This window comes from Beta vulgaris, chromosome 6, assembly GCF_026745355.1.
Source record: "Beta vulgaris subsp. vulgaris cultivar EL10 chromosome 6, EL10.2, whole genome shotgun sequence".
Lineage (NCBI taxonomy): Eukaryota > Viridiplantae > Streptophyta > Magnoliopsida > Caryophyllales > Amaranthaceae > Beta > Beta vulgaris.
In genome coordinates, this window is record NC_079207.1 from 58,665,333 (window position 1) to 58,737,421 (window position 72,089).

Here is a 72,089-nt window from a genome sequence, read left to right on the forward strand (position 1 = left end):
GTAGTAACCGAGATTGTGGATATTCACCATGTCAAGAAGTGGAGACATTAAGTAATTATACGATACACCATCATTTTTTGCAAACTATAATATAGATTTATATTACTATTAAAATGATTATTGTTACTAAAAAAATTGCAAACTTATAATTGTTTGAAACTATTTTGTTATTAATATCATTGATTTTTTTTTTTTTAAAATCACATGTTATACTTTTTACTTTTATTATCATATAATGAACTTCAAACATATCATGGACTGGAAAGCTTGTTGTTTAATTCTAAACCAGAAAAGACTAAAGTATTACTACAATTTTTTTTAAAAAAATGATTTTAATCCTTCTTTTGCAAACTATAATATAAGTTTGTATTACTATTAAAATGTGTACTGTTGCTAAAAAATTACAAACTTATAGTCGTTTGAAGTCAGGGAGACGCTTTTAGTGTTGCTGTTGTAAAAAAAATATGTAAAAGATCAGTTAAATTAGTAGCAAAGCAGGTTCAAACGATTTTAAGTTTATAAATTTTATAGTAACATGATACATTTAATTGATAAACAAAACCTATATTACACCATTAGATAGAATGGACGAGTACATATAATTATGTGATATGATGATAATTATTTTATAATTCTATATTAGAATATAATGAAAAGCATTTATAACTTTATAATAAAAGATCCGTTGAAATGTCTAACAATAACCTATTGTCTAATATCACTATTAAAGAATAAGATCACATATATTATTAATGCTGATGAGTAGTGAATGAATTGTTTAATGAAACAATTTACTAATCTCCTTACATGATTAGAAAAAAGGATCATAAAACAAAGAATAGTTAGAGATCTTCTTACAAAAAGTAACACAATATCAAAATTATAATTTTTATTATAAATATGTTATATGAACGTTTTGCTTCATTCATATTTGTTTTTACATAACGCGACATTTTTTAGTAACCGATAACTATTATTTGAATTTCAATCGTTTTTTTTATAACCCTTCGATTTTTAATTTTAACCCTTCAATGTTTAATTTTAACCATTCGATTTAAGCTTTTGTCGTTATTATTGGGTGGTTATACAGTAGTATAGAGTATTTCGAGGGTTACTCCTTAGTTTGTAAGTATTTATTTATACATAATATCAATTTTAGGTGAAACAATCGATCGAGATTTGGTATTTGTATATTACAAGATTAATACATAGGTAGTGTCTTATAACAAAAGTCATCTAATAATAATAATAATATTACAGAGCATAATTTCGGTTTTTGGTAAAATAATTGATCTTAATTTAGTAGATGTGTTAATGTCAAAGAACATAACTTCAATTATAAAGGCTTACAATTGAACGAGAGTTAGTATGTATATATGACAAGATTGATAATTGTTGTGCCTTATAATAAACAATAAAAAAGTATTTAAACTTTTAAATTTTATTAAAAAAAGGTTATAAAACTTTTGCTTAAATTGCATTTGTATTTGTTAATTTTGACAAAATGCTATATTTAACAACAATAGATTAGTAAGAATTTAAGCTTCCGGTTTAGACCCAAACATCAAACTTTCCAATCCAGCAAACGTTTGAAGTCAACATTGTTAGAATCGCAATCCTGATAGTAGAATCATACGATCATAATATGACCAAATGATCCGAATCGCTCATAGGATCGCTCAAGATCGGTCGGAATCGGTATAAGATCACTAGCAATCCTATAGAATCATAGGATCATTTCATAGGAATATAATAAGTATTATCTTATAATTAAACCCCTATGTTAGCTTTAACAATCTAATTTGCACTTTTAGGATTATTCTCCTCAAATTATAAATCATTCGAAACATATTTAGATTACATTTCATCAAATTTTAGTTATTTTGTAGGATTGATGATTTTATGATCCGATCCAACGATCTGATCCTATATGTCCTTACCGATCCAAAGTAGGATCACGATCCTGATAACCTTGTTTCAATTCCATTATATGATAATAAAATCGAAAGTAAAACAGCTTATATAAACAAAAAAATCAATTATTATATTAATAGCAAAGCAGGTTCAAATGGTTTTATGTTTGTAATTTTTCTAGTAATAACGTACGTTTAATTAGTAATCAAAACTTTATTACAGTTTGCAAATATTGGATGTGCATACTATAATTATTTAATATATCCAATTTTTAGCATGGTGAATATCTCGCTCACTTGGTTACAGCAGCAATAATGAAAGCGATTTTCAGGCTAATAGGTCCCGAGTTCGAATCCCATGCTTGCCATTAGTGCCACATTTTATTCCCTCATTAATTTTTTTTTTTGTATCGTGAAGAAATATAAAATTTGTTAACACAATGGAAACATTTGAATCCATTATATGATAATTAAAATTGAAAGTAAAACATATTATATAAATTAAAATATTCAATTATATTTATAACAAAGCAGGTTCAGACGATTTTAAATTTGTAATTTTTCTAGTAACAACATATATTTAATTAGTATCAAAACCTATATCACAGTTTGCAGGTTGGTGGAAGTAATATGCAATAATAACGAAGCAGGTTCAAACGATTTTAAATTCGTATTTTTTTTAGTAACAACATACATTACTTAGCAATCAAAACCTATATTACAGTTTGCAGGTTGGTGGGAATAAACCCCCCCCCCCCCATTTTTCCCTCTTTCTTTTTTGGCTAACAATGATATGGCAACTTTTCATTGAAAGTATATATAGGGCATATATATATATCAAGTGTATGTGTAGTAGCTCTCACGACTCTTCGTTATTTTATTTTGCTAATAAGTTTGTTTGGTGTGAATTGTAAGATACCCATCTTGTGATTTCAAGATTCAAGGTTTGAATCTTGTCATCTACTAGTTTTTTAGCTTGGAATCTCCCTTATTATCCTTTCAGTCTGGACTGAACTAAGAAAGTTCCCAGAGATGATGTTTATTTCAGTCCAATCCTGAGAGATGACGACTCTGTTTGGGAAAGCATTTCAGGTGACTTAAATGATAAGGTGCTACAATTTTAAGTCACCTTAGATGATTAGTGGTGTTTGGTGGAGGAACTTAAATAAAATTTAAGTCCAAAATTTGACTGAAATTGAGTTGGAGTAAAATATAGCTTCTGAGATCAGAGTGATCTTTGAAATTTTTTATTATTATTATTTCTTTTATCTTTTTTCACCTAAAAAGATATTTTCTTTTTATTTTTAAGTCTAAAAAGATATTTCAGCTACAGTCATAAATAATATTACCAAACAGGTTATGCAATCAGCTAGCTTATCAGTTTCAGCACCTTAACAGTTTCAGCTGCTACCTAATCAATTTTAGCCACCTTATCAGTTTCAGCTTCATTTCAGTCAATTTTGCCAAACATAGCCGACATTAAATTAGGAACAAAGGCATGACTTAACAACTATAAATTGATGGATAATTTGTCAATTGCCACATTTTTTATGGTTCACTTTGTAATTTATTATATTTCTAAAGTATAATGAAATTTACTCTTTAAAGAGTTTATAATTATTATTATACCAATTGTCGATTTTCAGTGGACTAATTTTTAAGCTTAGAGTAACACATTGGTTCCAAATTTTTTTTTTTGGTATTAAAGAAACGACCGAAAATAACTAAAAAAGAAAGCAAAGAAAGAAGCAGAAAAAAAAACACTCAAACGGAATTCATATGGTGTTTCTGACACCATTGTGCCAGTTGATGAGTCGTAGTCACCTGAGTGCGTGAGACTTTTAAAATCTGACACGACATGAGGTTCCAAAATTACCACAATGACTTCACAGATTAGTTTTCCACATTATCATATCACTTGGCTAAACTTTTTTTTTTTAAAAGAAAAGGGATTTCATTAATATTTCGCCAAACGGCACTTACAAGTCATTTCTGAAAAACATAAAATTCTAATAGAAATACATATCACCCTAGAAATGTAAACATCGCAGATTTGACTTAATTTTGCCTTAAGAAAAATCTTCATCTGAAGCAATGCAATCTGTAAGTTCGCTCTGGTTCGGCATACGATCTGCATATGCGAGAATTTTGGGATAAACGTACTCCAATAGTCTTCCATAATTTTACAGAAGTTGTGAAACCCTAATTCTTCATGTTGAGTCTCGAACTTCAACCAATGAGAATAATTTCTCATACCTAAAAACAAAAGAACCATACTCACAACTCCCATGGGGGAGAAGGAATTTCCAAAATAGAAACTAAAAACCCCATAAAAGGGTTTGAGAAAATCTCATAAAGAGATACTAATTTATTGAACAAAACAAGAAAATGAACTAAAAACTGAAAATAAAAGGGAAAAATGAGCTTACCATGGATGAAAACATCCATGGCAGCCCCCTAATTGATGAAGAAGGGGTAAGGGAGGCTAGGGTTTTAGAGAGAGAAAAGGAGAGGGGAGGCTAAGTTATGGGTACCTTTCACTTGGCTAAACTAATCCATCATAATTATGGCAAAAGGTAGCAAGATGAAACAAATTTTAAAAAGTTATTATTTACAAATTTTTCTAGAAAGACAATAAATCACAAAGTGACCTATTGAACTTATAATAATTGACTAAATTTTCTATTGACAGATTATTTGATTGTGAAATAAAGTATTAGCTTTGTTTTTGTTTGGTGCAACGCTTTAACTTTTGATCTATCGATATACTAAATTTGACCAATTTTTTTTGGAATAATGTATAATATAACTTTTTTTTTACAATGGAAAATTTTGCATTAAGTAAAAACGGAAGTAAACCTAATGCTAAAACATCCAAACAAAAACAACGAAACTAAGTTGAGCTTTACTCACTCTTACATAACAAGTACAATAATATAAATAACTTAAACAAGGATAAAACTGCTCAATCTGGAGAGTTGTGTTTTTTAACAACTTTGTTGTAGCCAGTGGCGGATCCAGCGTGGGTTCAGTGGGTTCAACTGAACCCACGTGGATCCGGGACAAAAACAGAGAAACTGGGCGAAAAAAAAGAAATAACATATACAAAACGTAACATATTGTAACAGTTAATGGTGTTGTAGCTCAGTGGTAAGGCATAATGTTCTTATTTGTTCTGCATTAATGGTCGCAGGTTCGAATCCTGTGACGTATTTTTCTGCTCTTTTCTTTTTTTCTCCTCCCTTTTAGGCTTACAGCTTACTTTGGTCCTTTTTCTTTTTTTTAATTCTCCCTTTTTTTCCAAGCTTTCTTAATCCTTTTTCATTTTTTTTAATTATCCCTTTTTTTTAAGCTTTCTTAATTTTTATAAATCTCTCCCTTCCACCCAATACAAATATATTGTATAACTCTGTAGCTTGTTAAAAAATTGATAGTCTTTCATTACTACAAGAAATTAGTTACCATATTTTCTTTTGTAATGATGTAATCAAGAATGAAAACTTACCTAAGTACAATTGTTGAAAGTCCAATTTTTCTCTTTTTTCTTCAAAAAATTTAACTCCAAATAAAAAAAAAATTAATTTGAAGTTTATATTAAAATTATTCTGAACCCACGCGGCCCAATTTCTGGATCCGCCACTGGTTGTAGCTTTGTTGTTGGGAGTTGACAAACGCCATAACAAAGATGGAATATGGGGGAGGAGTGGATTGATTTCACAATCGGAGGAACAAACAACAAGCAAGAGTTGGAACTTGCCACAGAACCAATCCCCATGACCTTCTATTACGTGAGATTCTTGGATCAGGATTTCTGGTAGAGTGATCTTTCTTTGTGACTCAATACCCTTTGGAGTGGGTATTGCATGCCTCTCCTTTTCAAAGCAGAAGCTCAACGTAGTTGACGCGCTATAAACCCAATTGACAAATTGGGGAGCCGCCTTCAAATATTGTTTTGTCAAGGTAATTAATGATGGATAAGATCATTACCAAGCTCGACTGAGATCTAACCATTGTTAGATATTGAACAATCATTCGATTATCAAAATCGGAGAAAACAAACTCCAACCATGAAACCTTTTGCCACACTTCCACGTTCAATTCCATAAAAGAAAAACATAAACCCTAACCAACTACACAGGTTATGTTAGGCCCAACATCTTGACGACAAGCATTACATCCAGCAATTAACAAACATATCAAGCAAATTGAGTAAGCAAGCAACTTACTCATACCAACGCAACAAAGAACTTAACGACCTAACTTACAGAAACAAGCAACCAAGGTCGTCACGAGTGGGGAACGGGGAAGGGGATACACAACTTAGACACTAAACAGGGGACGGGAAGGGGGGAGATGCACTAATACTGGACACTGAACATGTAAATTGGGGAGGGGAATGAGAACTAAGCTAAACACACGTAACCGGGGAAGGAAAAAACCTAAAGCTAACAAACACCACAGGGAGGAAGGGGAGGGGAAGACTCGATACACAACAACAACAAAAGGGGCTGGGGAATGGGAGGAGACCCAACTAACATGGAAAACTTGGGGGACGCAACTAAACAGGGGACGAGGGAGACACCTAAAAGAGTAACTACAAACCATAGGGGGAGGGGGAAGAACCTCAAGGATGAAACCCTACCACCACGAGGACACCTAACGAAGGGGGTGATCCTAAAAAACCAAACACAAAAAAAACCAGGTGAGGGTGGCGCACTCAAACTGATGGCGGTAAAGCAACGGTGGTGGAAGATCCTCAACACCCCTCTGTCCACTTGAAGCGCTTCTCTTTCAAAAAACTAACACACTACGACTAATGAAACCCAGCAGAAGAAGGGAAAAAAAGAGGGGATGGAGGGGCTCGACGGCCACCCTGCCAAAGCTGCTCAGGTGGTGGTCTAGCCCATTGGGGTTTGGATTTTCGCCTGGTGTTTCGTTGCGGCTAAGCCGCAAAGGTATTGTTGAGAGAAAAGTTTGGGTTTTTTCTATTGGGAATAAAAAATGTCTTTTGCACAATGTATAACTTTAATACACCCTTTCATCCCGTCTTGCTCTTAACACTTTTCATATTTATCCAATCCATATATTTTTTGTACTTTGTTTTTCAGACACTACCTGTTATAACCTTAACAATTATGATAATGACAAACACAAATTATTTTGCATCATGGGTTCATGTATATATTCATGTGATGTGTTGGCTTTGGAAAAGTGGGATGCGAGTAGTGGTGTCAGAATTAGATCTGATCGCTGGGTCAACCTGATTCTGACCTGACTTGAGCCTGATTCGACCTGTGAAGGTTAGTCCCCAAACTTGACCGAAACGTGACCTGAAATTACCCAGACCTGACCGGCACCTGACAAGATTATATCCTGACATGTTCAGACAGACCTGCTTTGAAACCCGAACCCGACCATAATCAACAAGATATTAATAAAATTCAATTATTTTTTTATATCTAATACAAAATCATTTAAATATGTTAATTTATAAATTTGCTTATATTTATTAATTAATTAAATAAAAATTCCTATCCGTCTGCAGCCTTGTTGGAGTTCATCCTTTCCCCTTAATCTGTTTTCCTCAATGAGCTGCAAAATTCTTTGAGAATTTCATTGGGCAAAATTCTATAAAGCCAAAAGCTCCAAAGAGCACTCGTAAGTTAGACTATCCTCAATTTTCATATTACAAGTCATCGACTTAGTACATGAAATTCCTCAATCTTGATCCCCAGTGCATGTGAAAGCTTGTCAAATGACCAACTCAACCAAAAGTTTAAGCTGATGGTTGAGGCCCCAGGAATAGATTTATACTCCATCATGCCCCCTCACGCAAGAGCCCTTTGGGCTTGAAATGTGGATGCAACACAGGTCTCCCTCATACCTGGCGCTAAATATTCCACTGAGAAATGAGAGGTGGATGAGATTCGAACCCATGACCTTTTTTGTCACATTGGCTCTTGATACCATGTCAAAGGACCAACTCAACCAAAAGCTTAAGCTGATGGTTGAGGCCCCAGGAATAGATTTATACTCTATCAAAGCTCAATCCCAAGTTGGCTAGCCTTCCAAATGTGTGCAGAGATAAAGCAATCCCCCAATAGTGATCAAGTGATTCTGCTTCTTTGTTATTTGATGCATGTATCATCAACCATGACTCCCTTTTTTAAGTTCATCACAGGATGGACGAGCGTTATTCAAAATTTTCCAACCAAATAGAGCTCTTCGACAAAAAAATTCTTTCCAGTAAGCTTTCCAAAACTTTGCATCAAAGATATGATCACCACCATGCTTCATTAAGAATCCATAGCCAGACTTGATACAATGCTCCTTGACAGCTTCCTCAGGAACATGGATAGCCAGAATTTCCCAAGCTACCTTCTACCCAAACAGATTCCAAACAAAAATTAGATTTCCAAGACATCCCTGGTCTGATAAGATCTGCAAGCCTACATACATGACTATAAGCCTACATTACTCACAACAAAAAAAAAAAAGAAATTAATGTCTCTATTATACCAAATTAATTCATCATAAAACTACATCAATCTGAATCAAGTGAATGTAGTTAATGGAAAAAAAAATTGTCCATAAATTGAAATAAATTAAGAATATATAAACTAACTCATCAAAGAGAAACATGACTGAAATGAGTAATTACAAAAATAATTCAAGGAAAAATTCAGAGCATTATACATTTGACAGATCTAGCAAAAACAACTACAAAAAAAAGAATCAAAAATCATTCCAGAATTAAAATGAAATTAGAGATCCAAAACCCTAACTTGACCGGAGCTTCGACTTCGAAAAATCGTAGCTTAACGACGGCGAAGACGAGAGGGTGTTGGTGTGAAAACACAGTGACTTTAGGTTGAGACGAACAAGGTGGTTAAGTCTTCGACGAACACGATTGATGAGCGAAGATGGACGACCGACGACAACAAACGACGATGACGAGCGAAGACGAGGAGCTAAGATTGTCGATTCAGCGAGGATGATGAGAGGCCAACGAACACATTGGTTGTGGAGGATGAGAGATGCTAGCAGACGAGAGTGAGAGATGAGAGAGAAAGAGCATCGAAAAAGGGAGGAAGGGCGGTGGTGGCGGCTGAATTCCGGCAAGGACAGACAAAGGAAGGAAGGAGCAGCGGCTGAACATAGAGAAATAGGATTTTTTTTAGGTTTTAAGGTTTGGAGGAGTGATGGGAGAAGGTAATAGGGTTGGAGAGGATCTAACGGTTCAGTTTGTTTTATGACATATATCTAACGGCTAATATTCATGATCCGTGTGCTTTGTGTTATTTTCTTGTGTGCCCTTGATTATGATGATCTAACGGTTTAGATTTTGCCCATTAGATGATTTTGGATTTTGCCTTAAGAAAACAAATAATCCTACCAAATTATTATTCATAACAACTAATCTCCATGTTCCACATTCCTAAACCCCAAATCTCATACCTTATAACCCCATTTTTCAAATAATAATATAATTATTTATAGTAGTAATCTCATATCTACTAATTGATCGTATATTCGTAGTTGATATATAATACTCATTATTATTATCATTAGTTATGCTATTAGAACATATTAAGAGTCTATACTCATTAATAATCAATCGCATATTAGTTATAATGATTCCAATATTATTATATCGTACTAAAGTATTTAAGTCTACTGATAAAATAGTTTGTTTATAGTCATTATATACAAAGTTAAGACATATAGCTCAAGTAGATGTTTTTTGTTTCAAAATGCATTACTTATAAAGACGATTAACTCAAATATTGTCTTGTTATATTAATTAGCCTATCAACTACTATTGACACATTCGTTTAGTATAATATGTAATTTGAATCATTCAAGTAGATTTCTTTGTTTATGAAACGCATTACACTCGAGGACGATTATCATAATGATTACCCACGTACATTGACTAATCTATATACTAATCCATTTGTATTACTTTGTGTTTATACTAATGTATACTAGCTAGAAATGTAATACATTGATCTATACACTATCTATACATTGACATATAGTCGAAATACAATACATTAATCTATATACTAATTTAGTTTAGCCTAGTGATTACCCCCTACATTGGCTTCCGTCACGTTATACTCGTATTAGCTTGTGTTGGTCGACTTTAATCATCATTATCACCAATTATGATCACATTATACCCGTATTGTATTTTGGTCAATGATATGAGATTTAAGAAATGATAATGCTTATGGACAAGGGAATAACCGAGTAACTGACTAAGTGTTAAATTACTATATGGTTGTGCAACTTATGAATCCGGCTCCGTTGTAATCACTTAGGCCTCACATAACCGTCGTTGTAAACACATGAATGTATAATTGTCATTTGTTATAGTATTATAACATATTAAGAGCCGTTATACTAATTTATAATCAATATAGTATTAGATTGGTTTTACAATTATTTTGATATCAATCTTATATTAAAATGATTCAACATATTAGTATTTATATTGTTATTGTTAGTATTTCTGTTCTTATTTGTATTCCTATTGCTATTGTTAGCCTTGTTATTATTACTGTTATTATTTGTATTTTTATCTATTATCATTGTCGCTTTATGTTTATTAGTATTATTATTCTTATTACCATCATAGCTATTTATAAACTTATATATCAATCATAATTGCTTATAGTAATAAATCATCAATATAAAGTTTTTGAAATTAATCGTCTACTCGTTATTATTATCGTTGGTTATAGTATATAATATTAAAACATATGAAGAGTCGTTCTAGTCCTTTACTCATTAGAGTTTTACGCAGTTGATTATTCGAACTAAAAGTTGACTAAGAGAATACACTAAACATCACGGTAATCAATATAGTGTTTTTATTGGTTTTTCGTTGTCATCCATATATTTATCGCACGCACACATATGTATATATATGTCGATCTTAATACTTTTATTAATATGATTCGTTTACAAAATACATAACAAAATCAAGATGGCCCGATCATGAGTTACCCGAAGTTGAATGGACGTTCAATAGCGAATGGACCCGATGTTTCACAATGATCGAACTAAGGTCATTACTAATTCAACCCGTGTACATTTGACTTAACGCAATCGTACATGAAACCTACATACGACATGCACAAATCGGGCATAAAAATATCAACGGGTGATCATATCTGGGATTGGATCGGTTCGTAAATGGAACGCTCAGACCTGTTCGGCACCCGGGAATCCAATGATTCAAATGTGTTCGACCCAGTTGAACAAAACCTGACCAATCATGACCTGGGACACTGACAATCAGAATCCTGACCTGTCCGGGTATGACCTGGTTCGTCGTGGGTATACCCAAAACCTGTTTGAGAACCTGTTTTGACACCACTAGATGCGAGACACAATCTTACCTTGTTTTTCCGAGCGTTGACCCACCATTTTCTAGCGTTGATATACCACTTTTTCTATTTACATGTGTGTCGGGTTTTTTCTATTTTCCCACCCTTTCCCCTCCATTTTTTCCTCAATAGAGTGTAAAATCCATATGCATGTGTGGAACACATGGGAGATTTAAGTGGGTCAACACCGAAAAATAGGGTAAGGTTGTTTCCGATAAAAATAATAATTAAGATGTTAAGTTGCTAGAAATATTATAAAAGGTCGTGTCTCGAAAAAAGAGGCATATAAAAGGTTTTATTGACAAATTTTATTCCTAAAATAATTTTTGAGGATTAGCATATTTGTAAAATGTGTTTACAGTTAGTTTTGAAGATGACTTAATTAACAAAGGACATACTAGTTATTATTTAATGTGTGTTTAAGTTTGTGATATGCAAGGTTGATCATTGAAGAACAAAGAGAACACTAAGTAAATATTAACTAATATTTGGGCCCGGACGTTGCCCCGAGTTGGTATTGTGTTTCTGAACTTGATATGCATTTTTTTTCCATTTCCACTAAAATATATTAAGGAAAACTTAACATTTAATAGGTAAAAATATAATAATGTGGATACTTACAGCATTATTATAAGTTGGTTGAGATGATAATTGTGTCATGTATAATATCAAGAGGTCACGGGTTTAAATGTTGTTGCAAGCTCATTTTACTTTTGTTAATTGACATGACTTATGTACACATTAGACAAGTCTAGTGGAGTAACAGGTGCCATGTGGCGTGTATACATTATTACGCACGTCTTTTAATATATTTGTATAGATGGGAAAATACTTAATCAAGATTGAAGTGAAGAGGTTCCCTCAATGATGAATCAACCAAGGAATGAAGATTCGTTTGCGTTAGGATGTATTAAAGATCTACAGGTAATGGTCGAAAGAAAGTAAAGCTAGACAAATGGTTATGAATTCTCAAATAAAGGAACTGGGTTCTCCCAAACTGGGAATGGACCTTGGCAACACTTGGTATAAGAAGCAAAATTTAGGAACATACTAAGTTATGTTAACTTATTAACGTATCTAAGAGATTGATATAAGTGAATCTTAGTTATAACTTGTATTTTAGTTTAATAATTTAGTTAGTAATTATTTTATAAAGGTTTTAAAATGTGTTTCCTTAATTTTATAAAACTATTTAGAACATATATAAGAACCAGCTTTTCGTTTTTAAAATAAATATATAAATAATTTAGTTAAAATATTTTTAGAGTCTTTTTAGGAAAATAATTTAATTTGACATAGGATTCTGTTAATTATTTTATTATTCGGTTTTTTATTAAAACAAAATAAAACAAGCACACATTCCTAATTAAATCACGTTTGCATTATTTTCAAGTTCTTCATCATCCCACATTCTAATCACATTTTATTAGTTAAAAATAGAGTTAGTGGTTCTTGGTTTCCAAGTAATAAGAAATCATGGACTTAGTGGTCTAAATTATGGGAAGTGACTATGTACTTGTTTGCCTATAAATAGATCAACTTAATTCTATTCTAAGTGTGTGTGACCAAAAAGCTAAAATATTTTAAGTGTCTGACCAAAAGCTAAAATATTCTAACTGTCAAAAGAGCTAATACTTTTATTCTTAAGAGAGTTCATACTTACTGTTTTTATTTTACATCTTTCAAAGTTATTTGCATTTTTCTTGGGGCAAAGGATTTTGAGTGAAATCCTTTATTTTGGGAGAAAGAGAGAAGAAAAAGAAAGCTTAAATTTAAGTCACGAGAAGAACAATGATTGTGGGAACTATTGTTGGAAACTTGAAATTTTTGTGGAACTTGAGAAGAGGACTTGAGAAGAGAACTCTATAGAAGTGTAGATAAGTATAATAGGGTGTAACAGAGGCGTTACCTATCAAGTTGTCCGTTTGCATGTTCTCTTCCTACCTTTTTATTCCACGAAAAGTTACGCTTATTTCTCACACTATAATCCCCCACTAGAGTGTTTCCAATTCAAACAACAATTGATATATATACACAAATACAAAAAAAAAGGAAATCATGTATGTTTTGGAGAATATATATTACTAGATAGACACTTGAAGAAGGGTACTCTATCTGAAGACCATCTATGTTAAACAACAAGTTTTACGACTATTGTAAGAACATATGTAAATCTTCATCAAAGGAGAGAACTATTAGGTATAAAGTGCCATTGAGGTAGACAATTTTGAAGTCACTACCACAAATGACAAGAATGAGGTAGTTCCTATATCTATAACTAAATATGATAAAAAAGATTTCGATAAGATGTAAGTTAATGTTGTTGTTAAACTACTGCATTATGATCTTGGATCTCATTAATACAACCATGTTATGGGATGCAAAACCGCAAAGCAAATTTAGGATATCTTAGGAGTCACTCGTGAAAGACTGAGTAAAGTTAAGAGATCGATAATTGATTTATTAATGAATTAATATGAAATCTTTCAAATGAGACCTAATGGATCTCTATTCAAGAGACGTTTACACTCTAGAATAATATTATTAATGAGCTAACCTTTCTTAGTAATGAGATTACTTCTGAGGAACAGGTACGCAAGGTCCTAAGGAGCTTTCTTAAGGATCGTTGGATGGCTAAGATAACTGCTTTGTAGGAAACCAAGGACTTTACTAAGTTCAATATTGAATAACTTGTTGGTTTCTTATGACTCAAGAGTTGCACTTGGACAAAGAGAATGTAGATATGTCCCAGAAGAAGTACATTGCCTTGAAAGCTGATGCAAATGATGACTTTTGAACTAATAAACAAGAATATGCTCTCATGGTCTGAAAATTCAACAGAATGTTTAGGAATATGAAGAGTGGAGACTCCAAAGATAAGAAATAGAATATACTAACAAATTTGGTTGTCATAAGTATGGCAATGGAGATCACTTCCTCAAGGAATGTCCTTAATAGGAACAGGACAATGGAAAATAACGAAAGGGAATGGAGCAATGGAACAAGGAGTACATAAGTTCCTATACCCAATCTGATATGAAGAAAGATATGATTGCTGCATGGAGAGACAATGACTATGAGGAAGAAGAAGACTCTCAACCATGTGAAGAAACAACAAACATTTGTCTCATGGCTATTGATGATATGGAATATGATGATTCTTGATTGGTTATGCCACGTTAGATGCGCCAATGTGTGCCTGACACGTGTGATTGTGCGTCACACAACCTCCTGCGCCTGGCGCAGCTGGCGCGTGAAGCGCAATTTCCTTTTCCCATAAATAGGCCTTGTTTTCATATGAATTTTCGGACGGTTTTTTCAACTCACACACTTTGACTTATACGACTATACACTTACGAATTCTTTCAACACAAAACACCTACGAACAAATACTTTCAGACATTCATATTTCCAAGCTTCACGATTTCTCGTCCAGAAGGTTATCAATCTCTCAGATCTAAGCCTCAGTAAAATCCCGAGGGTCTTTAAATAAATTATTTTTATATTGAAGTTACTTACGATTTCTTTCCTGATGTAGATCTTTAATATAAAAAGCGCTCTTTTGTATATTCTAATCTCTTTCTCTATTTTTGTTTATTTTTATATATTATACACTCCTTTCCTGATTGTCATGTTCATGCTTTCATCACCTCACATGTTTTTTTTTGCTAATCAAGACCTAAGGAAATGTTCTAATATTAATTAGATAATTTGGAGAACTATTAGTTTCCTTGTAATTTGATTGCATATTAACACGTCACTAAAAATTAGTCTTTTTATGTGTTTCCTGACTCAACCTAGACTAAGTTATTTTTAGGGAGCATGAAAATATTATTTGGTTATTCTATTGCATAAAATTGACATGAATCAGTATTTAGTAGAGGCCAGCAATGAGTGAATGTGGTTCATTACGACCATATATGTACGCTAACCCCTAAACTCAATTTTTGGTTCATTGACCATCTATGGAGTCGGGATGGGAAAATCAATTTTGTGCTTACAATTTACCAATATCTAATTAGATTTATGAGTCTTCCTTAAAAGACTTGTTGGCGACTTCGAAAATATTTTCAATAAAACCTTAACAACGGGGTAATCAAATACGCGTTCACACCACGTAGGCGAAATAAAAACACGCCTACAATTTGGCGACTCCACTGGGGAGAATTTTAAAAAAATTAATTTTTTTAATTAAGTGGGTGAAACTCGAAAAATACGATTCATACTCTTTTATGCTTTAGAATGACATTACAATTTTGCATATGCATAATTGTTGTTTAAACCAACATAATGTAATAGCCCGATTCTCGAGCTGCTAGCTAAACACACTTAAGATTCACTAATCACAATCAATGCTTAATAAATCTCGAATTAAATATTTACTCGTAGCGGAATCATAACCTATAAAACGATCCTAACCTGTGGGTTATGGGCCCACAAACCAAAATTTCTTTATAAAAGACTTCAATTCTATAGTCATTCAATCTCAAATTCCATAGCAAAAGAATAATCTAATATATTGTAAGTAATTCTAAATAAACTCTTCTATACACAACCTTAAATTTCGGACTTTATCCCGTAATACACAATTCGAATCATAACTTTGCTCTCAGCTCGATTCTGGCTCCCAACACAATCCTGCAACAAAGTTTGACTCTGCCACCCACCAAGTGACAGGCCACAGAAATGACAACACTATCAACAAAGCTGAGTACACACTATATAATAGAAAATACAAGTTTAGGTGTATTTTGAAAACTAACACATAGTTATAATAACAAATAATCACATTCAACTCAATTACTATAGTTGCACAAAATCAAATCGTGTGGCATGAACGCGAATGGAGAGGGATACCACGCAGTACCAGCTGTCTCCAAACTATTGAGGGTCGTCACCCCACCTTTTACTGTTCTGCTTGCAAGACTTAACCGAACATGTCTTATAACGCCAGGAATTCGCCCTAGCTTCCTGGAAGGCAACAGTTAGGGACTCTACCCGCCCTAACTCGGGTGCATGTTCACGCCTCACTTTCATATTTGTAATTTAAGATATTTAATGATTCATACTTTAATCCTCTATACTCAAAATTCTTATCAACTCATCCTTAATACTCAGAACTCTTATCAACTACTTTCAATTACCCTTGCTTTGATAATTGAGAAGATTTAGGATTTTCATACTTGAAACTAGTTTTAACGTAATAACTCTAATTGAACTTAACCAATTATGTCTTAGAGACTTGAATAATACTTAGACATACATTTTTTTGGGAGATTACTAATTATCCATTACTACACAAGTCCATGTACTAAAACACATTCCATTTAGAAGCATAATCGTAATCACTTAGTGTATAAGTGTTGTTTATGTCAAATAAAACATCTCTAACGAACCTTAGCATGCTATATCCATGTTATATACTCAATACATAATAAGATACACTTCATAAGTAAATTCATTTCATAAACATGTTTTACGCTAGAAAGAAACAATCACCTAACTATAGGTATGGAAATCTCTAGGTTGAAATTAAACCAAGTGTGTACCTTCACTAAAGATGCTTAACTCAATGCAACTTCTTAATCGAATTGATTATCTACTCCTACAACTTCCCCTGAATATATAAAATGCTAAAGATTAGTTTAAACAAGCTATTAGAACATAAATAACTAAGCTAAGTACAAGGGAGATGCACATATGTACTTACAACAATCTGTTTTATGTTCCTATGAAGTTTTTTTACAATTTCCCAAAGCTTGAAAACAATACTAAAAGCTTGAAACACTGAGGAATTATGTCTAGAAGAGTTTTATGTAAAGAGAAGTAGGTGTCGAAGAAGAAGATTTAGGAGAAAAGGACGACAAACCATGACACCATTTTATAGGGCCTGTTATAGCTGTACCCATGGGGGAGGGAAACCTCTTCTCTGTGAGGTCGGTTTCTTGGAGTTTCTAGGTGATTCTTATTGGAGATGTTAGCTTGAGATGTTGGATTTCATGCATGCAAAGATCGACACTCAAGCAGCTGCTAAGAGGCATTCTTTGAGGATAGGTCTGAACTGATACTTTGGCTGGGCCAGATCTTACTATGTAAGGAATTCACCCTATTTAGCCATGTAATTCATGGGCATAAATGACCATTTTCACCTTAAAACATCTCAAGCATGTCATATATGAAGTTTTGTTAGCATCTGAGCTCGGATTCAACCCCGAAAGGCTCTTTAACTGGAAGTTCATCGTTACCCGATAAAATAACTCCAAACGATTTTCATAACATTAATTTTTATGGCTCTCAAGGACTTTCTAACTTATATATTGGTTCTCAAGGCGTTCTTCACCTCTAGCAATGATAGTGCTTATCCTTTTTGACCTTTCTTAACCATTAAGAATGATAGTGTTTATCCACAAGCTTTCTTAACCACTAAAAATGATGGTTCTTATCCATTTTTAGCTTTCTTAACCACTAAGAATGATGGTTCTTATCCACTTTTGTCCTAGTATGATGTTGGAGATAGTTCTAATTACTTAAAGGACCATAGCCTGGTGAAGACTTAATATAGCTAACAAAATATTTGAACCTACTTAAAAATTCAGGCTATTACACATAAAGATAATGTACCTTGCCTCATTAGTGTATGTTTTATGTGTGAAGCCACCCCTGGATGGTTTGCGCTTTGTCCTTCCAAAAAGTTTCATGAGCGATGGTGTCACTAGAACAAAAACCCTTATATTTCACTTAGTGACAGATCAAATTTTTACAAATCTGGATCCGAAAATTCGCAAAAAATTGGGAGGGAAAGCTAGGCGAAGAAACGGATTCGGTCCTTTAGTGAACGGGATCCTTTAAATAGAAAAGGGATCGGTTTTATCTTAACTGATCCGGTTCCCTATACCGGATCAGTTTGGTCTTCGTCACTCTATAATACGCGGCCCACCAACCGAGCATAAACCCTAAACTCTAACAACCCCCCACTCCTCTCTCATTCCCTCACAGTCTCACACGCTCTGACGCCTCTGACGCCTCTCACCCCCTTTCAAACCCTAAACCCCTCTCTGTCTCATCCCCCCACTCGTCTCTCGTCGGTGAATGATCACCCGCCAACTCTCAGCTTTTGTTATCTCTCTTGTGGTTGAAGCTTGTCGCTCTCTTCTCTCTCGTCGGTGATGCTCCTCGCTCTTTCTCTCTCCTCGGTGATGCTCCTCGCTAGTCACCTACTCTCGTCGTCGCCTTCATCAGGGTAGGTCAATCTTCCTCGTTGATGTTCCTCGCCAGTCCCATTTTCTCCTCGGTGTTCTCGTTGTTCAGACCAAACGCTCACAATCAGTTCTCGTTTTCGTTATTTAGGGTTTCGTTTGTTTTATTTGCATTCGTTTGCCTAAATTTTTTTCCTTTTTTTTATTTCGTCCGTTGTAAAGTTTTACAAGTTTGGATGAAAATTGAAAGTTTGGCTCTCGTTGGATAAAGTTGGTTGTTTTCGTTGTAAAGTTGTAATTTCTATTGTTTCAATTCTCTGTTCCATGCTCTGTTCTCTTTTTTTTTTTCCTTCCTTTCTGGTGTTTTAATTTCTATTAATTTCGCTGGCTTGTTGTATAACAATCTGTTCTCTTAAGTGAGCTTGAAAGGATTTTCATTTAACCATCGGTTTGTTTGTTGTATAAATCCATCAAACGTAGTATAATTTATCAAGACGTACGGTTTGCCGTAATTGAGAAAGAAAAATGCAAAAAAAAAAAATTATTTTAGGTTTTTGGGGTCAACTGATTCGGTTTTGTCACTGATAGTTGCTGCGGGCCTCATGGATCCCGATTAAACCAGTTCTATAAGTCTGATTTTATCAAATCGGATGAATTTTTTTTCCACTAATGTGTTAGATCTTAGTCATAAGCAAACTTACCCAACCATGCTTTTTTATTCCTGACTTGAGAACCAAAGTGTGTCTTACACGTGGCCACCTCTTTAAGCAGAGGTGGGATCTATATCTTATTCATGGACTTGTTTCAACCTTAACCACCATAGTTGAACATATAACTGAACTTTAGGTTTTGAACTTTTACATATATGTTACATAATGCGTCGAACTTAAAATCGTGTCTAAATAACAAAAAAAAAGAAATTGCCAATTAGCCAAAATTTCGCCTAAATCTCCAAGAAACATGTCACAGAGTAGTGTGTCAAACACATTAATAGGTTGCACAGATACGGGTACATATACGAGTATGAGTTCGGATTCGGATACGGGACAGAAAACAGTGAGATTTCAAAATTGTAAGAATGTGTATGCGTACCCATACAGGACAAGTATCGTATCATGTACAGCCATATAGGTCAAGTACGACTACGAACCTAGAAGAAGTACCCATGTTATATATATATATATATAGGGGTAGGATCCGCTGAAAACAGCTCCTAATCTGAAAACTGAAAACAAGGTAACTTTTAAGCCCTTTGGGGTAACTTTTAACACTTTTAGGGTAACTTTTGTCAGTTTTAGGGTAACTTTATTATATTTGTAGTTCTATATATTTCAAGGTAACTTATTTATTATAAGAGTAACTATTACCACTTTTAGGGTAACTTTTACCATTTTTAGGACAACTTTTTAGATTTTAAGGGTAACTTATTTTAACTTTGATTATAGTTAAACCTATGAAGGATTCGAACCTACATCGTTGTGTCTTACACAATGTTTTGCCAATTGAGCTAATAGGTTGTATGAATTTCGCCAAATATATGTTAGTGAGAGGGGGTAGCAAAGAGCTTTAATACATCAACTAATAACAATTTTTGGAAACTAATAAAAACAGAGTATGCTACACCATAATGAACAAGATAAAAATAACAGAGAGAACACCAAAAGTAAAAAGTAGACAATACCACAAGAAACGAAAGATTAGGAAAATTAAAATTATCAGTTTTACATCAGAGAAAGCAACAACATCCAAGTAATGTAACCATAAGATTTCATAAACACGCAATATAAAGTTACCCTAAAAGTGCATAAAGTTACCCTTGAAATATATATGAAATTACCCTAAAATTGCAAAAGTTAGCCTAAAAAGGTAAAAATTATCCTAAAAGTGGTAATATTTAGTCTTATAATAAATAAAGTTATCCTTCAAATATATACAACTACCCTTAATATAATAAAGTTACCCCAAAACGGCAAAAGTTATCCTAAAAGTGTTAAAAGTTACCCTAAAGGGGTTAAAGTTACCCTTGTTTTCAGTTTCAGCTAAAGATAGTTTTCACGAGATCTCATTCCTATATATATATATATATATATATATATATATATATATATATATATATATATATATATATATATTATTATATATATATATATATATATATATATATCTCGTATAATAGAAGTAGCAGGTCATAGCCTAGTGGTGTTGGCATCACCTTCTCTGGGATCGAGTCTCATCCCTTGCAAGGAGAGATCTCCAATTTACCCCTACTTCAAGGGACTTCATCTTACCTTATTAAAAAAAAATACAAATATTTTATAATAGAGCGTCTGAAAAAGCTATAATCTTTTGACAATATGATTTGCCTTTGCTCTCCGGTTTATTATTACTTGTTGTCACATCCATGAAGAAAAAGCTTTGAACAACAATCAATTATTAGCTGTTTTATAATCCTAAATTCCTAATTAATAATTATGATTGAAAATCATGTATTATGTTGACTTTATTGACAGAAAAAGTTGTGAAACTGTTATAATGGAGTTTGAGTCTTAAGTACTTTTTTTATGTAACGATGAATAGGTGTAATTTTGTTACAAGAAGCTGCCTACTTATGTTGGCTTTAGGGGTTGTGTTAAATGGTGTATTAAAATTACTACAACCTCAAAGTAAAGAATGTCGAATTCCTGCAATTTACAACTTTGGTGACTCCAATTCTGATACTGGTTCAGACTCGGCTGCCTTTGGTCGTGCTCCTCACCCAAATGGAATTACATTTTTTGGTAAATCTGCTGGACGGATCTGTGATGGGCGGTTAATCGTTGATTTCATTGGTGCGTTTTCAACCAGAGACTTAAATTCCGGCCTTCATGTATGCAGTATATGTATACACCCGGGTGTATGATGGATTTTCTGTTATTTGAACTTTTCTTATTTTTCTTATGTGAAGTAATTGTAGCGGTGAATCAGATTATGTTAGTACTTATCTGAACTTATGCAATAAAGTTTGAATATTTGGTGCTGATCTTTACAGCTGAGAAACTAGGATTACCACTTGTGAGTTCATATTTGGATGCAATTGAGGCCAACTTTCAACATGGAGCAAATTTTGCTGCTTTTGGGGCTACAATCCAGCCAGTTGACAGCAATCTATATAGAAGCGGTGCTAATCCTTTTTCCCTTAACATACAGCTTTCGCAGTTTCATCAGTTAAAACAGCGGTCTCACGAGCTATATAATATTAAACAAGGTTGGCCTTCTTCTTTCTCATTGTAACAAGATCACAATTTTTAATCAGCTAAGCTTCATACCTGACCTTTCTAGTCGGTAATCTGTTCTATTACTTTCTTTTTGGTGTTTCTGTTGTGATTTTCAGCTAAAATCTTGAACACTAAAGCTCTGCCAAGGCCTGAAGACTTCTCAAAGGCTCTATACATGTTTGATATAGGTCAAAATGACATTGATCTTCTGTTGAAATCAATGACAGAAACACAAGCGCGTGAATCTCTTCCTGACTTAATCAATTACTTAGCTTTGGCCATCAAGGTAACTGCAACACAATCGGGGTTGTCCTAATTTATATCCGATGTATCTCCTTTTTATAGTTGCAATGTTTTTGGTCATTTTCGAGAAACTAAAGGATGTTTAGTGATATTCTGAGAAAGATAGGGAGAGTTCTTGGGAAGCTACTAGCGCAAAAATTAACAAATAAAGTGCCACTAACATGTGTATATCAGATATAAGTTAGGAATTTCTCCAGTCTGTACAATGATATTTTGATATTTCCCGTAATCATAGTTAGTAATGTGAAATTTTGCTTCTGATGCCGTCTTTTCTTCTGGTGCTTCCAGAATCTACACAAAGGAGGAGCTAGGAGATTTTGGATACACAATACAGGACCCTTTGGTTGCTTACCAATAAATGTGAATAGATATCCGTCAAACACCCAAAATTTTGATGAGCTTGGTTGTGTGATATCTTACAATGAATTCGCTCAAGAGTATAACCGGCAGCTTAAGGAGAAAGTGTCTGACCTACGCACTACATTACAAGATTCACTTATTGTATATGTAGATATGTACTCCGCCAAACACACTCTTATCATAGATGCGAAGCAAAATGGTACGGCTATTTTCATCTCACAACTCAATGTTTTGACATGACAGACAATTTGATAGTTGTATATCATGTTTGATCTATTGTGATCATGGCAGGTTTTGTGGATCCTTTAAATTACTGCTGCAAGGATTGTGCAGAATCTTATCTGCCTTACTGGAAAAGGCAAATTGGATATGAGACGGATATGGTTTTTGATGCTACTTCTTGTGATAATCCTTCGGAATACATTAGTTGGGATGGTGTGCATTACACTGAGGCTGCAAATGATTGGGTTGCTAGCCGGATTTTCAATGGAACATTCTCGGATCCCCTACTTTCCATTGCTGAATCCTGTATGTAAAATGTCTCAGTACATTTAACTTTTCAGATAGAACACTTCTCTTGGACATTTCTTACAGGTGCCGGTGAGGAGGTAGATGATGAATCAAATTAAAGCAAAATTATAAATTAGTTGGTTTTGAAGTCAATTTTTGAGTCAATGCTACAGAATTCTTGTGTTGAGTCTGTTGACAACTCCATTTAAACATGTATCACTTCTTACAGGGCAGGGAGTACCCTCGGTTTTAACAGGTTACAAGGCAGGGGCTTGTCATAGAACTGTTTTTTCTTCGGATTCCTGGTCCTCTATTGACGAGCGAAGATCGACGAGGGATGGAGTGGGAGGGGGTAGTGTCGTGGGGTGGTTGAGAGTTGGCGGGAGAAGAATGGGTGGTTGAGGGGGTGGTAGGCTGAGGAGAGAGAATGACGAAGGAACATGAGGTGGTTGGATGAGAGAGGGATGGGGATTAGAGTTTTAGAAAAGAGAGATGGAAGAGAGAAGGGAAATCAGAAATGGGAGATGGGTTTGAGTCTTTGAGAGATTGATAGTTAGATTTTGATCATTCTCAAATCAAGGGTTCTAATTCATGATCTATAATATTAATCTTTGGCCAATAGGAAAAGAGAATGATCTAACACATGGATTGATGACTTATCATATTATTGACAATCGTATATATTTATAATCTTACTAATTCTTATGTTGATTTAGTAATTTCTAACTTTAATAATTAGTCAATTATTTTATTAATTTGAAATTTTGGTTATTCTTATTGAAATTATTATGATTAATGTTTAAGTATTATTTAATTAGAGTTATAAATTGAGTTTTTAAGTTTTAATTAGACTCTTTATGGCATTACTTATACAACTATCAGTCTATTACTCAATTAAGTAAATAATTATATTTACTTAAGTAAACTTATATGTAGTGCTACATTGACATATATAGATTATCGACTTACAATGATACATTTATTGATCTCGTCCAATAACAACTTGTTTCAATCCAATTACATGTTTTTAGTTTCGAAATGCATTTTACATGAAGACTATTAGATAAAATATTGTATTGTTCTTGAATTAGCTTATAATCTATATTGATACATTCATTAATATTATCTAGTAGCGTACAACTTCTTTCATTTATCGTGGAACAAGTTAGTGAGTTACTGAGTTGGTATAATTCTAAGTGAGTAACTAACTAAATGCTAATTACATATGGTTGCTAACACGTTACTAACTAGTAAGTACCCGTTAACTTATTGACTTATGGTTGTTATGTTTACCATCACTTATATAAACTATTGTTATGTTTATTGTTATTATTGTACAACATTAACTCTCGTTATAATCACTTAGGCGGTTAAGCCTCATATGAACCGTTGTTATAAATATATGACTGTCATTTGTTATAATATCATAACATATCAAGAGTTGTGTACTAATTTATAATCAATATAGTATTACTTGTATTTTATTATATTAATACCAAAGTACTACTAAAATGATTAAACATATTGATAAAATAGTTTGTTTATAATTTATCATATATAGTCACAACATAATACATATATACCGTGTTACGTTTGTTTGTTGTTATTGCTATTGCTATTGCTATTATTAGCTTTGTTGCTACTATTACTATTAGTATTTATATTGTTATTATTGTTAGTATTTATGTTCTTATTTGTATTATTATTGCTATTGTTAGCATTGTTACTATTACTGTTAGTATTTGCATTAATAATAATAATAATAATAATAATAATAATAATAATAATAATAATAATTATTATTATTATTATTATTATTATTATTATTATTATTATTATTATTATTATTATTATCATCATCATCATTATCGCTTTATGTTTATTATTATTATTCTCGTTATCATCATAGCTATTTACAAACTTATATATCAATCATAATGCTTATAATAATAAATCATTTATATAAACCTTAGAATTGATCGGTTACTCGATATTATTGTCGTTGGTTATAATATATAATATTAGAACATATGAAAAGTCGTTCTATTCCTTTACTCATTACAGTGGTTATACGCAATTGATTAGTTGAAATAAGAGTTGACTAATGTAGTGTTTGGATAGAAGGAATTATTTTCAAATGAAGGAATTATTTTCAAATGACACATTTTAAATACTCACATTCAAATCCAAATCATATGTTTGGGAAAAACAAGAATTATGAATTCATCATTTCGATTCCTAAGCATATACTTTTTGGGATTGCGGCGCAAAGTAGAAGATTTGATCAAGGATCTTGACATGAGAAAGCTTGAGGAGAGAGAAAGCTTGACAGGAGAAAGCTTAAGGAGAGAGAAAGCCCAAGGAGAGATAGAGCACGAAGAGAGAGAATGAGCGATGTTTATTTGGGATTTCAAATGACAAGTTTTGATATTGGATTTCAAGTTCTCAAATATGGGCTTATGTTTTAAATATGTTGGAATTGGGTCAATTCCAATTTCAAATGTTGGGTTATCCAAACATGTTATTTGGCCAAATCCAACATTTCAAATGAAATGCTTAATCTCTATTACATAAGGGAAGGGGGGACTTATGGTGTCCTCTTTTGAACTGACTATTTTGCCCCTCTTTCCCTTACTAAATTACAAAAATAATATCAATACCAAAATGGGGATTCAAACAAAGCTACCGGAAATTAAATTTCAACATCACTGCCAAATCACTTATGTTAGGAAACTTTAAAAATCCCTTTCTTAATCACATTCAAGAAATCCCGCAATTCACTTAACTTTGCAAAAAAAAAAACTAAAAATTAACTTACAAACCAAAACTAATATAGTAGGGCGTAAATACATAAAAAAAATATTCACAAAATTCACTTACAAATGATTGTTCTCAAGAACTCACAAATTTCACTTACAAATTATTCTTTACCTATACACGCTATGCATAAAAATCTGTAAAAAACATAAAATTTCGACGGGGATATCACACATTTGTCCATCGGCGAATTGCAAACTTCCCAAAAGTTACATAATTCTTTTAATCTTCCAAGTTATTTCAAATTAGTTGAAAAAACAATAGAAATTGGTATGTAGCGACTAACAGAAAAAAGGGAGATGATAGCAATCAGTTAAAAAGGACTTAAAATTAACCCTTTATTTTCACATGAAATGAGAGAACAAGATAAAAGTAACAAATTTAGTTTTTTTTTTTAAAAAAATTCCAATATTAAAAATTTTGCTCATAACTTTTGCAAAAAATCCATTTTCACAAATAAATTTTGAAAAAAAAACAAAAATCAAAGTTTTCGCGAACAATTTTTGCAAAAATCAATTTTCAAAAAAAAAATTAAATTAATTTGCTAAAACCATTTTCAGAAAAAAATTACATTATTTTGCGAAAACAAATTTTAAAATTAAGCACCAAGACAACTGTAAAATTTTGAAATGGAAAAAAAGGGCTTTTTTTACAATTTAAATTTAATTCATTTTCATGTTAAATCAGAAAATAAGATAAAAGAAACGATTTTTGTTTTTTTTTAAAAAAATTCCAATATCAAATTGTGTATGAAAATTTAGAATTTTATCTCAAATATAATTTTAAATATGAGACTGGTGAAAATTTTAAATACAAGTTATTTGTGATATCATAATTTAGATGTTAGGCAAGAGGAAAAAAAAAACTGAAATTGATTCATACTTTTCGGATTAAATTTTGGGATGATAGATAATCGACCCAAGAAAAAACTGAAGTTAGTTGATTTAAGAAATTACCTTTCTTTGTTAGAAAATCGACCCAAGAAAAAACTGAAGTTGGTTTGCTTCCTTCAAAAGTGGTTGATACGACTGATGGATTTTTGATGAATTAGATCTACTACTTTGATACTTGAAAAGGCTGATTTTCTTATTGTATAGTGTATAGTTTGATGAACTAGGTTCCTTGAAAATATGGTTTGTAGATTTGTAGTGAGAGGAGAGAGAAAGTGAATAGCAAAAGTAGTGGAATTATACCGATGTTGCCAAGTAGTGGAAAAGGTAGTGAAATATTTTTTGTTAAAATTCTAGAAGAATGTGCCTACAGGCTACAACACGTCACTCAAAATTTTGGGTTTCAAATACAAGTGTGGATCAAAGTATAAATTAGCCAAATTATAATATGGGTTTCAAATACAAGTGTAGATCAAAGTATAAATTAGCCAAATTATAATATTGTTGCATTGGAAATTTAATGTAACAGATAATATGGACTCAATTTTTTTTTGTTCAATAGAGATAAGTTTAACTAAGGGAGTAATACTGTAATGCTACTTAAATGCAAAGAGTTAATGATTGCAAAAGAAAGAACATAATGTAGAAGGAGTACTATTTGATTGTATTTCAAAGAATCTTATTCACAAAATGGAGGTGAACTTAAAATACTAACTTGCATTTTCTTTTTGTTTACTACTTAGTAATAATTAGGCATAAAAATGTCATCGCACGCATCGCGTGCATAAAAAGCTAGTACCAAAAAAGCCATAAGAGAATACACTAAACATCATGATAAATAATATAGTGTTTTTTTAGTTTTTTTTGTTATCATCCATATATTTGTCGCACACTTACATATGTATATATATGTCGATCTTAGTGCTTTTAATAATATGATTCATTTACAAAATCCATTGCAAAATCAAAATGATCCGACAAGGAGTCAACCGAAGTTGAATTAACGTTCAATAGCAAATGGACCCGATGCTTCACAATGATCAAACTAAGGTCATTAGTGATTCAACCTTGTACACTTCACTCTACCCAAGCATACATGAAACCCAAATATGACTTGCGCAAACCCGGTTAAAAATTATCCACAAGCGATCATACTCGATAATGGATCGACTTGTAAATGGAACGTTCAGACCTGTTCGACACCCATCAATCCCATGATTCAAATGTGATCGACCCAGTTGAACAAAAACCTAACCAATCACGACCTGAGACATTCACTGACAGAATTCTGACGTGTTCGAGCCTGACTTGGTTCGCCCTGAGTATATCCAGAAACTGTTTGAAAACCTATTTTGAAACCACTAGAGATCGGGTCGGCATTTGACTCTAGTAATCACTAACCAGCAAATTTCCCTTCGACTATGTCAAATTGTCAATGACTCAATGTAGAACTCCCTCCTAAATCCTGATGTTAACATATTAGCGACCAAATTGACTTCTTGCCAACTTTTTTCCATCATCTATCTTAGATCCCATCTGTAAAACCGTTGATGACAATATGTAGATCACATTTATCATCTAACTCAACAACATGATCCTCAATCTCTTTGAGTTTGGGTATAACCGTAGATGGCAATAAGGTATGATGTTGTTCCCAGAAACCATTTTTACTTATTCGTTCACTAATTTGGGCTTCAATTTTTTAGCTTTTGTTCATTGGGTATAATAACTGAAAGGGGTATAGCTGGATATTGGTTATTCTGCTTTTTGAGTAGTATTTGCTGAGAAAATCTGATCTCTGTTAATGTTTTATTAGAGTTTTATCTTGAGCATTACATGTTTGATGAAATGCCTGAAAGAGAAAGTAGTTTGATGTGCTGAAAAGTTTTAGCTGTTCTGGTGTAGGAGCTACGAGAGATGAAGAGAACTGCTTTTCGTTATATTGAGTGTTACCTGTTTGGTGAAATGCCTGAATGAAAAAAGATTTTGATATGATGATGAGTTGGTGGAATTCACTTAGTATCAGTAGGGTTTTTAAGGTTGTTATGGGACTAAAATACCGGCTTCAGGTAGTGGCAGTTGGGTTTGTTCTAATTACTGGGTTTATATTGTATTTATCTCTTGGACCACCAAGCAAACGGCTGATTGAATCATCAGAAGAATGTCAAATTCCTGCCGTTTACAATTTTGGTGACTCTAATTCAGATACTGGGTGTGTCTCGGCTGCATTTGGACGTGTTCCATATCCAAATGGTATCTCATTTTTTGGTAAACCTTCTGGGAGGTATTGTGATGGGCGCTTAATTATTGATTTTATTGGTGAGTTGGTTCTGAACTCATTTTGATGTTAAAATGTACATGTTTTTTCTCCAATCATGAAGTTTCTGGGCTAATCGTCTTTACCTTTTTATAGGCTTTAATATTACCGTCTCCTTATTGACGTGATGATCTTAATCGGTCTTGATATCAAACGATGATTATAATGTGATTTCTCAAAAAAAGTACAGAATTACCTTTGACGATTGTAATATTGAAGTAGCCGACTGAAATTTGGTGCCAATTCTGTCACATGAGAAGGAAACTATAAACATTTGACTGTCTATATGAATCCACTCCTTATGTTGCCTTGTAATCCTTGCAGTTGAGAAGTTGGGAGTTCCGTATCTGAGTGCATACTTGGATGCTCTTCAAGCAAACTTTCAGCATGGAGCAGATTTTGCTGCTAGTGGGACTACTATTCAGCATGTTGACGGGAAGTTGTATGGAAGTGGTCTTAATCCTCTTTCGCTTGATGTTCAGCTTTTGCAGTTTGAAGAGTTAAAAGAGCGAACTAGCGAGCTATATGAACAAGGTCTTATTGGGTTGCATGAAAAAGAATGTTTTCTAGTTCAAAGAAAAGTTATTGAAGCTTTACATTTCTAATTGTGCTTCAGCTTTCTGGCTTCTGATTCCCAGATAATCCAAAAGGTCGCTTGCCAAGTCCTGAAGATTTCTCAAACGCATTATATGCATTCGATATTGGGCAAAATGACATTCATCATGCATTATCAACGATGACAGAGGACGAAGCCTGTAAATCTATTCCTGTGCTCATAACTCAGTTTGCATCGGCAATAAAGGTTACTGCAAGATAGATAAGTGTAATTTCATTAATTGTTTATAGAAATGTGGGCTTAAAGGTCATATAAAACAAATCCCAAACTTTAGCTGCATATTTAGCTCTGATAATGATAGCTCTCTTGATTCTTTCTTGGAATTGGAATTTTACCTGTGCCTGTGTAGTGGTACTATACCAGGTAGACCTGTCGGAGTCTTGCAATAATATGTCAATTAAACATCTCATATGATATCTTTTTCTGTGCTTCACTTCAAGAACTATACGAGTCTATGTAGACTAGTTAATGGTGGAGAACCCATTTCGTGGATTATAACAACTTGGAGGTCTTGGTTTTTTTTTCCAGTTCAAGCATTCTCAGAAAGAATATTTTCCCCTCCTTTTTTCTGCTACTCCAACTGTGTCCCTCACAAATTCAACCCTTTCGACTCTCAGTCTCTGATGACTGTCTAGGGATATTTGAGCTAAGGTTGAAGTTTCTGGAGTTTGGTTTCGTTATGTATTTCTTGTTTTGGTTGTATTTTACAGTTTGAAATTCTTACACTTCTAACGAACTGTTGTCATGAATTCATAATTACTTTGTTATGGTCCAAAAGCATGACCTTGTTGAGCTGGAATTCTTTTGCTGCTTTACTGGCCTCAACAGCGGGCATACTTTGACTCTTACAGTACTGATGTGGAACTTACTCATGCTTCCGCATTCCGTCAGAAACTTTATGACCAAGGAGCAAGGACGTTCTGGATACATAACACCGGTCCTATTGGTTGCTTGCCATATTTGCTAGCGAAACATCCTCCGAAGCCTGAAAATGTTGACGAAGCTGGTTGTGTGAAGTCTTATAATGAGGTGGCGAAAGAGTTCAACAGGCAGCTCAAAGATAGAATTTCTGAACTACGGACTCAACTCCATGATTCCCTTCTTGTTTATGTTGACATTTACTCACTTAAATTCTCCCTTATCAGTGAATCAGAAAAATATGGTGAGACTCATATCAAGCATACCTTGTTTTCTCATGAGAAACTTCCGGTTAATAGAAGTACTTTACAAATTTTGCATATCACAGCCCCACTAAACCCGAAATGCCTGCAAATTTATCCAAAATATCTGGAACATCCCCTTATAAAAGCCCTAGATCCCCAAAACAACCCCGTATGCATTTTAAGCATGCCATCATTTCACATGCGACAATACTCTTGATTCTATAGAACGTATAACAAGTCATGGTCATCTTGTCAAATTATTAGCTAATATCATGTGGATTGGTGGTGATTGCAGGATTTATCAATCCGCTTGGTTACTGCTGCAAGCACGCTGGTAATCCTCGCTTGCATTGTTGGAACAAAGAAACAGTGAATGGGACTGCAGTTTATGCAGCTCCTTGTGAGAATCCATCCAAATATATAAGTTGGGACCAGCATACATTACACTGAGGCTGCCAATCGATGGGTTGCAAACCGGATTTTCGATGGATCTTATAGTGATCCTCCTACATCCCTCACTAGATTATGTACAAAGTCTTCTCTTTAAATTTTATAATTGGCAATCGATTTGAAAGCATCATTGCGATTAAACATGAAATCTTTTTATCCCAAAGGCTCTCCTTTTTGCTTCCATTTATAACTCCAACGCCGAGTTGTCTTCATGCATAGAGATGTGCTTACTAAGTCAGTAAGTCCACATATATTCTTATCTATCTTGTTCCTTTTGCTAATAATGTGATTTTCATATTTTATTAGAAAGAGAATTGCATATACAATTCAAATTAGTTCAATTCCGATAGTTTAGCTAAATTCGGGTGAAGAGAATGCAACCTTAGATTTCACTTGTGGTAATCAATGCATTCACCTTTGGTGAGAAAGAACGCGAGGAGTATAGTCGTATAGAGTGAAAGAGTTGAGGATGGAGGACAAGCATTTATCGATGATGCTCCACCCATTCACCGATTGATGCATCTTCATCTTATAGCTTTAGCACAGTATGGTTATTGTATCTATTGCCTGAAATTTGTCCGAGCTGGGTTTTTATTACTCTTTCACTCAATGTGTGTAGCATTTTGGGATTGAAATGTCTTCTTGGTCGAAACCTTGTAAGCTGCATGAGCTCGTATTTCAACCAATCCTTCCAAGTTCCAACTCAATGCTAACATATGATCCCAGCAGTGAAGGGAGCCAAAAAAAAAAGGAGCACGTTCATATGAGAAAAAATATACCGACTCCGCTGGGGATCGAACCCAGAATCTCTGGTTCCGTAGACCAGCGCCTTATCCATTGGGCCACGGAGTCATATTTACTGTTGTTTGATTATTACTTCTTGTAAAATGTATATATTTCTCATCTCATTTGTACTTTTTACTACTGTATTTAGAACACTTTAATCCTTTATATTTGGGATAAAATAAGGCAGAAGAAAATTGATGGGAAAAGACACTATAGTTTCAAATTCACCTAATATGACACATTGATGCAATTTTTTTTTTTTTTTTGCTTTCTACAAACTAGTTTTTAGCTCCTACTCAATGTACAATTGAAAAGATTGTAGATGAAATATAGAATTAACTTTTTTTTTTTGAGGGGAAATATAGAATTAACTTTAATTGCAAAATGAGTCGTCTTAGACCAGTCGAGTAAGAAAACCTAAAGGAATGAAACTACCATCTCTTTTAAAAAAATGCTATATTAATAAAATTTTGAGATTAAGTATGATAAATGAAATCATTAGTTTAGGTAATGTCATAATTAGGGATGATAATGAGCCTAATCAAATTGTGAACAGTCGAGTTCAGCTCAGTCAAAGTTTGGTTCATTGTGGCTGGACTCGAATTTAAGTTCGGCTCAAAACCTTAATGAGCAGAATTGAGTTATGACAAGTTCGTGCCTAAAAGTTGTGAACGTGCTCGATTACTTTTTTTGTAAATGAAGATAATGTATTATGTATGTATACATAAATATACTTATTCTAGATATAACACAATAATGAGTTAATAGCTTTATTGTTAAGGAATAAACTAAAAAAAAAAATCAACAAAAATAATATAAAGAAGACGAGTACACTAAAAATAATAGTAGGTCAAACTTGTTCGTGTACAATTTGATGACGGCTCGGTCAACGTTGGGTCAAAGCTCTGCTCAGCCACAACTTGGTTCGTCAAGTTTTGAGTTCGGCTCAAGTTCGAATAAAATTAAATGAATACAAGCCAAACTAACAAGAGTTCAGGCTCGGCTCGACCGATAAAACACCCCTGGTCATAAACTCCTCAAACCAAGTGAGCTGGATGCCATATGACGAGAATTTTATGAAACACAAACGTCTTTCTGAAATACCACTGTCTGCATTCTTTTTCTATCGCAAGTTGCAACAATGGGTTTGAGCAAAGTTTTAAGGAAGTAAAAAAGGTGGGATAGTTGAGCAAGAACGTATCTCTTTAATTAATTAAAGTAGGAGAGAGACATAAATCCTTAATATAGTAAAAACAATTTTATGAGACAGATTGAGTAATTAATGATGGTTTTAGTAAGATAAAGTAAGAGTAAATTGTCTTATTTTTTTTACCAAAACTGATTTTTTTTTTTTGACAGGAAAAAAAATAATTTCATTCATAAGGGATAGCCAAACGGCACTTACAATCAATTCTTGAAAAATCAAAAATTCCAACATAGGTATATAACACCTTAGAACTAGATACATCGCAGATTTGATAAAAAATAGCCTTAATAAAAACTTCATCTGGAGTAATACAATATGTGAGTTCGCCCTGATTCGGCTTAACTTCCGCTGATGCATAGTTGTTTTGGTGAAAATACTTCCGTGGTCTTCTAGATCCTTACAGAGAATAATAATTGTTTGATCTTCCTTCTTCATTAGACGAACAAAAAAAGAAATGGAACATCCTAAAATAAATATCATCTTAATGATGGGATATACTTATTGGAAGCAATTAAAAAGGTTTTTGGGGCTTACCACCGGTACGAACACCAGTGGAAGCCCCTACAAAGATTCACAATTGAGACCAAGAAGAAAAAACAAAGAGAAAGAAGAAAGAATGAAGGGAAAACCTTCAAAAAAAGAAGAAAACCTAGCGACGGAGGCTAGGAAAAAACCCTCCCAAGGAAAAACCCTTGAGAGAAAAAATCCTCTCAAGGAGAAACCCTAGAGGGAACTCCGTACGTTTTAAAACTGAAATTATTTCAATAGATATGAAAGTATCAAAGTGGTAATTATTGGCTTGTTACAATAGAAAAAAAATTCAGGCTGTATAAATCTTAAAGCTCAAATAAGTATATCTCAGAAAAGATAGTATCATGATTAACTACATGATACTGTACAAGTGTGAGAAATAATTGTGTTAGCCTGTTGTAGGTTAACCTGACATTCAATATTTATGATGTTTACAATACAGACCTATGACTAGTAAAGTACCATTCTACCCTTTACAATATAATATTATCCCTGTACATATAATATTATCCAATACACCCCCTCAATCTTTACGGGGTGAAATGACGGATAGATTTGTACGATGTTTAGTAAACAAGTCAGTAGATAGGACCTTAGTAAAAATGTCTGCAACCTGAGACTGAATAGGAACATGTCGAACAATAAGTCCTCCCTTGGCAACCATTTCGCGAACAAAATGGTAATCGACGTCAATATGTTTGCTACGATCATGATGAACCGGGTTAGCAGTGAGATAAGTAGTAGAGACATTGTCACAATAGACAATGACAGGACGACGAAGAAAATGGCCAATGTCAGCCAAATAGTTTCTGCAGCTGTGTAGGCAACTGCCCTGCATTCAGCTTCAGTGGAGGATTTGGAGACAGTAGGTTGCTTTTTCGAATGCCTGGAAATTAACTTCTTCCCAAGAAAAACAGCATAACCAGTAGTAGAACGCCTTGTGTCAGGACATCTTGCCCAATCTGCATCAGAATAGGCAATAACAATAGTAGGAGAGCTACTACTGTATAAATAAAGCCCATAATCCAAAGTGCCCTGCAGATATCTGAAATTTTTTTTTCACAGCATGAAGGTGAGTAGTACGAGGAGCATGCATAAACTGAGACACCATATTAACAGCATAAACAATATAAGGACGAGTCATAGTTAAATACTGCAATGCACCGACCATACTACGATAATCTGTGGGATCAACAAGAAGTTCTCCATCAAGCAGAGACAATGTTACTCTAGAGACAACAGGAGTGGTAACTGGTTTAACAGTATGAAGATGGAATTTACGAAGTAAATCAGAAACATACTTATGTTGAGATAAAAATAAACCAGAAGGAGTACGCACAACCTGCACACCTAAAAAATAATGAAGATCCCCTAAATCTTTCATAGCAAATTGAGAAGAAAGAACATATATGAATTTGGCAACAAGAGGAGGACTACTACCAATAAGGACAATGTCATCAACATATAATAGAAGAATAATGAGATGACCACTAAACCGAGAGAACCAAGCTCGAGGAGCTTGTTTCAAACCATAAATGGACTTACGAAGATGACAAATATGAGTAGTTTTAGATGGATGTATAAAACCCGGAAGTTGACGCATATAAACCTCTTCATTAAGAAAACCATGAAGAAACGCATTTTTAACATCTATAGTTGTGAGGTACCAACTCCCATGTGTCATTAGTAATCAAAGCATTATATTCATCTAACATAGCTTGACGCCAACGTGAGTCTTTAGAAGCTTGTTTAAAATTAGTAGGTTCAGAGACTACAATTTCAGTGTTTAAGTTCATTAAGACACGAGGCTTAGACACACCATCTTTAAGACGGGTAACCATGGGATGTTTATTTGCAACAATGGTAGACGGATGAGGGCGGGAGACTCGAGGAGAGGCTCACGGACAGCAACTGATTTGGCCGGGCCAGCGTGCGCTGTGGAGTGAGCAGCGTCGCTAGGCGGAGAGGCGAAGAGACTAGACGCTGGTGATCCAGCGGGCGTGACTGGCGAGCGGGCTGGGAGAGGGACTGTGCCAGCTGCCGAGGGGGAGCCAGCTGGCCCAGCAGAGCTTGGCGGGAGGACGTCCCGGCTTCAAGCGAGTGTTGAGATGGCAGCACGCCCATCAGACGAGACACAAGGGAGGGGGGACGGGCCAGCTGACGCAATCACACTAGGAGAGGAGGTATGGGACTCGGAAGTCACACGAGCTACATTGGTGGGGGACTAGTCATGAGTCAGGACCATGGGAGAGGTGTAAGGCACATAAGATGCGTGACCAAGAAACTGACGGTACGGAAATTTATGTTCATGAAAAAGAACATGACGACTAGTGTAGACTTTCTTGGTAGTAGGATCAAAACACCGACACCCTTTATATTCTAATGCATATCCAATAAAAAACACAAGTTTTAGATTTAGGTTGCAGTTTGTGATATTTAGAGTTCAGAAACAAAGGAAAGCATTCGCATCCAAATGTTTTCAAAAAATTGATAGGAAGGGGGACGATGAAATAATTTTTCAAAAGGAGAAACACCCCTCTAAAACCAAGCTGGGTAATCGATTGATAGTGTAAGTGGTAGTATATGATGTATCAACCCAAAATTTCGCAGGAAAGTCAGAATGAATAATCATAGTACGAGCCATTTCAATGATATGACGATGTTTGCGTTCGGCAACACCGTTCTGAGCGACAGTATGGGGACAAGATTTTTGAAAAATAATATCATTGTCAGAAAAATGTTGAAGAAGAGGAGAATTGTCAAATTCTCTTCCTCCATCACTTTGAAATATTTTAATTTTGCAATTAAAAAGATTTTCAACCATCTTTTGAAACATAAGGAATTTAGAATAAGCTTCCGATTTTCGACGTAAAGGATAAATTCAGGAATAACGCGAAAAATCATCAACAAACACAACATAATAACGAAATAATTGATTTGACAAAACAGGAGATTGCCAAAGATCACTATGAATCCGGATACCAGACCGAGTCATTAGCTTCACAACCAAAAGACAGTGCAGCTAAGGCTCGAGTGACACTTTCAGAGGAGGAGGGAACAAAGCTGGAATTGAAACATTGAGGACAATAGGCAGCTTGGTGACCTGGAAACCAACATAAACCACATGTATCGGAAGTAGGGGTAGAGGTAACATTGTTACTACTTGATGAATTACTCCCTGCAGACGACAAATTATTAGTAATATAATCTAGCAAGACATACTATAGGATGACAAGTTAGAATATTTACTCATACCATTTGAGCGTCCCCGATTACCATTGTTGTTTCTAGAGCCACGAGAATTATTATTTCCTCCATTGCCACCATTATTGCCACGACCATTCTGATTGTTGTTACCCCCACGATTATTATTACCACATCTGTTTCTGTTATTCCTTTCCCGATTTCTCCCTCCAGAACTAGACTGGGAGGAGGAACTTGATCCATTAAGACGTCGGGGCGGCAGAGGAGGATGCCGGCAGGGCCTGTGTGAAGGCAGCGGCGGCAGCGGAAGTCGTGGATGAGTAATCCATGGCCAGGAAAAGAAAACTGACGTAAAAGAAATTGGGAAGAAAAAAAAAATATTTCTTGTACGGAAAAAAATTTTTGGAAAAGAAAAAAAATTATTTTAGGAAATCCTTGGCTGTGATACCATGTACAAGTGTGTGAAATAATTGTGTTAACATGTTGTAGGTTAACCTGACATTCAATATTTATAATGTTTACAATACAGACCTATGACTAGTAAAGTACCATTCTACCCTTTACAGTATAATATTATCCCTTCACATATAATATTATCCGATAGATACTTCCTTTAGAAAATATAATACTTTTTCCATCTTTATTTATTTTCGTTAATTTTATAAATTTCTGTTTATATGTCTCAGATTAATTGCAATTTAATCTGTTATTGAAATCGTGAATTCTCCTTTTCAATCACACGGGCACGTAAAGATGTAGTGGAGAAAAAAAATGATGAGAGAGAAAGTCCCAGAGAGAGAAACTCTAGACCCAATAGCAAACCCAGCTAAATTGCACTATTCTACAAACCCTAGTTTTTTCCCCAATTCAATTTCCCCTTCTACGAAATGGATCCCAGCTCAATCCCCCCTCTTTTCTAAACAAATTTCCTCCCTTATCTTTATTACTCTGTTATCTCTTGTTTTTAGCCCATTATTACACCTAATTGTAAGGGTTGGTAAAGTTTCCCCAATTCAATTAAAAGGCTATTCCTATAGCTACGAATTAGTGAAATCATTTCAAAGTTTCTACTTTTTGTCAAGTTATACAAATTCTTCTGGGATTCAGCCGGATTTTGTCTTTCTAACTTCCCAAAGTAATTTCTTTTGGATTAAAGGTTTCGTGTTTCCTCCTAAAAAGTACAAGCCAGCTGGGTTTTCTAGGGTTTCTCTGCTAATCGCATTAATGGTGAGTGAGAGTGTTCTTAGTGAAGTGAATGTGTTGTGTCAGGCTAGAGTGTTTGTTAGCTTGGTGTCTGAGCCTTCGCCGGATTTTCGAAGAAAGGAGCTGTCTTTTTTTACCCACTTTGGTGGGTTTTTCCTGTATTTCCGTGACGAAGCATTTAATGCGATGGTATTAGTCGATTCAGTAGCAAGAAGTAGGGGATTTCCCCTTATCTCTCAGTGGAATGTCAAACATCCCTATAAAAGGGATACTCAGGTGATAAATTTTCATAACCAAACTCATTCCAAGTCTTATTTATTCCCTTGTTTGCTAGTTCATAAACTCTCTTCCAGTTTATTTGTCTTTAAGATGGTAAATCCAAAATGCTTCAAAAATGCTCTATTATCTAAACCTAACCTTAATGGTGAAGAGGGACCTGCTGTACCTCCCTATGAAACTGTTGAGGCTAGGTCTATTCTTGTAAATGATCCCCCCCACCCCCCATCTTTTCCTGATGCTATTATTCTTGATACCCTCCCCCAAGTTCAAAAAGATATTATTGAACTATCTAAGTCTTGTTTGCTGGGTAAGATGTTGTCTGCTCCTTTGGACTTGCGTACTGTTATTGCAAGGACAAAGGCTGACTGGAAAATGGTAAAAGGGGATGTGGATTATCTAGAAATGGGTAATGGCTGGATTTTGTTGAGGTTTGCAAATCCTCAGGATCTTGAGTTAGTTTGGAGTGAAAGACCGTGGCATATTCAAGGGGATCTCTTTGTTCTATCCCCCTGGAAAGCCTCATTTGATCCTTACATGGAGGAAATCAAATGGGTTGACCTCTGGGTTAGAATTCCTAGACTCCCTACTGAGTTGCTGAATTTTGAATCTATTGCTAACTTGCTAGCCTCTAATGATATTGGAGCCCTTGTCAAACTGGACCAGAGGTCCCTTCTTCGTAATAAAATCCGGTTTGCAAGGGCTTGTGTTAGAGTTGATATTCAAGGTCCTTTGCTCGAATTTGCTGAAGTTAGTAGGAAAGGTGATTTAATTCATGGTTATGTCATTTGGTACGAGGATTTTTCCTCTGGCTGCTCTTTTTGTGGTGAAGCTAGTCATACTATTGATGCTTGTCCCTTGCTAAACTCTCCTAAGAAAGAACTCACTATCCAACTATTAAAGAATCCTAAACAGAAATCCTTATATGATGCTCTTGCTAAGGCTGCTGGGCAAGCTAGCCATGTACCCACAGCTGAGCCAGCACATGTGGTACATGTGAAGCCTAAGCACCTTAGCAAAGCCCATGAAGCTAAATCCTCTCCTAAAAAGATATCTTCTAAGTCTACTGCTCCTGGTTTGCTTCCTACTCCTCCCTCTAAGGGAATTGTTATTAAAGATGCTGCTAATATCTCTCATGTTCAGAAAGCTCCTGCTGCTGTCTCAGGTAAGGGTAAAGGAAAAATGGTTGCTGCCCAAGTTTTTTGTTCCGATGAATCCTCTGGTGATGAGGCTGATTTTCTTATGCCTCTAGTCTCTCCTCCTGCTGGTAATGGGCTGGGGAAGATTGTAGGAGCCACTGATTGTGCTCCTCCCATCCTCCCTTCTGCCCCCTTGAAAGTCTTCTGTGTCTCAGACCTGCTTGATGAGAACCAATACCTTGCACTGGACTCTTCTGAGAATGTTAATGATGCTGGTCTCTTTTCTCATACTGCCGGTGATAACACATTCTGCCTTGAAGATCAGGATGATTGCCTCCACAATGAGTTTAATTCTCTTACTGAGAATTCCTTTCACTCCATGCATTCTGATAATTCCATTATCCAGCAAATTGGGAGGATGGGTGTTGATGCAAACAACCCAGTGGAGCTCTCTTCCCAGTCTGGGCCAGCCAAAAGGAGGATAGAAGACAAGGAGGATGAAGATGATGCTTCATCTGCCCTGAAGAGGAAAAGGAACTAATTCAGAATCTGCTTTGAGTATGGTAGTTTTTACCACCTTTTGTGATTATAAATAATGTCGATTGCATGTTGGAATGTTCGTGGTTGTGCCAGAAAAAATGCTTTGACAGAAGCCAGGGATTTTTGTCTCTCTAACAATGTTAAAATTTTCATGCTTTGTGAAGTGAAATCACAATCTCCCCCCTCCCAGGCTATTATTAGACAATGTGGCTTTAATGATTTTGATGTAATTCCAACTATTGGATATTCTGGTGGTCTTTGGATAATGTGGAAATCTTGTAATACTCATCATTTTGATCTATCAATCCTGCTCAAAGCGAGCCGTTTTATTTCTTGTCTAATTCATTTAGTTAGTCTTAATATCAGTTTTGTTATTATTTTTATTTATGCTCCAGCTCAAAATCAATTCAAGGCAGAGTTCTGGGATGAACTTATAAATTATACATTATCTCTCTCTCTTCCTTATATAATTATTGGTGACTTTAATGAAATCTCAAACCCAAATGATAAAATGGGGGGTGCGCCTGTCTCAGCAGTCAGATTTCTTACAATGTCCAACATTTTTTCTCATCTTCCTTGTACTGAAATTCCTTTCACTGGGCAACAGTTTACTTGGCGAAAAAAAAAATCGGGTAATGGTAATATTCATGAACGTTTAGATAGAGGAGTAGCTAGTATTTCGTGGTTAGCTCTTTTTCCCCAAGCAAAAATTTTTCATCATGTTTTTACTTCCTCCGACCATTGTCAAATTTCTTTAAGTTATCTCCCTAATCAGACTTCTAAAGCCCCCCCCCCCTTTCGCTTTGAAAAAATGTGGTGCCTTAGAAAAGACTATGATACTCTTGTCAAGAAAACTTGGTGTACCCAATTTGTTGGTTCGCACATGTTTCGGTTGGTTAAAAAATGCAAGCTTTTGAAGGCAAAATCAAAAAATTGGAACAAATTCCAATTTGGTAACATTTTTCGTCAACTAAGAAATGTAGATGTCCAACTATCCTCAATTCAGGAAAGTCTGCTTATTCTCCCTGATGATCCGGCTCTTCAAGCTAAACAAGAAATTTTTCTTCGCAAACGTTCAGATCTTCTTTCTTTTAGTAATGAATATTGGAAGCAAAAAAGTAAGACAAACTACCTCCTGCTAGGTGATACCAACTCTTCTTATTATCACTCGCATGCCTCAATCAGACGTAATAAAAATCAAATTAAGGGACTAACTGATTCCACTGGTACTTTAGTGAGTAATCCCCTTCTCATTGCTCAGGAACTTACTAATGCCTTCTATTCTCGATTCTCTTCGGATGGTTCTATCTCTTTTGATCAAAATCTTGACTTTTCTCTTCTTGAATGTATTGTTTCTGATGAAAATAATTGTTTCTTGACCTCCTGGGTCACTGGTGAAGAGATAAAAAATGCAACTTTTGATTTAGCCCCAGACAAATCTCCGGGCCCTGACGGGTTTCCCCCGTTCTTTTTTCAAAAGTTCTGGACTCTTGTTGGCAATAGTGTTATTCGGGCAGTTCAAGCTTTTTTTTCATTCTGGGATTATTCTGAAGGAAATTAATCATACTTTCTTGGCCCTTATTCCAAAAGTTGACAACCCTTCGTCAGCAAATCATTTTCGCCCAATTAGTATTTGTTCAACTATTTATAAGATCATCTCCAAAATTCTCACTAATAGACTTAAAGAGGTTATGGGGAAGATCATCCATCCCCTTCAAGGGGCTTTTGTCCCGGATCGCCTTATTCAAGACAACATATTGATTGCTCATGAAATTTTCCAATCTTTCAAAACTAAATCAGGTAGCATTGGTTGGATCGCTATCAAGTTAGACATGGAAAAAGCTTATGATCGATTGGAGTGGAGTTATATTTTTATGACTCTAGAAAAACTGGGTTTCTGCACTCAGTGGATTAAGTGGATCAAAGCTTGTATTTCTACTGCGTCTTTTTCTGTGTTAGTCAATGGCATTCCAGGTGACAGATTCTTCCCTTCAAGGGGAATAAGACAAGGCGATCCTCTTTCTCCTTATCTGTTTATCCTATGTGCTGAATTACTTGCTAGACTGCTCTCTTCTGCTGCTTCCGGCCCAGCTAAGCCCATTGGTGTTCCTATTGGTAAAACAGGAATGCGCGTCCCTTTCCTCACTTTTGCAGATGATACTATGATTTTTGCCCAAGCTACTAATTACAGTTGTCTGATCATTCGTCAAATTTTAGATAAATACTGCTCCATGTCAGGGCAACTAGTTAATTATCATAAATCATCTTTCCAATGCTCATCTAATGTTTCGGAGGAGGATAAGGCTTGCTTTGCCTCTATATTAGCTATGAAGGAAACTAACGATCTGGGTGAATATCTTGGGTGTCCTATCATAAGTTCTAGGGTTACTAAGGATACTTTTAGCCCGGTCACCAGTAAAGCTGTTAACAAGCTCCCTAAATGGAAAGCTAATGCCCTCTCGCAAGCGGGGCGGTCTGTGCTTTTACAATCTAATCTTTCTGCTAAGTCTAGCTATCAAATGCAAAGCTTCTTGCTTCCTAAGCACGTTCTTTCCAAGCTTGACAAAACTTATCGAAATTTCTTTTGGAATAAAGATACTGACAACTCTTCTCCCAACCTTATAGGGTGGGAAAAAATTTCTAAGCCGAAATTCGCTGGTGGGCTGGGCTTCCGGAAAGCGGAAGTGACTAATCAAGCCCTGCAGATGAAACTCCTATGGCGTATTATTAAAGAGGATAACAACTTATGGGTCAAACTGGTCCGTAAACGATACATAAAAAATGATAGCCTATTCTCTATTAAGGCGTCTAAGGCTGCTTCTTGGCAATGGTGTAACCTTCTCAGTCTCCGTGATACTTTCAAAAAAGGGTTACGCTGGCAACTTGGTGATGGGAAGAAAATTAATTTTTGGTCTGACAATTGGGCCTATCAGTACCCTCTCAAATCTATTATCTCCCCTCCCCCTGGTACTGAGAACTATACTGTTAATCTTTGCATTTCTGCTTCTCGTACTTGGGATTCCTGCTTTCTTCTTGCTTTGGTTCCCCCTCATGTTGTTTCTCATATCTGTAATATCTATATTCCTTCTGGTGATCAGGAGGATAACCTCATCTGGGGCTTGACAGCTGATGGTGAGTACTCTGTTAAATCTGGAGCTCTTTTGTCTCAAGGTTTTCTTCCTTCAAATTTTGATACGGTAGAATATAAATGGATTTGGAATCTGAATATCCCCCCAAAGATAAAAAATTTTCTTTGGAAAGCTTGTAATGATGGCCTCCCTTCGAAAGCGCGGCTTGAAAAAAGCCACATTTTTGTTCCCCAACATTGTGTTTTCTGTAACAATGCTAGTGAATCCATAGGTCATTTATGCTTTGCTTGCCCGTTTACCCTGGACATTTTCTCTCATCTTCGGGCTAGTTTTGATTGGCCTTCTCCCCCTGCTTGTCTTTCTGATATTAATCTTTCTTCTTTCCGTTCCTCTTTAGAAGCTTGCCTTAGTCTTACTTCTAAAAAACAGATTGCTGTTTTCTCCTTTGTCTGGTGGTTTGTGTGGTTCTTTAGAAATAAACTGATTTTTAATGATGAAATTGTTTCTTCCAGGAAAGCTAGCTTTATTATTAATAATTATGCTAGTTCTTGGTCTAAAGCTCTTTCCTCGGAGGAACTGAATTCTGTGTCCCATAGTTGCTCCCGCCCCCGCCCTCGGCCCCGTTCTGGTCCTAACTTAGATTGGTCCCCCCCTCCTCCTGGCTTTTTAAAGCTCAATTTTGATGGCTCTAAACTCAGTAATGGTTGTTCAGCTATTGGTTTTATTATTCGGAATGGTGAGGGTGATCCTATTTTAGCTGGTGCCCGTTCCCTGGGTACAAGTCTTTCTATTCTCCAAGCTGAAGCTTGGAGTTTAAAGGAAGGCCTCCTAGCCGCTCTTTCTCTTAATATTCCTAAGCTAATTGTGGAAGGCAATAATCTTTCTGTTATCAACTCGGTTCGTAATATCTGGAAAGTTCCTTGGGAAATCAGAAACATGCTTATTGATATTAACGCTTTATTACTTCAGTTTGATGTTTGTCAGGTCTATCATTGCTTTCGGGAGGCTAACAAGGTGGCAGATGCTATGGCGCACCGTGGGCATGCTTACAATGATCTCCAGATTTTCACTCCTCCTTTTGATATAGATTTTTCTCTCCTCGTCCGTAAGGACGTTTTAGGTTGGCCTCCGATTTAGGAGTCTTCCTAAGCTTTTTTCTCCTTAAAAAAAAAAAAAAAAAAAAAAAAAATCACACGGGCACGTACAATATCCATCACTCTCCTTCCACCACAAGAGTTTCGTAAGGTACTTAGCACAAAAATACACGAATACTATTATTTGTCGGTGAAATTACCTAAAAATGATTAACATCCTAATAATATCTTGGACGAATTCACACTCTTCATCCTCTCTTTGGGACCCCTTCACATATATATAATAGACTTAACCACACAACTATACAAGTGACGAAAACCACAGCTAAACTCTTCCTCTCTTTTCGGCAATTTAATAATCACACGTTTTGATCAATGAAGTGTGGTAAGATAATAGTGCTACTACTAGCATTAGCATCAACTCTAGTAGTAGTAGCTTGGTGTGAAGAAATAGTAGAGCAAAACACATTAGGCGGAGAATGCAAATTTCCAGCCATTTTCAACTTTGGCGACTCCAACTCAGACACAGGCGGCTTCTCCGCCACGTTCGGGCAGGCCGGCCCGCCGCATGGCGAGACCTTCTTCCACTCCCCTGCTGGCAGATATTGCGATGGCCGCCTTATCATTGATTTCATTGGTAATGTTCATATTTTTGGTACTTTAAATCATTTGCGTTTCCTTCTCATTTCTGTTACTTTGTACTAAATCTACTGATAGGTATTATATTATTCTTGAGACTCCAACCATCAGCTTAAGCTTTTGGTTGAGTTGGTCCTTTGACATGGTATCGGAGTCAGCATGACATTAAGGTCACGGGTACAAATCTCATCCACCACCTCCTTTTAAGTGGAATATTTAGCACCTGATATGAGGATCAGGGCCGTCTTAAACATTTTGGAGGCCCTGTTCTAATTTTAAAATTTGGGCCCCTTATATTTAGAAAAATGAAATTTTCATAATAAAAAAATATGTATTAAAAAATTATCAAAATACGATTATATTCTTATAAATTGAATCCATGAAAAGTTAAACTACTTTTATTAAAATGGTAAATAAAATCTCAATACAACTTAAAGCTATTATTAACCTCCTACATAAAACGAGCTATTCTTCTAACGCTTTTTGAAGCAAATTCATCAACCAAATCTTCATATTGTATGGTCTCCAAAAGATCATTCTCAATTGCTATTAAAGCTAATCCATTAAGCCTTTCTTGTACCATGGTGGACCGCAAGTAAGACTTCAACAACTTCAATTTTAAAAGCTTCTTTCTGCAGAAGCAACTGTCACAGGAATAGTCAATAAAATTCTATACGCAACACTTACATTAGGAAAAGAATCTATGCCCTTCAAAAATTTAATATATCAATAGGTCCCATTTTTTCGTTGGGCAATATTCCTCTTAGAAAATCTAACTCCACATATAATTCTTTCCCATTGATGTCAGATTGATCATTATGTTTTAATGCCTCTTCAAAATTATTACAACAAGACAACAAAGTTAGATGATCCAATGATTGTAACTTGCGCAAGTCAAACAAGAATCCAAAAATACTTTCATACTCTTGATATTGCTCAAATCTCTTTTAAGGGAAACAACGGCTTGATCAACAAGGTAAAGAAAATAAGTAACTCTAAAGACTCCTCCCAGATAGCTCAACTGATGGGGTATCTGAATTCTCATCAAAATTTCTCTTTCTCCTAATTATACGTCTTTGAGGAAATATTGGCTCAATATTCATTTCAATAGCAATTTCCTTAGCATTATCCAATGCATTATAAAATCCAGTTTCTCTATATCCTTGAAAAAATGATATTAGCCCCTTTATTTTTTCCATAGCAACATCAATAAGCATATCTTTTGATTGTAAGAGCTTGCTAACTATATTAATTGCAGATAATATCTCAAACCAAATGATTATTGCCATTAAGAACTCAAAATCACCAAGCTCATTTGTTGCTAAGGATTTTGCTTCACTTTTTATTTTAGAATCAATATCATTTTCTGATACCTCAAGTAAAGCTTCTCTAAAATCTGACATTTGAGATCTTATAGCTTTAACAATATCTACACGACTCTCCCAACGAGTGGATGATAATGACTTTGGAGTCAATCCTTTTACATTATCTTTCAAAATTTGCCACCTTTTAGTAGAATTTGCAAAAATTGTATAAATTCGTTGAATAACTCCAAAAAAATCTTTAGCTTTACCACATGAGTTAGCCATATCACACAATGCTAAATTAAGACTATGACAACCACAAGGAGTATAAAATGCTCTCGGATTAATGTCTAAAAACTTCTTTTGAACACCTTGATGTTTTCCTTTCATATTTGATCCATTATCATATCCTTGTCCTCGTGCCATCAAATATGTTAAGATCAAGATTTTTCAGCTCGTTTTGTGATAAACATTAAAAAGTCCTTGGCCAGTTGTATCATTCACATTTAAAAATCCTAAAAAAGATTCCTCAATGCTAACAGAATTTGAAGAAACATCAACATATCTTATTATCAAAGACATTTGCTCTTGGTGGCTAACATCGGGTGTACAATCAAGTATCACGGAGAAATATTTTGCTTGTTTGATTTTTTTAATGATTTCAGTTTTTATTGCACAAGCAAGCAAAAGTATTAACTCGTTTTGGATGTTATGGCCAAGATAATGCAAGTGAACATCGTCATTTGTAACACGTCTTACATGTTCTTGAACAACAGGGTCAAACTCTGCTAACATTTCAATTAAACCCAAAAAGTTACCATTGCTATTTTGGTACAATTTCTCTTTAGAACCCCGAAAGGCCAAACTATGTTTAGCAAGGAATTTCACTATTGAAATGATTCTTTTCAAAACATTCTTCCAGTGCTCTTTCTCTTTTTCAATTAGATTTTGAGCTGTTTTATCTATAGTTTCATTCTTATTTAGCCTCAAACGCAGCTCATACCAAGTAGCCATATTATTAACATGTTCCATGCCTGTCTCGTGCTCTCTAAGTCTTTCACCAATATGTGCCCAATCACTAAAACCCTCGTTCGTCAATTGACCTCTACCAATCCTCTTTTGAAAACCTTACAAGAAAAACAATATACTTTATCAAGCTCTTTTGAATAGACAAGCCAATCTCTATCGCACTTCTCCCCATTAGACAAAACTCTAGTGTATAAATTAGCAGTAAATCGTCTAGAAAATTTGTCTTTAGGACCCTTCACAATAGAAAGATCTCTTTTAGGACCTTTCATTACTAATACATCAATCATTTTAGAATCAAGGGCATCCCAGTTTCTTGGATCAAATATATCAAACAAAGGTTCAAATGAGGTTTCTTGCTTTTCATTATCATTACTATTATCCTCCACATCCTCATCATAGTCATTGTTAGAAACAACATTTTGATTATCCAAATTATCATTTTCAATATGCACATCACCTCTATTATCCGAGTCCACATTTTGATTCTCCATATCAACATTCTCGTTAGTAACCTCATTTTCAAGAACTTCATCATTTACCTTCTCAATATTTTGATTATTAACATGAATATGAGGCTCTTTTATAATAAATTTATCAAGAGCTCCTCTTTGGGATTGAGTTAACTCCTCAAGCCTTTTTTTTTTCTTACGTTTTTCATACCCAGATTCATACTTTCTAGTTTTAGGAGGCATAGAAAAAAAACAACTAAGGTGTAAATCACACAATCAATAATTTAACACGTAAGTAAAAGTAAAAAAAAGAGCGAAACAACCTGACAATTAAGCAATAATACTCCAAATTAGATGAATATTCCCCAATTAATCAATAATTATCCAATGATTTCAACCTGAAAAAATCAAAAGAAAAAAATTTCTTTAAAATATACACAATATCATTAATCCTTAAAATTATAAAACAATTGTGATCTCATTGCAACCACACAACACGAACTAATATGCAACACTTCTAATATTAAAAGCTTTTAAACACTTCTAATATTACCCCAAACTTACCCCAAACTTTTAGACACTTCTAATATTACCCCAAACTTACTAAACACTAAATGACGGAAGTCAGGGAACTAATATGCAACTCAAAATTCAGATAACATAGAACATTAAGTACCCATTTCAAGTTTCAACCTTTTTACACAATTCACACCAAATTGGATACCCAAATCTTAATTCACCTCAATATAATCCCCCTGTTTCAGCAATCAAAAACAGAAAACTAAAAATACCCATTCATATTCCATCTTTCCTTCATCAATTAAGTTTCAAAAAGAAGAAATTACAACCCAAAAAATAAAATACAAAACTAAACCACTAAACAAAGCAATGAAAACTCACTGTATGACGAACACTCAAAAGCTTTTCAGAAGATTCATTAGTGGGAAGCTTAACTCTAACCTCAGAAAAACTTGCATATTACATCATCATCTTAGAAAACCCAACACACAGGCAACATAACAGGGCCTATATTTGCATAAAGCTACAACAGTACATAAGACCATCAACGCCACTAATTCTTAAAAAAAATTTTTTGATAATTGGGCTTGTTGTTTTATTGAATCTAATATTACCCCAAACTTGACTATCAATAATGAAAGCATGACTACCAATTACGGATTACCAGTGAGGCAGTGACTCACACTAATGTTTACAACACTCTTCAAACTACCTTCTACAATCCTACAAAAATCCAATTGCTAATTTGGGGTAACTTATAATTAATTTTAAAATTGCTATTACTTTTGTCCAAATACATCACACAGCCATTTCAAACCAATATATTAAACAATAAACACAAAAACTGATAATTGATAAAATTAAACACAATTGATGGATTGAATAATTACCTCCAAATAATGTATTAGTGAATGATAACTATGCTTTCCCTTCCGATCAAAACCCGCTGCAGCCTTTCAGAATCAACACCCAGCCCACAGGCCCGTCGACCGAACGCCAAAAATTTTCACCCACACCTTCACAACTTATTTTGTCTCGCCAATTTCCAGATGAAAAAATTGAAGATATGAATTTTAATTTATTTTGTCTCAGAATTAATTGATAATTGATGAAAAAATATAAATGAATTCGAAATATATAAATAGTGAAAAACTTAGCCGTTAATGGAAGATTGAATGAATAAATCTGAATTGATATTTTCATATTTTAACAACGGTTGATAAGGAATGAGTGAGAGAAATTTGGGAAGTTGTTAAGGAAATTGAGAAAGGAAGGATTTAGAAGATTTTCAAAAGATAACAAATTTCTGAAAATTAGGAGAGAATTTAGGGGAAGTTAGAAAAAGAACGTGGTTTGGGTTTTCAGTTTTGCACGCAAGATTGAAGGAGAAGGCAGAGAATTAAACCAATTTTTTTTTTTTTTTTTTTTAAATGTTTGGGCTGCGATATTTTGGATTGGGCCCTCAAAATTTTGGGGCCCTGTGCTGATGGTCTGTTTGCACAGGCCATTGGCCGGCCCTGATGAGGATAGAGTATTAAAGTATAGCATTAATTTGGATGATAAGGTGATAAGTCTGATAACTGATAAGCTAGTGGAATTATGTACTGAACGACAATTATGAAGAAATCCCAATCATCATTTCTTCAAGTGTCAATATTAAGCAACTTGTATGATTATTTTCTTTTGAAGAAAAATCTTACGCTCTAGGTACGTACTGAATTATTAAAAGAGCTACATTCTAATAAGAAACTCAAAGTTCTTTATAACTTAAAACATACTAAAACACCATACATTTGTTATATTCTTTCTAAACCTCATCCTATTCTCTCTCAAAGTTCTTCAAAAAACCTCTCGTTAGTAATTGGGAATGAAAACAAATTAATACTCTTGTTTCCTTTTGAAGTACAAGTCTAACTTTGACTGTGTTTGCTACTTTTGTTTTTTTTATGTGATGAAGACAAACATATTTAAGCGCTATTTTGCTCGAGTATTTTTAGTTTATCATAGTGTAATTTTTTTTATTTCTATATAATGAAAAGTTATAAATACTTTATTAAAAAAGGTTCAGAATGAAACTTAAATGTACAATATAATGTGCAAAGTAATATTGCATCTTTGAAGATGTCCTCTATAAGTGAGCATACCTTCATTTTTTTTTAATGGAACAGATAATGTTCCACCATATCTCTTAATTTGTTTGCATCAATAAAATCCATTTAGATCCAAAATTACACGGTTTTACTTGTCTGTATGTGCACGCTTAGCAGGAAGCATTATTGGTATCCTGCTCCAAGGTGCTAAAATAACAAAAAACTTATATTCTGCTCCACTTGCTGAACAAATCCATATATTCCTTGCTATTCTCGAGGCAACACAGTTGTCATTGCTTTGTAATTATTTTGTTTTTCAATTGTTTCACTTAAACTTGTTACGTTTGCCAATGAACATCCAAAAAGGTATCATAGCTCGAAATGCAAATGAACAAAATCACAAATCATATGATTGATAAGCCAAGGTCCAAAAGGAAATATTTAAAGCTCGGTTGTGCTCAATACATGCTCCAACATTAACCATTCTTGTCAAGCTTAGTTCGAACAAGCTAATGGAGTGCTGAACTAAGCGCATATGTAACCTTGCGAAACTAAATTCTTGTGTGTATGTATTATTATTGTCACCTGTGTCCAGATTGCATAGATTACGTAATTACACATTTACACTATTGTGGCAATTTTATATTATCAAATGTTTGTGATTCTGTAAGCAAATTAAGGATCCACATTTTATATCACATCATCAAATCGTGTTATAATTCTAGAAACAAATTAAAAATCCAAAATGTACTTTATCATATTATCAAATCGGCAAACAGGGGCGGTTTTTGACCTACACAATTAGCCATTAGGGCGTCGGAACAGTGCCACCAAGATATAAGGGCCGCAAAATGTATTTGTTTTAATTGTTTGAAGAAAATAGAAAAGAAAAACATTTGGATCAGTAGTAAAAATGTAAGAAAAGGAACAATGAGAACATGAGTTCAACTCTTGTCGTTCTCCCAAAATCCATTACAGTTTTGTTGTTGAAACTTTTGAAAATACTCCTATTAGTTAGTTGTAAATACGAATCTTATATCTTTTTGAAATAATACAAATAAAAGACGTATTTCAAGAAAGTATACGAATCTTATATCTTTTTGAAATAATACATGTCCGTTATATATCCATTCCGTGTTAAAAGTTTGTTAGCAAATTAAAAATCCACATTATATGTCATATCATCATTTGTTGAAAAGATTGCTCCTATCTACTTCTATATCATTTCCCAAATTTTGTTACTACATGAGTTACTTTTTGGCTAAATTAGACTAATTTTTGTATAGCACAAAGCTTGGGACTTCCTTATTTGAGTGGCTACCTTGATGCCGTGGGATCCAACTTCAGCCATGGGGCGAATTTCGCTACGGCAGGATCCACCATTAGACCACAAAACACCACCCTTCACCAAAGTGGTTTTAGCCCTATTTCATTGAACATTCAATCTTACGAATTCAATGATTTCCAACGTCGTTCACAAACTTTTCGTCAGAAAGGTCAGTTTTCCTCTTTTCCTTTTCCTTTTCCTTTATATCTTTGTTTAAAAATTTAAAAGTATACATCAATTACTTACTATGTACTTTTGGTGCATTGAAACAGGAAATGTTTTTAAAGATTTGTTACCGAAAGGAGAATATTTCTCAAAGGCTTTGTACACATTTGATATTGGTCAGAATGATCTGACGGCTGGATATTTTCTCAATATGTCAAGTGATCAAGTTAAAGCAAACATCCCAGATGTACTGGGTCAGTTCACTACTGTCGTCAAGGTAAAGTTTACAGCATATTAAGTACATGATAAATTCTATTTTTGACATAGAAAAAAAATGCTATCTAAGTTAGTTTATATATTTCCTCCATTCTAAAATAAATAAAACGATTATCTCTTTTATGTAAGAGCTTTATATATATATATATATATTAGACTTCGCGACAATTCACCACTTCATTAATTTAAGTTAGTACGTTAGTATAGTTCTCTATAGTTATTTATTACAACAAATGTGACAATTTTGTCTCAGACATCTCATAATAATATGATTATAGATTAATTTTAGATGAATGAAGTATAGACTAATAATTACGTCACTTCTCTCACAAATTCATTTTAATAATAATAATGATAATAATAATAATATATATTTTGCACTAAATTAACAGGACATATATGAGAAAGGAGGGAGGTATTTCTGGATACACAATACAGGACCATTCGGATGCTTACCATATGTGATGGATCGGGTGGCAGTAAAGTCAAGCGAAATAGACAAAGTGGGATGTACAGGTCCATGCAACAAAGTGGCCCAAGTTTTCAACCAAAAGTTAAAGGAAGTAGTGGTCCACCTCAGAAAAAAGTTACCCCATGCGGCCATAACATACGTTGATATCTATTCACTCAAGTATGACCTCATCAGCCATGCTAGAAAATATGGTAAGTCTTTATTACTATTTTATGATGATAGATGCATTAGTTGTCCTAGTATTAGTGGCTATGGAGAGGATTAAACTGTGATTAATGCAAGATCCACAGAGACATTTATATAAGATTTCTATTTAATATTAAACTAGTTCGTGTCCCGGGTAATTCGCCTCGGATTATTTACCAACATGCATTTGGAATCTTCAAAAATAGACATATTATATTGTCTTTAAATGATTTTTCCTTCAAAAAAGACCAATTGAGTATTGTAGTGTAGTTGGTTAGTGCTTTAGCATTATCAAATGAGAGGTCAAAAGTCCGAGTTGTGAAACTTACATTTTTATTGTTTAATGTCTCATTTTAATGTGTGGAGGAGGGGACTGTACATGGCAACATGACATTTTTTTGCTTTGAATTTTAGATATATATATATGTATAACTTGATGCGCTCAGTTTGTCTCAAATAAGACATTCTTTCTCCGTCTAAATAAAGGAAACACTTATCATTTTTTAGGTCATTTTAAAATAAATTAAACGTTACTTTATTTGGTATTCACTTCTCTCTATCTTTCTTCACATCACATGGGTCCCTCTTTTTCTTTCTATCTTTCTCCGTCCTCTCCTAAATACCCGTGTTAATGCTCTACGTTTCATTTACAACAAAACAGAGAAAGTATAAAGTTTATTACTAACACTGTGACAGTGGTTTAACTTTGACTTGTATGGCCCCTCAAAAAAAAAAAAAAAACTTTGACTTGTATGGAGTAGTTTTTGGTATACAACTTTGATCACTATTATATCTAATGTTTTTGATAGATGCAACTCTAAAAGCTAATTGTAAACAATAATTACATTTCCAAATATGGTATTAATGATCTATAACAAATTCGTCACTCGTCATTATCAAGTCTTAAACTAGTAACGACAACTTATGTGGGAAGAGGCAAAATTACATAAATAGTCCGATGGTATGACTTCCTATCTCTCACATGGGACTTGGGAGACCAATGTTTAAATCTTGGTGGAAGTAAAAATTTCAATATTGTTATGGGGTGGGGGAGTTTGGGGCTTGTTGGACCTATAGATGAGTGATCCTGTACGAAGACAGCCTAAAGAAAATTCATCTTATCTATGTGGTTTTCAAAAAGAGCCCAAAAAAATATTCTAAAACAGGGAGCCCCAGTGGCCCAAGACAGCCCACCTCTACAACTTTTCCACTTTATATCACGTGGATAGAAAAAGAAAGAAGGCACACTCACAGAAGACCAAAAAAGAAGGTGGCTGATCAGTAAGCATGCCTTCTAAACTTCATATGGACCACCTATACTGCTCACAAGCCCCCATAATGCAATTACCATTGGTACAATTTACGAAATGCGACCCTTTCTTTTAATCTTTATAACTTTTGTTTAACCAAGACAATACATGACAATATTGAATATTCAAATCACTTTGAATAAGGGGGTAGGTGCTTCTTGCTGAATACCACCTACCATGGGCGAGGTCGCTGGGCGACGCGGCCTTACGATGCCCAAGGTCCTTGCTGTAGCACCCGGGAGCTACGCATGGGACCCTAAGTCGCCCAATGTCCCTCCGATAAGGTGTATTCACCAAAAAAAAAAAAAATCACTTTGAATCAACTATTTTTCTTGTCAAATTATTTTACGTACAACACAATATATTCTCATTTGTTGACTGTTGTCGTCTCTTTTTTCTTTAGGTTTTGAGCAATCATTGAGAGCTTGTTGTGGGCATGGAGGAAAGTACAATTATAACCAGCACGTTAGCTGTGGAGGGAAGGTTACAGTGAAGGGTAAACAGATTTTAGTAGGAAAAGCATGTAAAGATCCTTCTCTAGCCATCAATTGGGATGGTGTCCATTACACTGAGGCAGCCAACAAATGGGTCTTTGATCGGATCGTCGACGGTTCTTATTCGGATCCTCCCATTCCCTTGAAAATGGCTTGTCATAAGATTTGATTACATCAATGTTGATTTTCATTATGGTTCACTAAATTAAATCATACTTCCATAATTAGAGCAGTGTATGAACTCCAAATGACTTTCTTTGTAATGTGCTCCTATATCTTATTTATGGTAAGTCTTGATCTCTAATTGTGGCTCATATATATTGTCGAGTGGTTTGCTATTTGATTCTTCTTTATTATTTGTTGCAAAAGAGGGGCAAAAACAGAGGGAGCAAGACAACAAGTAAACCTAGGAAAAGAAGGAACATGCTCAAAACAGACCAGAACCCAACAGAAGCAAAATATCTAGAAAATAAAACAGACTAAAAAGAAAACAATTAAGCGGCAACAGCGGTAGCTTTCCTTATCAGCGCTACTCCACTCCAATCCTCCAACAAAATAGCACGAAGACCCGTTGGGGCCCTCAAGAATTATCATATTGGGGAGTGGGGACTAAGTTCCTCCCATAGTTAGCTGACCGATTCATAGCTCGACTTGCTTCTCTGTAGCAATGGTGAACAATAATTTTCTGTTAGGTATAAGAGCCAGGGCCGGCCAATGGCCTGTGCAAACAGACCATCAGCACAGGGCCCCAAAATTTTGAGGGCCCAATCCAAAATATCGCAGCCCAAACATTTAAAAAAAAAAAAAAAAAATTGGTTTAATTCTCTGCCTTCTCCTTCAATCTTGCGTGCAAAACTGAAAACCCAAACCACGTTCTTTTTCTAACTTCCCCTAAATTCTCTCCTAATTTTCAGAAATTTGTTATCTTTTGAAAATCTTCTAAATCCTTCCTTTCTCAATTTCTCTTAACAACTTCCCAAATTTCTCTCACTCATTCCTTATCAACCGTTGTTAAAATATGAAAATATCAATTCAGATTTATTCATTCAATCTTCCATTAACGGCTAAGTTTTTCACTATTTATATATTTCGAATTCATTTATATTTTTTCATCAATTATCAATTAATTCTGAGACAAAATAAATTAAAATTCATATCTTCAATTTTTTCATCTGGAAATTGGCGAGACAAAATAAGTTGTGAAGGTTGTGGGTGAAAATTTTTGGCGTTCGGTCGACGGGCCTGTGGGCTGGGTGTTGATTCTGAAAGGCTGCAGCGGGTTTTGATCGGAAGGGAAAGCATAGTTATCATTCACTAATACATTATTTGGAGGTAATTATTCAATCCATCAATTGTGTTTAATTTTATCAATTATCAGTTTTTTGTGTTTATTGTTTAATATATTGGTTTGAAATGGCTGTGTGATGTATTTGGACAAAAGTAATAGCAATTTTAAAATTAATTATAAGTTACCCCAAATTAGCAATTGGATTTTTGTAGGATTGTAGAAGGTAGTTTGAAGAGTGTTGTAAACATTAGTGTGAGTCACTGCCTCACTGGTAATCCGTAATTGGTAGTCATGCTTTCATTATTGATAGTCAAGTTTGGGGTAATATTAGATTCAATAAAACAACAAGCCCAATTATCAAAATTTTTTTTTTAAGAATTAGTGGCGTTGATGGTCTTATGTACTGTTGTAGCTTTATGCAAATATAGGCCCTGTTATGTTGCCTGTGTGTTGGGTTTTCTAAGATGATGATGTAATATGCAAGTTTTTCTGAGGTTAGAGTTAAGCTTCCCACTAATGAATCTTCTGAAAAGCTTTTGAGTGTTCGTCATACAGTGAGTTTTCATTGCTTTGTTTAGTGGTTTAGTTTTGTATTTTATTTTTTGGGTTGTAATTTCTTCTTTTTGAAACTTAATTGATGAAGGAAAGATGGAATATGAATGGGTATTTTTAGTTTTCTGTTTTTGATTGCTGAAACAGGGGGATTATATGGGTGAATTAAGATTTGGGTATCCAATTTGGTGTGAATTGTGTAAAAAGGTTGAAACTTGAAATGGGTACTTAATGTTCTATGTTATCTGAATTTTGAGTTGCATATTAGTTCCCTGACTTCCGTCATTTAGTGTTTAGTAAGTTTGGGGTAATATTAGAAGTGTCTAAAAGTTTGGGGTAAGTTTGGGGTAATATTAGAAGTGTTTAAAAGCTTTTAATATTAGAAGTGTTGCATATTAGTTCGTGTTGTGTGGTTGCAATGAGATCACAATTGTTTTATAATTTTAAGGATTAATGATATTGTGTATATTTTAAAGAAATTTTTTTCTTTGATTTTTTCAGGTTGAAATCATTGGATAATTATTGATTAATTGGGGAATATTCATCATAATTTGGAGTATTATTGCTTAATTGTCAGGTTGTTTCGCTCTTTTTTTTACTTTTACTTACGTGTTAAATTATTGATTGTGTGATTTACACCTTAGTTGTTTTTTTTCTATGCCTCCTAAAACTAGAAAGTATGAATCTGGGTATGAAAAACGTAAGAAAAAAAAAAGGCTTGAGGAGTTAACTCAATCCCAAAGAGGAGCTCTTGATAAATTTATTATAAAAGAGCCTCATATTCATGTTAATAATCAAAATATTGAGAAGGTAAATGATGAAGTTCTTGAAAATGAGGTTACTAACGAGAATGTTGATATGGAGAATCAAAATGTGGACTCGGATAATAGAGGTGATGTGCATATTGAAAATGATAATTTGGATAATCAAAATGTTGTTTCTAACAATGACTATGATGAGGATGTGGAGGATAATAGTAATGATAATGAAAAGCAAGAAACCTCATTTGAACCTTTGTTTGATATATTTGATCCAAGAAACTGGGATGCCCTTGATTCTAAAAGATTGATGTATTAGTAATGAAAGGTCCTAAAAGAGATCTTTCTATTGTGAAGGGTCCTAAAGACAAATTTTCTAGACGATTTACTGCTAATTTATACACTAGAGTTTTGTCTAATGGGGAGAAGTGCGATAGAGATTGGCTTGTCTATTCAAAAGAGCTTGATAAAGTATATTGTTTTTCTTGTAAGGTTTTCAAAAGAGGGATTGGTAGAGGTCAATTGACGAACGAGGGTTTTAGTGATTGGGCACATATTGGTGAAAGACTTAGAGAGCACGAGACAGGCATGGAACATGTTAATAATATGGCTACTTGGTATGAGCTGCGTTTGAGGCTAAATAAGAATGAAACTATAGATAAAACAGCTCAAAATCTAATTGAAAAAGAGAAAGAGCACTGGAAGAATGTTTTGAAAAGAATCATTTCAATAGTGAAATTCCTTGCTAAACATAGTTTGGCCTTTCGGGGTTCTAAAAGAAATTGTACCAAAATAGCAATGGTAACTTTTTGGGTTTAATTGAAATGTTAGCAGAGTTTGACCCTGTTGTTCAAGAACATGTAAGACGTGTTACAAATGACGATGTTCACTTGCATTATCTTGGCCATAACATCCAAAACGAGTTAATACTTTTGCTTGCTTGTGCAATAAAAACTGAAATCATTAAAAAAATCAAACAAGCAAAATATTTCTCCGTGATACTTGATTGTACACCCGATGTTAGCCACCAAGAGCAAATGTCTTTGATAATAAGATATGTTGATGTTTCTTCAAATTCTGTTAGCATTGAGGAATCTTTTTTAGGATTTTTAAATGTGAATGATACAATTGGCCAAGGACTTTTTAATGTTTTACAAAACGAGCTGAAAAATCTTGATCTTAACATATTTGATGCACGAGGACAAGGATATGATAATGGATCAAATATGAAAGGAAAACATCAAGGTGTTCAAAAGAAGTTTTTAGACATTAATCCGAGAGCATTTTATACTCCTTGTGGTTGTCATAGTCTTAATTTAGCATTGTGTGATATGGCTAACTCATGTGGTAAAGCTAAAGATTTTTTTGGAGTTATTCAACGAATTTATACAATTTTTGCAAATTCTACTAAAAGGTGGCAAATTTTGAAAGATAATGTAAAAGGATTGACTCCAAAGTCATTATCATCCACTCGTTGGGAGAGTCGTGTAGATAGTGTTAAAGCTATAAGATCTCAAATGTCAGATTTTAGAGAAGCTTTACTTGAGGTATCAGAAAATGATATTGATTCTAAAATAAAAAGTGAAGCAAAATCCTTAGCAACAAATGAGCTTGGTGATTTTGAGTTCTTAATGGCAATAATCATTTGGTTTGAGATATTATCTGCAATTAATATAGTTAGCAAGCTCTTACAATCAAAAGATATGCTTATTGATGTTGCTATGGAAAAAATAAAGGGGCTAATATCATTTTTTCAAGGATATAGAGAAACTGGATTTTATAATGCATTGGATAATGCTAAGGAAATTGCTATTGAAATGAATATTGAGCCAATATTTCCTCAAAGACGTATAATTAGGAGAAAGAGAAATTTTGATGAGAATTCAGATACCCCATCAGTTGAGCTATCTGGGGAGGAGTCTTTTAGAGTTACTTATTTTCTTTACCTTGTTGATCAAGCCGTTGTTTCCCTTGAAAAGAGATTTGAGCAATATCAAGAGTATGAAAGTATTTTTGGATTCTTGTTTGACTTGCGCAAGTTACAATCATTGGATCATCTAACTTTGTTGTCTTGTTGTAATAATTTTGAAGAGGCATTAAAACATAATGATCAATCTGACATCAATGGGAAAGAATTATATGTGGAGTTAGATTTTAAGAGGAATATTGCCCAACGAAAAAATGGGACCTATTGATATATTAAATTTTTTGAAGGGCATAGATTGTTTTCCTAATGTAAGTGTTGCGTATAGAATTTTATTGACTATTCCTGTGACAGTTGCTTCCGCAGAAAGAAGCTTTTCAAAATTGAAGTTGTTGAAGTCTTACTTGCGGTCCACCATGGTACAAGAAAGGCTTAATGGATTAGCTTTAATAGCAATTGAGAATGATCTTTTGGAGACCATACAATATGAAGATTTGGTTGATGAATTTGCTTCAAAAAGCGTTAGAAGAATAGCTCGTTTTATGTAGGAGGTTAATAATAGCTTTAAGTTGTATTGAGATTTTATTTACCATTTTAATAAAAGTAGTTTAACTTTTCATGGATTCAATTTATAAGAATATAATCGTATTTTGATAATTTTTTAATACATATTTTTTTATTATGAAAATTTCATTTTTCTAAATATAAGGGGCCCAAATTTTAAAATTAGAACAGGGCCTCCAAAATGTTTAAGACGGCCCTGATAAGAGCGTAGCAGAAAGGTAACAAGATCGACAAATTAATATGAAAATAATGCAGGAAAAGTAATAAGGGACACACAATGAAACGGCAGGAGAGAGAAAGGAAGTGATTAGGTTAATGATTTTGATGCATTGCCTTGCTTAGCCGTGTCAAACAATCTAATTACATCCTAAGAGTATACAATACTCTACTAGGCTTGATTAGCCATACAACATACAAAGCTAGCCCAACATAATATTACATATATAGTCCAACACACAATAATTAACGTGAGACAAACCCTCCAGAATGAGGTGAAAAATCCACAGACGAAGAGCACCAAAATCTACTATATAAAACTTATGAGAGTACAAGTACCCCAAATTAATTGGTTAAAGATAAAATTACAACTTTCACAATATGTAATTACAAACTCACAAAAGAGAAAATTAGAGTGAACAGTGGAGTAGGAGATTGTGTGTGCATCGAATGTGGATGGCTTTAGTAGATGGCTTTTAAGTAGCTTGTGGGATGGATCCCAAAAATGATCACAACAACACTATTTATAGTGGTGCTTAAGTCGGTTGACAAAGTTGACAACATGGACTTGAATTCTCTAGAAAAATCTATTACCAAGGGAGTAATCAAAGCTCTAAATCCCAAATGATTTTTAGAGAAATCATGAGAAATCATGATGTTAATCAAAGTCCATCGAGCTACCACATTTAAGTTGTGCCAAATTAAAATTTGGGCCATATTATATTGACCTAACAATCTCCACCTTGGACCAAATGTTATAGGACACTTGCCGTATGAACCCCAATGGTCTAGCAAGAATAAACGCGCACTAAGTCCAAGCAATGATCAAACTTAGTGGTAGGAAGTGGCTTTGTAAGCACTGTTGGATTATCTGAAGTATGAACCTTTTTGACAATAATTTCACCTTCGACAATGATATCTCTGACATTGTGCTATTTAACAGAAATGTGCTTAATCTTGAAGTGATATGCATCATTCTTTGTGAGAAAGATAAAACTTTGGCTATAGGAGAACATAGTGGTAACACCTTGTGGAACTCCAAGATCTATAACAAGGCCTCGCAACCATGTAGCCTCCTTTATACCTTCAGTAGCTACAACATATTCTAATTTTGTTGTAGAGAGAGCAGCCTTAGACTGCAAAGAAGCCTTCTAACTTATTGCACTAGAACATAAAGTGATGATATAATTTGAAAGTGACCTTCGCTGGTCAAGATCACCACCATTGTCAAAGTCAACGAACCCAACAACATCACTTGAAGATGTCATATATGGTCCTATCAAAGACCAATCCCAGATCTATGGTACCTTTTAGGTAACGTAATATCCATTTAACGCCATTCGAATGATCTTTTTGGGGTTGTGCATATACCGGCTCAGCATGCTAACTACATATGCAAGACCAGGTCTGGTGTATACCATGGCATACATGAGACTACCAACTGCACTAGCATAATGAATGCTAGACATTTTTTCTTTTTCTTCCTCTGATTATGGACAATGAGTAGATGATAATTTAAAATGAGCAGCAAGAGGAGTAGAGCAACTACATTATTCATGCGAATTTATCAAAGATTTTCTTGATATAATTCTTCTGTGATAAGTATAATTTCCCGACTTGTCAATCTCGATGTATCTCCATGCCAAGAATTTTCTTTCTTGTGCCAAGATCCTTCATCTCGAACTCCTTACTGAATTGACACGTCAAGTTGTTGATCAGAGACTTATCACAAGATGTTATCATCATGTACTGTCGTCCACGTATAACAACAAATAGACATATACCCATCAAACTGCTGAAATTAAACACATTGATCATTTTGTTTGTGTGTGTAGCCCTGTCCAATAATTAAAGAGTCAAATTTCTTATACCATTGTTTGGGAGCTTGTTTGAGGCTATATAAGGATTTCTTCAAGCGACAACAATTTTCCTTTCCAGAACAACAAATCCCTCGGGTTGCTTCATGTATATCTCTTCTTCAAGATCTCCTGAAGAAAGAGTTTTGACATCGAGTTGCTCTAACTCCATGTCAAACATAGCAACTAATTCAAAAAGGACTCTAATAGAGGTATGACGTACAGCAGGAGAGAAAATTTCATTAAAGTAGATACCTTCTCTTTGATTGCACCCTTTAACAACAAGACGTCCCTTCCATCATGCAGGTTCGACCCCAGAAATTCCTTCCTTTTGCTTGTAAATCCATCTGCAGCTAAGCGCCCTTCGGCCTTTAGGTTGCTCTACCAGATCCTAAGTGCCATTCTTATGGAGAATTTCAATCTCCTCATTCATAGCCACAAGCCAATTAGATGAATTTAGATCCAAGATGGATTCAGAATAAGTAGATGGCTCGACCCTAACTGGAGTTTCTTCACATATTGTGAGAGCATAGGTAACCACATACTCCTCTTCTGGATATCTCATGGATCTCTTTTGTTGCCTTCTTAGATGATCTCTTGCAAGATTATAATTAGGTTGTTGTGGCTGGCTCGTATCGGTGGCGATTGGAACATGATCATCATCATGTTCTTGATTGCTAGATTGTGAGCTCGAGGAAGAGCCAACTTCAACCATGGGAGACTATAACCTTTAGATTCAGATGAGTAACCAATGAAAATGGATTTCACAGCTCTAGGAGCTAATTTTCCATCATTGATATGAGCATAAGCGGTACAACTAAATACTTTAAGAGGAGAATAGTCAACAGTAGTACATGACTATACTTCCTTTGGAATTTTGAAGTTAATAGAAGAGTGTGGAGAACGGTTGTCAACATAAGCAGTCGTGGAGACAACTTCCATCCACAGGTCACGACGATGCCACAATCCAGCATTAGAGAGCATACAACGAGCTCTGTCGAGAAGTGTTATGTTCATACGTTTTGCTACACCATTCTGTTGAGGCTTGCCGGGTAATGTTATGTGTCTAGCAATACTGATTTATGTGCATAAGTCTTCAAATTCACCATCACATAACTCCAAGTATCGATCAGTCTTGAGCTTCTTGACTTTTCTGCCAGCCTGGTTCTCAACAAGAGCCTTCCACTTTTTGAAAGTAGGGAAGGTATCATTTTTATGTCTTAAGAAATAGGTCCAAACTTTACGATAAAAGTCATCAATTATGATCATCATATAATGTTTGCCAGAATAAGATGTGACCCTTGAAGGTCCCTATAAATCAGAATGAATATAATCAAGAATATCTTTGGTACTCTGAGTAGTTGTAGAGAAACTTATATTACTTTCTTCTGTTTCCCATAAACACAATGGTCACAAAATTCTAGCTTACTAGTACGAGGTGTAAGAAAAACACACTTGCTCAGAATGTCCATACCTTTCTCACTTATGTGGCCAAGGCGCATATGACACAACTAAGTGATATTAGCATCAGAGAGTGAGGATGAAACAGCTGCTGAACCAATCACTGTATGTCCCTGCAAGACATACAAACTACCATCTATTGTCTTTCATGACAATTACGGCACCTTTAGTAACCTTCAAAACTCCACCTTGAGTTGGGAATTTATAACCAAGAGACTCAAGAGTGCCCAATGAAATTATGTTGGGTTTTAAATCAGGAATATGACGAACTTTAGTTAAAGTCCTGACAACGCCATTATGAGTCTAGATTTTGATTGAACATATTCCAATAGCCTTGCAGGGAGTATCATTTCCCATTAAGAATGTACCACAATCAACAGATTCATAAGTGGTAAACCGGTCACTAGCTATGAGCACACATATGTTAGGTGCAGCTAGAATCAAGAATCCATTCATAAATACCCTTCTTTTCAGAAGTTACCAATGATACTGAGTCACCTTCAGAGTCAGTTTCAATGAAACTGGCTTCGGCGGATTTTTGAGGTTGTTTAGATTTTCCTTCTTTCTCTTTTTTATTTTTCAACTTATAACACTCATAAATTTCATGCCCTGACTTCTTACAATAACGACAGGTTATATGTTGATTTATGTCCCCTTGATTTAGATCTAAATTTCTTTTATGGGTACTTCCTCTTTCTTGTGATCTCCCTCTTACATTTAATCTCAACTTTATCATTAGTATGCACTTCATGGTTAAATGTTTCTTTTGAGAGTAAATGAGATCTAACATCTTCAAAAGATAAAGTATCATTATTACCATATAACATAATTTCCTTAAAGTGCTTGTAAGAGGAGAGGGACACAATTAATAAAACAGCTTTATCCTCATCATCAATCTTGATTTCTAAATTTTCAAGATCAATAAGAATAGAATTAAATTCATTTAGATGAGATTGAATGGAAGTACCTTCCGCCATACGAATTTGTATAGCCTTTCTTTGAGACGGAGTTTATTGCGAGGCTCTTGGTCATATAGAGAGACTCCAACTTTGACCATAACCGGTTGTGGCTCTTCATGGATGACCTCGCGTAACACCTCCTTGGCTAGACATAATTGGATCGCCGACATTGCTTTCTCATCCATCTCTTCCCAATGCTCGTCGCTCATCGTTGTCGGCTTTTTAGATTTTCCTTCTAAAGCCTTTTTTAATTCGTTCTGGGTAAGAACCGCCTTCATCTAGATCCTCCAGATACTAAAGCTTATCTTGCCATCAAATTTCTCAATGTCGAACTTAGTGACAGTTGACATGTTGAATCGTAGCTCTGATACCACTTGTTAGGTATAAGAGCGTAGCAGGAACATAACAAGATCGAAAAATTATTATGAAAATAATGCATAGAAAAAGAGTACAAGTACCCCAAATTAATAGGGTAAAGATAAAATTACGACACTCATAATATTTAATTATAAACTCACAAAAAAGAACATTAGAGTGAATAGTATAGTAGGAGATTATGTATATATTGAATGTGGATGCCTTTAGTGGATGGCTTGTATGTTCGTAGCTTGGGGAATAGATCCCAAAAATGATCACAACACCACTATTTATAGTGGTGCTTACGTTGGTTGACAAAGTTGGCAACATGGACTTGAATTCTCTAGAAAAATCCCTCACCAAGGGAGTAATCAAAGCTCTAGTTTCCCCAAATGAAATCATGAGATATCATGAAAATCATGATGTTGATAAAAAGCCCACCGAGCTACCCCATTTAAGTTGGGCCAAATTAAAATGTGGGCCATATTATATTAACCCAACATCTTACAATCTGGTTTAGCAAGAATAAACCCTAGCTCCATGAGGATGCTTATAAATACCTTGAAGTCCTATAGCTAACTATCCTTTTGTTACTTGCTCCTGGAGTGGTTTTTTTTTTGGGTGGAGAAGAGAAACCAATTACATAGATAATTTTATAGTCTTACAATCTAAAATTAAATATTACATATAATAAAGGGGTGGGAAAAATCCTAGTATTACACATTCTAACTGAATAGTTCTACAAGCCTTAGCAAATGCATCCATCGTTTTGTTGAAACTTATAATACCATAATACCTAATTAAAACTTCCGGGTATCTCCTGCACCACTCCTACAAGTCTCCACCATATTTGAAAATTTGTCAGAGTGTTCCTTTTGGAGAATAATGTCAATGGCAACTTGACAATCTGAGTAGATTATAGACCTTTTCAATTGTGGGTCTCCACAATGTACATTGCTTTTAGGATACCCTGAGTGGATTATAGACCTTTTAGATTGTGGGTCTTCATAATGTACATTGCTTTTAGGATACTCAAAAACTCAGCTACGAGCAAATCATTTAGTGTATATATACTTTCCTAAACATTAAAACTTCCCCTCATAGTCTCTCATAATTCCCCCAACCCCAAACGAAGTCCTGAGGATGGGTAATTATAGAACTACCATAGGTAGAGGGGTTGGGATTTCCAAGAGAACGGATGTTGCAAGATCTCTCGCACAATCATTAGCTTTGAAGCTAATAACCTGAGTAGGGGAAGGGTTTACATTCTTCAAGACACAATTGTTTCTATCCTTCCAAATCTCATGACACAGATAAAGGAAGACACTACACACTCAAGATATCGAAATGTACAATTACTAGTCATATGGGCTTTAGTCAGTATTTATAGTTAGTAGCATGGAAGGAGAGGAGTCTGAGGTAGTCCAGATATTATAACTTTAAGGACATGCTCTGATTAGGTGATAAGAATCCTCCAAGGAGCCATGACACCAAGGACAAGACGAGTGTTAGATGATTTGACGTTTAATCAAGAGACTTTGGTGAGGAATTATGTCGTACCATAGGAGTCGTATGAATAATTTGACTTTAGGTTCCATTTTTCCTTGATAGCCAAATCCATGATAGTTCAAAGTTTATTGGTTGGTGAGAGATTTGGACCTTATAGGCCAAAAGAAGGGAAAATCCTTTATGAGTGACGAAAGGGGAACGAGAAGGTCATCCCTAGCGGATTTCGAGGCAGGAGAAAGGCTTAGGATGCACACGACGCACTATGGACAAGGATACAAAGAACGATAAAGGGTTGAGGTACCTGTAATATCCCGAAAATTTTAAACTTGCTTAAATTAAATAATATTAATTAGTGGCTAAATTTTTTCTTTAATAACAAGTTATGTTAGATGATGTCATTAGTTAAAGTAAGAAAAACAAATAAATAACAAATTAATTACTAAACAAATTGATGGCAAAGAAAAGGAGAAAAGAAGAGAAAAAAAGAAAAAGAAAAAGAAGAAATTGAAAAACAGACAAAACGTGAGTTTTCCTTCTCCATAGCTCCATCTCAGTTTTTCTCTTCACAAAAACCCACCCATGGATTTCTAAATCAAAAATGGGTTATTGAACACAAACAAACTTATTTGCAAATAAAATTCATTAATCAAACCAAATCACTCAATCACCCATTCAAAAATCAAAATTAGTTTCTTGCACACAATCAAACTCATCTTCAAATATATATTCATACTCAACCCAAATCACCCAAACAACCCATTTTTGGTAATTCAATTCCATCAATTCATTTGGGCAGAAATTGAAACTCAACCATGGCTATAAATAACCATGTTCATCTCCTCAAACCATTCACTCAACCATTTGAGTTTTCGTCGGAAAACCGCCACCCAAACCACCCTCAAATTCCTCTGTTTTTCGCAACTTTCTCTCTCCTCTGTTTTCGTTCAACCACCGCAGCACCACCACCTGAAGGAGATTAATTATCATAAAAAAACATATAACCATGTAAATCCATGAAAGATATAAATTTGAATTGATTGGAAACTTACCTTGAGTTTCCATGGTAGCCATGAACGATATTCGTCTCTATCTCTCTCCTAATACTAAGAGGTGAGTTATGTTTTCCAGTGCTGTGTTTATAATATTTTCTGGTAATGCACTTTTGGATCTCCATTGAAAGGAATATAAAGACCCAAATTGTAACGTTTGGTGAAGATGGAAAGTTTTTCTTAATTGTCTTTAATTGCTTTCCTTAATAACCCATTCTTCTTAACCTTATGACTTATGAGCATTCCTTAAACACGCACCGGGGCCATAACCTTTGTCAAATAATTAACTTAAGTGCAATATTTCTAATTTGACCCGTCACCAAATTAGTGATATTGCTCCGGTATCTACACGATAATTATTTCATGACAATTACAACTTTAAGCCAAGTTAAATTAATTATGGACCACTTTAGTAGGCTTATTTATATGATGATTATCACATTTTAATTAGTAACATATGTGGCCCTATAGTTTCATTCTAACAATCTCCCACTGGGCCAAATATGCATCCTAATAAAATGTGTTGTTCCTTATGAGCTCAAAAATTTAATCATCATAAACTTCGCATATCTGCAACAATCTCGTCCATTAGTCACATCAATATAGGACCATTGCAGTTTGGTTATTTCAATAATAACTTTACCACCAATGATCACTGATACTAATACAACCAAATGACATAGATCAATCATGAAATGTGTAGCATGAAAATCACATGAAGGTGGTCTATACATGTCGATTTTCAACTGGCCCTTCCATACTTTAATTAACCATAGCTAACATAATTGTTCAGAATAAAAAAAAAAAAATGAATACTCAACTTTATTCTGATCAGATAAACACAAAATAACCATATGCATATTGTCTAACATAGAACTCAGCTGACAAACTACTCCCACTAAGCTTGAGACTCCTCAAACTCTATGATTCCCAAGTGAGCAGTGTGCTCATGAAAAACCTTTGGAGGGAGACCTTTAGTTAAAGGATCTGCTAACATGGAGTTTGTCCCTATATGTTCTATAGAAATCTCTTTATCCTGAACTCTTTCTTTCACAGCTCGATACTTAACCTTGATGTGCTTTGATTTAGTCGAGCTTTTATTATTATTGGAATAATGCACTGCAGACTTATTGTCACAAAATAACTTGATTGGTCTCTCAACCTCGTTTACAATTTGCAGCCCTGTGACAAAATTACGCAGCCATATTCCATGATTTGATGCCTCGAAGCATGCTATGAATTCTGCCTCCATGGTAGAAGTGGCTATTATACCTTGTTTAGCACTTCTCCAAGATATGGCACCACCTGCTAGTAGATAAACATATCCAGAAGTAGATCTACTAGAATCCTCGCATCCCGCAAAATCAGAGTCGGAGTATCCAATGATCTCCAAATGGTTTGATCTCTTATAAGTGAGCATATAGTCTCTTGTTCTCTTCAAGTATCTCATAACCCTTTTGGCTGCTTTCCAATGATCCATTCCTGGATTGCTAAGATATCTACCCAAAACTCCAACAATGTACGCTATATCTGGATGTGTACAAACTTGGGCATACATTAGACTCCCTACAACTGATGCATAGGGAATCTTTTGCATCTCTTGAATTTCCAGATTAGTTCTAGGGCACTGGTTGAGACTAAATTTGTCTCCTTTAGAGATAGGGGTATCTCCTGGTCTACAATCTTGCATGCCAAATCTTTTTAAAATTTTATCGATATAGTTCTTCTGTGATAACCTTAGTATACCTTGTGATCTCTCACGAAGTATCTCAATTCCTAACACAAAAGAGGCCTCACCAAGATCTTTCATTTCAAAGTGTTTTGATAGAAATCTCTTGGTTTCATGAAGCATACCTATATCATTTGTGGCAAGCAAAATATCATCAACATATAAGACCAAGAAAGTCATCTTGCTCCCACTGAACTTATGATACACACAATCATCTACATCATTTATCTCAAAACCAAATGAGAGAATGACGTTATGAAACTTGTGGTACCATTGCCGAGACGCCTGTTTTAAGCCATAGATGGATTTACTCAATTTGCAAACCATTTTCTTTGGATCTCCTGATACAAAGTTTTCCGGTTGCACCATGTAGATTATTTCATCAATGTCACCATTGAGAAACGCTGTTTTCACATCCATCTGATGAAGCTCTAAATCAAATTGCGCAACAAGAGCCATGATTGTCCTAAAAGAGTCCTTTGATGACACTGGAGAAAAGGTCTCTTTATAGTCAATCCCTTCCTTTTGAGTATAACCTTTAGCTACAAGACGAGCCTTATACCTCTCCACATTACCTTTAGAATCCCTTTTGGTTTTAAAAATCCATTTACAACCAATAGGTTTTGCACCTTCAGGTAATGGACAAGTTCCAAACTTTATTATCTTGCATAGACTTATACTCTTCATTCATTGCTATGATCCACTTTTCTGAATTGGAACTTTCCATGGCTTTGCGAAAGTTGATAGGATCATCTTCCACCATACCACTGTCTTCCTCATGTTCCTGGAGAAATACAATATAATCATCTGAAATTGCACTTCTCCTTTCTCTAGTGGATCGTCGCAAAGGCACTTGTTCTTGCTCTACGTGCTCTTGAGGATGGTGAGTTTGCTCATTATGAGCAACATCTTCAATTTGGTTAGGAGAATTTACAACATTGTCTTGTTGAGGTTCTTCGATAGTTTCATAAGTAACATCTGTATGAAATGGTTCCGGAATTGATACAGTTTCTTCCTCAAAGACAATGTCTCTAACCTTATTTCTCCCCCCAAACTCGACATCCTCAAAAAATGTTGCAGTTCCCGTCTCGAATATTGTGTTTTCCTTGGGATCAAAAAACTTATAGCCCCTAGATCGTTCTGAATAACCAATAAAGTAGCTGCTTGTAGTCCTAGGGTCCAATTTCTTTTCATGTGGCCTATAAGGCCGCGCTTCAGCTGGACAACCCCATACACGAAAGTGCTTTAGACTAGGTTTTCTTCCTGTCCAAAGCTCATAAGGTGTTTTAGCAGCTGCTTTAGTTGGTACTCGATTCAAAATGTAAGCTGCAGTCTTTAATGCCTCACCCCAGCTGATTCAGGTAAGATAGAATGACAAATCATACTTCTTACCATAAATTTAAGGGTCCTATTTCGTCTTTCAGCTACACCATTCATTCTAGGTGAACCTGGCATAGTGTACTGAGGGACGATCCCACATTCCTCTAGGTATTTGGCAAAAGGTCCTGGACGTTGTTCACCTGAACCGTCATACCTACCGTAATATTCACCACCACGGTCGGATTTGACTTTCTTAATGCGTTTGTTGAGTTGATTTTCAACTTCAGCCTTATATGATTTGAACACATCCAAGACTTGAGATTTTTCATGTATAAGAAATAAATATGCATATCTAGAAGTTATGAATGACACAAAATATTGTTGACCATTCCATGAAGGTGTAGGAAACGGTCCACAAATATCAGTGTGTATGAGTTCTAAGACATCCGTAACTCTATATGCACCCAATCTCTTATGTTTGGTTTGTTTTCCTTTAATGCACTCAATACAGACATTAAAATCTGCAAAATTAATGGAATCAAGTATCCCATCAGACACAAGTCGTTCAACTCTATTTTTAGAGATGTGAATCTTGTGCCATAATGCCCCTGATTGTGCATTATCAATTTTTCGCTTAGTACCCCTGGATTCAACATTCAAGTTTTCATGATAAGAAACTATTGTATCAAGCATATAAAGATTGTCATAAACCATAAATGAACCAGTTCCTACCAAACTTGATTTCAAAGACAAAGTAACTTGATAGTTTCCAAAAGAACAATAATAACCCAACTTGTCCAAATAGGAAACAGAAATCAAATTCCGCCTAAAAGACGGTACAATAAAAGTGTCTTTTAAATCCAAATAGAAACCAGAAGACAATAATAATCTAAAATGCCCAATAGCTTCAACCTCCACCGACTTGCCATCTCCCACATAGATGTATCTCTCAACATCACTTGGCTTGCGGTGGTCAGACAACCCTGCATTGAAACACTGATGTTAGTAGTTGCCGGAATCTAACCACCATGTGTTTCTAGGTACTGAAGCTAAATTGTTCTCAGAACAAACCAAAGTAAGAATCATACCCTTTTTAACCTTCCAGGCTTGATATTTGGTACAATCCTTCTTCATATGCCCAGGCTTTTTACAGAAGAAACAAGTGGTTTCACCTTCCTTTTGTTTCTTTTGTATTGGGCCTTTAGCAGCTTCAATCTTGTTATAAGCACCATTTTTTCTCTTTTTACCCTTTTCTTTAGAGGTGCTTGCCAAGTGAGCACTTTCAGTCTTGTTTTGTTTCAACCTCTCTTCCTCTTGAACACAAATGAAATGAGCTCATTAAGAGACCATTTCTCCTTTTGACAGTTGTAACTGACCTTAAATGAGTCAAAACTTTTGTTTGGAAGAGAGTTCAAGACCAAATGCACGAGAATATCTTCCGATATCTCAATCTTTAGGACCTTGAGCCTTGAAACAATGTGAGACATTTCCATGATGTACTCCCTTATATTTCCTTTGCCTTTATACTCTTTGGAAGTTAAGCTGCTCAATAGCATGCTTATTTCCGCCTTATCGCTTTTTGCAAAGCGCTTTTCAATTTCGGCAAGGAAATCCTTGGCACTAGTAACCTCATCAGGTACTGCACCCCTAAATGTTTCTGGAATGCCACGCTTTATGATCATAAGACTTATGCGATTCGAGCGATCCCACTTCTCAAATATTTTTTCTCATCAGGAGAACAAGTGTCCGTAAGAGAAGGAGAGTCCACTCTTAAAGCAAGGTCTAGATCCATGCAGCCCAAAATTATCTGAACATTTTCCTTCCATTCCTTAAAGTTAGTGTCGTTAAGGACTGGAATTGAATTCAGATTAGTAGATAAGGTAGTAAAATTAGCTGTAAAGAGAACAAGACGACAAATATAAATATATATATATAATCACAATAAACTGTAATTCAATCTTAATATAGAATTAATAGAATAACCCATCACAAGATACCAAATGCACCATTAACATTAAGTCTTTGGACAAA

The 72,089-nt window shown here is 34.8% G+C and overlaps 3 protein-coding genes, 1 non-coding gene and 1 pseudogene across 5 annotated transcripts; 4 read left to right on the forward strand and 1 right to left on the reverse strand.

The window, feature by feature from the left end:
• Positions 1-20,968: 20,968 nt before the first annotated feature.
• On the forward strand, positions 20,969-23,087 carry LOC109135356 (GDSL esterase/lipase At3g27950). Of its 2 annotated transcripts, none has more exons than XM_019250377.3 (5): positions 20,969-21,335; positions 21,536-21,751; positions 21,878-22,047; positions 22,353-22,623; positions 22,716-23,087. In XM_019250377.3, the coding sequence occupies exons 1-5, from the start codon at positions 21,077-21,079 to the stop codon at positions 22,958-22,960; spliced, it is 1,161 nt and encodes a 386-aa protein (XP_019105922.2). In that variant the 5' UTR covers positions 20,969-21,076; the 3' UTR covers positions 22,961-23,087. The 2 variants fall into 2 exon arrangements, with proteins under 2 accessions (XP_019105922.2, XP_019105923.2); XM_019250378.2 differs by having other exon boundaries at positions 21,193-21,400.
• A 4,911-nt stretch (positions 23,088-27,998) lies between these two features.
• LOC104897187 (GDSL esterase/lipase At3g27950) lies at positions 27,999-31,370 on the forward strand. The gene is given in 7 exon segments (XM_019250376.3): positions 27,999-28,281; positions 28,547-28,960; positions 29,283-29,492; positions 29,597-29,760; positions 30,466-30,736; positions 31,033-31,169; positions 31,171-31,370. Coding segments are annotated over 6 exon segments (1,242 nt in total). The 5' UTR covers positions 27,999-28,281; positions 28,547-28,614; the 3' UTR covers positions 31,285-31,370.
• A 596-nt stretch (positions 31,371-31,966) lies between these two features.
• On the reverse strand, positions 31,967-32,039 carry TRNAR-ACG (transfer RNA arginine (anticodon ACG)). The gene has a single exon. It is a non-coding gene; the product is annotated as a tRNA-Arg (tRNA).
• A 12,372-nt stretch (positions 32,040-44,411) lies between these two features.
• Positions 44,412-54,830, forward strand: LOC104897149 (GDSL esterase/lipase At3g26430). Its single transcript, XM_010683975.4, has 5 exons — positions 44,412-44,893; positions 51,573-51,782; positions 51,886-52,055; positions 52,447-52,717; positions 54,426-54,830. The coding sequence occupies exons 1-5, from the start codon at positions 44,632-44,634 to the stop codon at positions 54,683-54,685; spliced, it is 1,173 nt and encodes a 390-aa protein (XP_010682277.2). The 5' UTR covers positions 44,412-44,631; the 3' UTR covers positions 54,686-54,830.
• Positions 54,831-54,964: 134 nt separating this feature from the next.
• On the forward strand, positions 54,965-59,309 carry LOC104899120 (uncharacterized; annotated as a pseudogene).
• Positions 59,310-72,089: the final 12,780 nt, after the last annotated feature.

Coding starts and splice junctions, on each gene's coding strand:
- LOC109135356 (XM_019250377.3), top strand. CDS start 21,077: ATGAATAGGTGTAATTTTGTTACAAGAAGCTGCCTACTTATGTTGGCT. Junction 22,048..22,352: donor ACTTAGCTTTGGCCATCAAG/GTAACTGCAACA, acceptor TGGTGCTTCCAG/AATCTACACAAAGGAGGAGC. Junction 22,624..22,715: donor CATAGATGCGAAGCAAAATG/GTACGGCTATTT, acceptor TGATCATGGCAG/GTTTTGTGGATCCTTTAAAT.
- LOC104897149 (XM_010683975.4), top strand. CDS start 44,632: ATGAAGTGTGGTAAGATAATAGTGCTACTACTAGCATTAGCATCAACT. Junction 51,783..51,885: donor ACAAACTTTTCGTCAGAAAG/GTCAGTTTTCCT, acceptor GCATTGAAACAG/GAAATGTTTTTAAAGATTTG. Junction 52,056..52,446: donor AGTTCACTACTGTCGTCAAG/GTAAAGTTTACA, acceptor CTAAATTAACAG/GACATATATGAGAAAGGAGG.